This window comes from Mustela erminea, chromosome 8, assembly GCF_009829155.1.
Source record: "Mustela erminea isolate mMusErm1 chromosome 8, mMusErm1.Pri, whole genome shotgun sequence".
In the NCBI taxonomy this organism is placed as follows: domain Eukaryota; kingdom Metazoa; phylum Chordata; class Mammalia; order Carnivora; family Mustelidae; genus Mustela; species Mustela erminea.
In genome coordinates this window covers 47,564,229-47,636,317 of record NC_045621.1, presented here as the reverse complement: position 1 = coordinate 47,636,317, position 72,089 = coordinate 47,564,229, and the positions used below count along the sequence as shown (strand labels likewise).

The window sequence follows — 72,089 nt, the reverse complement described above, 5'->3', positions numbered from 1 at the left end:
GACTTATAGAGTGTTCTCTTTCTCTCTCTCTCTCTCTCTCACCTCCCTCTCTAAATTCCCTTTAAATTTCAGCAAGAGTCCCTCTGCTCTCCATGGAGCTCAGCTATGTTTCCAGCAGGGCTTGGGGACAGCTCTAGGTGTCTGCAATCACGATGCACACTGACCCAGCCCACCCCTCCCCAACCTTCCAGCAGCCAAAACTCTCTTCTGAGAGTTCATTCAACCTGGCTGCTACTTCTCCCAAGGCATTCTTCAGGGTTTGTGCAAATGTGCTTCTGGCAAATACCAGATAAAAATTTGCCAAATATGCCTGGATTTTGGTCTTATTTGAGACCATATTCACATATGAAAAGATGAGGAAAGAAATATTAACACAATATCATCCATAACCACTTTCATGAGAATTAGATTCCTTTTTTCAGCTCTCCTGAGATACAATTAACCAATAAAAATTGTACATATTTAAGGTGTGCAACATCATTTAATATATGTGTACATCGTGAAATGATTATCACAGTCAAGCTAATTAACACTAATATCACCTTATTTTGTATGTGTGGGGGGGTGAGAACAACTTAATAGCTACTCTTAACAACTTTCAATTATACAATACGGTATTATTTACCATAGTCCCCAGGCTGTACATTAGATCCCCTGAACTTAACCATCTTTCAACTGAAAGTTTGTAGCCTTGCCCTTGGACCAACATCTGCCCATTTCCTTCATTTCCTAGCCCCTGGAAGCCACCATTTTATTCTCTGCTTTTATTCTAATAGTTCTCCAATTCTCTGATCCTATCCTCTTTTCTGCATTTGGCATTTTTAGATTCCAAACATAAGTGAGATTATACAGTATTTGTCTGTGTCTGGCTTACTTCACTTAGCATAGTGTTCTCCAGATTCTTAGACCAGTTGACCATATGGTCTCTGAACCATATGACAAATGAGACTTGATGAGCCTAACAAAAGGGGAGAGGGACATAAAGGCTAAAAAATGAAGAAGCTTAGAGGTCCTTCCCCAGAAGAAAAGTCCCTGGAGCCAGTGCTATACCTGGTGCCACTGCCCCCTGAAAGGCCACAGGGAGCCTGAAGATATTGGGCAGGGCAAGGGACACCTGGATGCAAGAAGCTAAAATGGGAATGGAGTGTTTCTGAGAATCAGTCTTAGAAATAAATGATCAGCGTGTCTGGCTAGCTCAGTCAGTGGAGCATGTGACTCTTGATCTCGGGGTCACAAGCTCTATCTCCCAATTTGGGGATAGAGATTACATAAAAAATAAATAAAATTTTAAAAAGAAATAATTATCTTTTCCAATGAAATTCCACATTAAATTTTATGTTTGTTATTGGTTTTCACTGTAAATGGCTCTGTTCCATCTTTAGCCAGTCATAACATCAGTCGACATGACACCAAACATCCAGCCAATTCAGCCATAATCAAAACTCTAGTTAACCAGCCGGCTGTTTTCTGTACATAACACCAAGCAATCAACTGGACTAATGATATGCCTGGAATGATGGAAAAGACCAGATGTTTTGGCATTATGTAAATGCCAAGTGCCAGTTGAAAACAAGAGTGTTAGCTGTCACTTTACATGTAATCTTAAAATGATCCACCCTGTACTCTCTCATGACCAGGACATAGACTCAACAAAGATCTAAGAGGTACACGCAGAAACACATGTACAAACAAGCGCTAAAAACGCTAGCTAGTAAGCATGCGTGTTATGAAACATGTCAGAGGGATAGGGGAAATAAATTATTTCACACAATCTCAATTTTATAAACTTTACTAAAAAATGTGCCCCTTCCCTGCCAGTTTGTGCTCTTCTCTGCCCTGTCCTGCCCTGCTCCCCATCTCAGGGAATGACTTTTCTAGGCTCTTCTGCCCTCTAGCTTTGGCATATAGGAGACAATACTGGAAGATGAAGATCAGGAGGAAGAGAATAACGAGGTAATTTTCTTCTTCTGTCTCTGGTGATGTCTCCACAAGCCACAGGTCTTGCCAGTAGACCCTTCTTCTACAGCTCTAGTTCACTCCTGAAAACCCCAACTACAGTCCCTCAAGTTCCCATGTCACCTGTGCAATCTGTTTCCTGGACTAAATATCACCAACTCAGAGACATAGAGTGACTTTTATTTCTCTGGCTGGACTCTGATACATAGGATAATCTGAAAAACTATCTTCTTATCCTGGGATTTCAAGAACAATCTGAGGCCCATGACATAGCAGCCCAGGTGCTAAGTTCTCCTTTCACTCTCCTCTCCTTGTTAAGTGTTCCAACTGAGAGGAAAAAGTCAGTAAAAGTGACTTATCAAAGCTCAGTCCCACCCCAAATTTCCCCTGGTGGTTCTTATGAGACAGAACCTCCAAGTCAAATGTTTACAACACTTTCCAAAATCAGCAAACAATCCTTTCTGCCGGCCTCCACTCTCTTTAAATCTGCAAATGGACATTTTTATTATGATTGTGGTAAGAACACTTAACATGGGATTCACCTTCTTCAAGTTTTAGGTGTATAAGACGTTGTTAACTATAGGCACGATGTATGGCAGTTCTCCAGAACTTACGCATCCTGCATAATGGAAACTTTATACCTGTTGGTTCATAATTTCCCCCTCCATTCAGCCCCTAGTAACCAACATTTCACTCTCTGATCCTACAATTTTGACCATTAGATGCCTCTCATAGGCAGAATTATGTAGTATTTGTCCTTCGGTGACTGGTTTATTTCACTTAGCATAACATCCAAGGTCTGTCCATGTTGTCACATATTACAGAGTTTCCTTTTTTTAACCTAATATTTCACTGTACGTATACACCACATTTTCTGGATCCATTCATGCATCAGGGGATATTTAGGTAGCTCATCTTGGCTATCATGAATACTGCTTCAATGAATATAGGTGTGCTAACATCTCCTCAAGATCATGATTTCAATTCTGTTGCATAAATAGAAGAAAATTGCTAGATTATATAATATTTCTAATTCCAATCTTTTTAAGGAGCTTCCATATTGTTTTCCATAGCAAATGCACCATTCTGCATCCCCACCAACAATGTAAAAGGTTCTAATTTCTCTACAGCCTCACCAATACTGTTTTTATTTTGTTTTTGTTGTGGGTTTTTTTTTTTTATAACAGCCATCCTAACATGTGTGAGGTGATGTCTCATGGTTTTGATCTGCATTTTCCTGAGGATTAGTAATATTGAGCATATTTTCATATACTTGCTAGCCATTTGTATTTCTTCTTTGGAGAAATGTCTATTCGAGTCTTTCATACATTTTTAAATCAGGATATTAGGGGGTTTTGCTATTCAGTTCTGGGAGTTCCTATACATTTTAGAAATTAACTCCTTATTTGGTATATGGTTTGCAAATATTATCTCCTATTCTATAAGTTGCACTTTCATTCTGTTGACTGTTTCCTTTGCTGCGTAGAAACTTTTTAGTTTTTTGTAGTTCAAATAATCTATTTTGCTTTCACTGCCTGTTTTTGGTGTCATAGCCAATAAATCATCATCATAACCAATGTCATAACTCTTGCCCCTATATATTCTTCTAGGAGTTTAACAGTTTCAGGCCCTTATTTTAAGTCTCTAATTCATTTTGAGTTGATATTTGTGTATGGTGTAAAAGTTCAATTTCATTCTTTCACATGGGGATATTGAGTTTTCTCAACACCATTTGTTGAAGAGACTATCCTTTCATCATTGTGTATTCTTGGCACCTTTGTTGAAAATTAATTGATGATATATGCATGGACTTATTTGTAGGCTCTCTATTCTCCTCCAATGATCTACATGTCTTTATGCATATAGGAGACAATACTGGACAGTACTTAATTTAACTTGAGAAAAAGTGAGAAAGAGGAGGGGCAAAGGGAGAGGAAAAAAGAGAACCTCAAACAGACTCCCCATGGAGGGGAGGAGACTGACTCAAGGCTAGATATCATGACGCTGAGATCACAACCTGAGCCAAAACGGAGTCAGACACTTAATGGACTGAGCTGCCCTGGCATCCCCTACACTATTTTAATTAGTGTAACCTTGTATTATACTACCAAACCAAGAAACATAATGTCTACAGCTTTGTTCTTCTTTCTCAAGTTTGATTTGGCTATTCAGAGTGTTATGTGATTCCACAAGAACTTTTAATATTTTTTATATATCTGTAAAAAATACCATTAGAGATTTTATAGGGATTGCAATAACTCTGCAGATCACTTTGGACAGTATGGAAATTTTAATATTAAGTCTTCCAGTTCATGAACATAGGATGTTTTCCATATGTTTGCGACTGTTTTAATTTCATTCATCAATGTTTTTTTAGTTCTCAGCATACAAGTCTTTCACACTCCCTGATTTGGTTTATTCCTATGTAATTTACTCTTTTTATTACTATTGTAAAGGAATTATTTTCCTAATTTCCTCTTCAAATAGTTTGTTGTTAGTGTATGGAAATGCAGCTGATTTTTGTACGTTGATTTTGTATCCTGAAACTTTACTGAATTCCTTTATTAGATCTAGCAATTTTTTTTCTAATGAAGTTCTTAGATTTTTCTCTATATAATCATGCCATTTGCAAACAAGGACATTTTAACTTGGATGACTTTTATTTTTCTTGTCTAATTTCTCTGGCTAGGACTTCCAGTACTACATTGGTTACAAGTAGTAAGAGCGGGCACCCTTGCCTTGCTCCTGGTCTTAGAGAAAAAGCTCAGTTTTTCATATTGAGTATGATGTTAGCTGTGAACTTTTTATATACAGCCTTTATTACATTCAGGTAATTTCCTTTTATTCCTAGTTTGCTGAAACTTTTTATCATGAAGGTGCACTGAATTTGGTCAAACCCATTTTCTGCATCTACTGAGATGATCATGTAATTTTTATCCTTTATTCTCTTAACATGGTACATAACATTAATTAATTTTGGTATGTTGAAACATCCTTGCTACCCAGGAATAAATTCCACCTGATCATGGTGTATAATCATTGTAATTTGTTGTTGAATTCATTTTGGTAGTATTTTATTGATGATTTTTGCATCTATACTCATTAGGAATATTGGCCTATAGTTTCCTTGTGATATTTTTATCTGATTTTTATGTTAGAGTAATCCTGATCTCATAAAATGAATTTAGAAATATTTCTACCTCTTTTATTTTTTATGAGTTCCAGAAGAATAGGTGTTAATTCTTCCTTAACTGTTTTGTAGAATTCACCAGTGTAGCCTCCAGGTCCTGGGCTTTTCTTTGCTGGAAGGTTTTTGACTACTGATTCAATCCTGGTAGGTTGTATGTTTCTAGAAATATACCCATTTTTTTCCCTAGGAATGTATCCATTTCTTCTAGATCTAATCTTTTGGTGTATAATTGTTCATAACAATCTCTTAAGATCCTTTTGATTTCTGTGGCAATAGTTGCAATGTTGCTCTTTCATGTCTGATTTTATTTATTTCAGTCTTCTCTCCTTTTTCTTAGTCTAGCCAAGCTCTGTCCATTTTGTCTATCTTTTCAAAAAATAATTCCCATTTTCATTTACTTTTTCTATTTCTATTTTCTATTCTCTATTTATTTATGCTTGAATCTTTATTATTTCCTTCCTTCTTCTAAGTGTGGGATTAATTTGTTCTTCTTTTCTACTTCCTTGAGTTATAAGGATAAGTAATTTATTTGAGATCTTTCTTTTGCTTAATGTAGTCTTATCATTAATAGATTCTCCTAGTACTGCTTTTGGTACGCCCTTTGGCTTTAGTATGTTGTGCTGTCATTTGTCTCCACACATTTTTTTAAATTTTTCTTTTGATTTATTCTTTGACTTGTTGGTGGTTCAGGAGTCTGTTGTTTAATTTTCACATATTTGTAAATTTTCCAAATTATATTATTATATTTGAAGCATCCAGAATAGGGACATCCATAAAGATAAAAAGTAGATTGGTGGTTGCTATGGGCTGGAGGGAAAAGAATAATGGGGAATGACTGCTAACAGGTATGTAGTTTGTTTTGAAGTTGATTAAAATGTTCTAAAATTAGATAGGGATATTGTACAACTTTGTGTATACAATAAATACTGAATTATATAGTTTATAAGGATGAACTTCATGGTATATGGATTATAACTCAATAAAGCTGCTATAAAAAAAAAATCAAATGCCCTAGTGATTCAACTGCAAAAGATACTGAGTAGGACCAACCTATGACATAGAAGAAAAGCCAGAACAGCATGGTGTCACTGAGGCTGAGAGAAGAAAATAAGTATTTCAAGAATTAAAGAATGTTCAACAAAGTCAAATGCTGTTAAGCAACTGAGTAAGAAGATAATAAAATTACTGCTGGGGGTGCCTGGGTGGCTCAGTCAGTTAAGCATCTGATTCTCGCTCAGGTCATGGTCTCAGGGTCCTGGGATGGAGCTCTGTATTGTTCGTCTCTGAGCTCAACAGGGAGTCACCTTGTCCCTCTCCCTCTCCATCTGTCCCTCTTCCTGCTCATGCTCTGTCCCTCTCCCAATAAATAAAATCTTTAAAATTAATTAATTAACTCACTGCTGAATTTGATAACCAGTGCCAATAAAAAATAATATATTTGACTTCGCTTTGTGATCTTTACCAATGCAATCTATTAACAAATATTACTACAAAATATGGCAAAAGTACTACCTTTATAGTATTTGTCAGCTTTCTAAATTTTATTTTCTTAGTCTAAATAAATATTCATTGCCACACCTATAAAAAAAACTTAAGGGTTGGAAGAAAAACTAAGGATATATTTCAAAAATAGGATAAAAAGTTTAATAATGGAAATACAAAAGAAAAATAATGAAATTAGAAGAACACAAGAAGTCAAACAATTGAATGTTATGTATTCAATGAGAAAAAAGGGAAATGGAGAGAAGAAGATTATCAAAGAAAGAATTCAAGAAAATTTTCCAAAGTTAATGGACATGAGTTTCCACATTAGAAAAGCCCAGTGAATACAAAGGAAATTAAGCCACACACCAAATACCATCACTGTGATATTTAGAGCACAGTTGCAAAAAAACAAACAATCCAATAGGGTCCAGAAAAAAGGGAGAAAGGAATTTCACACAAATTTTTAAGAATCATAATGATGGAGATCTTTTCAACACTGAAATGAGGACAATGTAAGTACGTCTTCAGAATTTTGAGGGGGCATTATCTGCAATCTCCAACTCAATATTCAGTAAAAGTAACAAAATGTTACTTTTTTGGTAGAATAAAGACATTTTCAAAGGTACAGACATGAAAAACTGTACTTGCCATGCAAAAGCTCAAAAGCAACGGGAGAACTTGTTCCTCTGATACAAGAAAATAAACTAATAAGGAGGAGATAAATAATTCAGGAAGCAAAGGATATAATACAGGAAAACAAGGCTTGTGAGGGAAAATCCCAGGATGACAACTGTGCAACAGAGCTAGTGGGCAACTGCTCTAAGATCAGAGCAAGTGAAAGGTAGCAGGAGAGATTCCTTCAAGAAGCTGAATCTGATAGAAACCTAATGTGCCTGGAAGTGGAGAAATGGTATTTGTACAATTAGGGAAGGGTTTGGTCTAGGATAGTGATAAAATCATTGAACACTAAAAGAACAAAAACAACAATAAAACCAGACTCATCAACTTTAGGGAGAATAAAATATTGTTCAGAAAAAGAAAACAGATCGTGGTACACTACTTAGCTTATCCAAGATTAACAATTACATAGTCACAAAAATAGAAGCCCTGACTACTTAATCTGATCAAATAGCCATCCTGAGAGGGAGGTAAGACCAGAAGTGGACTGAGCATAGTCAAGGCAGGTGGCATTAAATCAACATCCTCCAGAGTAGTAAGACAAATATAGTGCTAAAAATATTTACCATTTGAATGTCTCTTTTCACTGACCTTGTATATGCTAACAGTCTATATTCCTAGACTTATAGCATAATATTGAACATACAAGAGATGCTAAGAAAACACTTTACGGTAAATCAGTTATCTAAGTGCTTATTTATAAAGGGATTATATATCGATAGTCAGGAAATATGAAAAAGTTTGATCTTAATTTTATGTAAAAATGTCTTCATATATAGTTCGAGAGAGAAGAAAGTATCTTGAAAGTGTATGTTAAGATTTTGAACTACTTTTTGCAATTCAGCTTATGACATTTTCCTCACAGAAAAACTATTCTCAATATAACATACAAGAAAACATAATATTTTAACACATTTAAAACTTTATATCATCTGTCCATGTTTGCTGGTGGATGGTCAAGTAAAATACAGAGAAACAAGTCAGTATGAAAGCTACTGAAAATCTCACTCTTCTTTCTATTTATGAATATATCTTTTGATTAAACACACTAACCGCTTCATCCTTATTTACATGCAAACCTATCCTCTAACACTTAATCATCAGGACCAGCTCATGGAAGACTATAGAAGCATAGCCCACACACTGAAATTCTGAATGCAATGACTATCTGAGTCATTCCTATTTCTTTATCACCAAATCCTTCAGAAATCTTTAGCTGTTATCTCTCACTGCCCCCAGAGCTTTCTGATTTTCTCCCTAGCAAGTGAAAAGTCTCCAGAAATTTGAAGGAAAGAGAAGGCATAAGCCTAATCAAAGGAAGACTGATTACTTTCTTGACATTCTGTAAAAAGAGCAATAGCTTCTTAAGGAGCTAAAAAGCTTTCCTTAGTCATTCATTTTTAAAATAAACCTGTAATTGGACCATTTTGGTTTTAATGGCTCCTTTGATTTAGAAAAAGCAGATTCATTATAATTAGTATTTATAAATTCATATCCAAGAGAAATTTATTAAGAATCATGGTTAAAGTTTGCAATGGACCAACAGAAGAAAATTTTTCTATTAATCCTGAGATGATTTTGCAGAACATTTAAAAAAATTATTTAACACTAAGATATTGTAACTGGGGATTTAAACTATTTTTTAAAGATTGTTAAAACTGCCACAAAACAGAAAAATCCTCCCAATGTATTATTCCACATAACACTGGAAAACCATAGCAAACTCTGAAGAAGCAAAGAATTTACATATCATTGCCTCGAAAAATATCGCTAAGTACACAATAATAGAGCGTAATTTTATTTGAAAATTCAAGACACTTTAAAAGACTAATAAAAAGAAAATGTTAAAATTATAATCCTTTTATAGAGTCTGAAGCTTTATACATATATTCATGTGTGTACATTTATATCATTTCTGAATTGTATTACTGTGTTCATAAAAATGCTGTTCTCTTTTTAAGGGAGATTTAGATACTAAATTTTGCACTGAATCTTTAGGGATTTATGCCAAAGCTAAAGCAATATACCAAAGCAAAATTCAAGGAAGAGTAGTTTTTAAACAAAATGAATTGAAAGGTAATAAAGTGCTTATCCAGTAGGAAGTTACACATACAATCTTCTAGTTTGAAGTCAAAAGATTAAAGCTGCTTTTCACTAACCTATACAAATACACAAACTATTAAAGTAGTTGGCATATATATTAGTTCCACTTTCACTCTTCCCAAGAATTATCTGCCAGAGAGAAAGGTTATGACCTCTTTGAACTTTAACTGCTCCACATGAAATAAGGAAAGCAATACTCTAAGATTCTAAGACCCTGGAGAGATTGTAGGAGAAAAGGATACCACATTTCATGATATTTTTCCACTATAGTCGATGTACAGTTCAAAGAACTTTCTAATTCAGAGAAGCTCTATGACCCTTTCATTTATCACAGCTTAGATGAACTACTGGACTACATAGACATAAGTGCGTCTTATCAATAATTTTCTGGCTATTCTCCTCTATCATAAACTCTGTGGGGTTTATTTGGTCTTTAATAGCAATACCTCTAAAAGTAAAAATGACCTTCAGGATCCATCAGTATATCCAGAAACCTTTCCCAAAATGGAGTAAGAAGGATGGATTTAGCACCATCACTACTCCCTGTGTTATAAACTGGAAAATCATTAAAAAACAAAGGAAGGGGCGACTGGGTGGCTCAGTGGGTTAAAGCCTCTGCCTTCAGCTCGGGTCATGAATCCTGGGATCTAGTACTGCACTGGGCTTTCTGCTCAGCAGGGAGCCTGCTTCCTCCTCTCTCTCTGCCTGCCTCTCTGCCTACTGGTGATCTCTGTCTGTCAAATAAATAAATAAATACAATATTAAAAAAAAAATACAGGAAACAATGGCTTACCAATACTAGAGTAGAGACATTATAAGATTATGACCTCTGTGAGAAGAAAAAAAACAGACAATGGGACGTCAACATTCTCCAATTTACTTCCTAGAGACAATTTCAAGGCAATAAGCAGAGTGTCAAGCAGTTTCACTGAGCTAAAAGAGCAGAAATCAGAATTCAGGTAAACTAAGAAAGATAGAACTCATGGAGTGTAGCACCACAGAGGAAAAAGCTGCATAAAAAAAAGAACTCCGAAGATCTATAGTGGGGTCCACTTAAGACTTTGGATACTTATCTGTGCATGCATACAAGAAACAGCCCAAGGCTGGGGAAAGAACCACAAGAAAGTGGTCAGAAAAACCCTGTGGCTCACATGAGGCTAAGAATTTGTTTTACCATAAGCCAGAAAGGGGGAGAAAAAAAAAAAATATATATATATATATAAAACAGTAAGTAGAATCCTCAGAAGAATACTACATGCCAAGGCACAACATAATCAAATTGCTAAAAACCAGGGATGAAAAGAAAAATCTTAAAATCATCCAGAAAAATAAGATACACTGTGACACATTACATACAGAGCAATAAAGAGAAGAATGACCACAGACTCTTCATCAGAACCTGTGCAAGCAAATGTATTGAAAGAAAAATAATAAAAATGCCTATCAACAGCTCTTTCCAAAGGGAAAATATCATTCAAGAATGATAAATAAATATGCATTTCCAGATGAAGAAAACTAAGAAAATTCATCATCAATAGAACTACACTCCAACAATGTTAAAGGAAGTTTCTTAGGCAGAACAAAAATAATACCAGATAGAAAGTTAAACTTTCACAGAGCATGGAAGAAAGCCAGAAATTATATACATGTGAAGGGTATAAAAAACAATTTTCTGATTTTTTTAAACCACCTTCAAAATATAATTGAGTGTTTAATGCAATAGTGTAGCTTGCAATTTATAACACATGTAGAAGTAAAATATATGACAATAATACCACAAGGGTAAAGAGATGGAAGTATACTACTGTAAAGTTCTTATACCACACATGAAAAGGTATAATACTGGGGTTCCCTGGTGGCTCAGGTTTTGGCTTAGATCATGATCTTGGGATCCTCAGATCAAGCCTGAAGTCAGGCTCCCCACTCAGCAGGGAGTCTGCTTGAGATTTTCCTCCTCCCATTTTGCCCCTCCCCCCAACCTGGGCACAGAGGCCTGCATGCGCTCTCTTTCTCTCAAATAAATAAATAAATATTAAAAAAAAAAAAGAAAGAAAGAAAAGGTACAATATTATTTGAAGTTAGACTAAGTTGAAGTTACATATTGTCAACCCAAGAGAAAATAATAAAAAGCAAAACAAGGAGGTAAAAATACAACAATGGAAATAAAATGTAATTATAAAAAAAGTCAATTAATGTCCATAAAAGAAAGAGGAACAGGAAAAAGAAACATAAACAGGTGAGGCATAGAAAAGATTGAGATAGCTAGATTTAAATCTAACCATATGAATAATGACATTAAATATAAACAGTCTAAACATTTCAAATAAAAGACAGGTTCCTATATTGAACCAAAAGAAAAAAAATGACAAGAAAATCTCTTTAAAGAGACATAAGTAGCTCAAAAGGATGGAAAAATATATGCCCTATTAATACTAATCAAAAGAAAATTTGAGTGGCAATATTAATATTAGACAAAGTATATATACTTCTGAGCAAGAAATACCATCATATGAAATCATATTATCATATGACTAAAGGAGAACTTATCACAAGAAGAAATTTGTCAGCAAGACATAATAATCCGGGGTGCATGGGAGGCTCAATGGGTTAAGCCTCTGTCTTTGGCTCAGGTAATGGTCTCAGGGTCCTGGGATCGAGCCCTGCATTGGGCTCTCTGCTCAGCAGGGAGCCTGCTTTCCCCTCTCTCTCTGCCTGCCTCTCTGCCTACTTGTGTTCTCTCTCTCTCTGTCAAATAAATAAATAATCTTTAAGACATAATAATCCTAAACATGTATGTATCTTCTAATAGAACTTTCAAATGCAAAGTGTAAAACTGACAGAACTGAAAGGAGACACAGACAAATCTTAATTAAATTTGGAGATTGACACCTCTCATTCAGTAACTAATAGAATATGTAGAAAATCTGAAGGACATAGAAATTTGAAAAAGGCTATAAACTATCTTCACCTAGAAGACATTTAAAAATACTATACAGAGCAGAACACACAAATTCTCCAAACTGAACATTTGGATTGGCAAACTGAACATTTACCAAAAAGATCATATTCAGTTCCATAAAATGTCTCAATAAATTTAGGAGAATTGAAATCTTATAAAGTATGCTTCAGGTCTACAAAATAGTTAAAATAAAAATCAATAAGGGATATATGGGAAACCCCCAAATACTTGAAAATTAAACAATGTATTTCTAAGTACCTCCTGAATAAAAAAGAAGTTATAAGGAAAAATTGAAAATATTTTGAATTGAATAAAAATAAAAACACAAAAAATCAAAATTTATGGACTGTAACTAAAGCAGAGGTTAGAAGGAAAATTACAGCAAATGCTTGTATTAGAAAAAAAGAAAGGTCTCAATGTAAATAAGAAGCTTCTACCTTGAGAAATTAAAAACAAAAACAAAAACAAAAAACAGAAAATTAAGCCAAAAGCAAGCAGGGAGAAGAAAATAATAAAGAGCAAAAATCAATGGCATTCAATTACATAAGAAAACTACTAATCAAGATAGTCATATTGATATGAATATATTAATAGTAGGAGATCTTAACATGCCTCTCTCAGTAATAGACAGATCATCAAAGCAGAAAACCAATAAAGAAACAAGAGCATTGGGGTGCCTGTGTGGCTAAGTGGGTTAAAGCCTCTGTCTTTGGCTCAGGTCATGATCCTAGGGTCCTGGGATTGAGCCACGCATCGGGCTCTCTGCTCAGTAGGAAGCCTGCTTCCTCATCTCTCTCTGTCTGCCTCTCTGCTGACTTGTGCTCTCTGTCCGTCAAATAAATAAATAAAATCTTAAAAAAAAAAAAAAAAGAAAAGAAACAAGAGAATTGAATGACACATTGGACCAGATGGACCTCATAGATATATATACAGAACATGCCACCCTAAAACAACAGAATACTCATTCTTCTCAAGTGCACATGGAACCTTCTCCAGAATAGACCACATACTGGGTAACAAATCAGGACTCAACTGACACCAAAAGACTGACATTATTCCCTGCATATTCTCAGATCACAATGATTTGAAACTGGAGCTCAATCACAAGGAAAAGTTCGGAAGGAACTCAAACACCTGGTAGCTAAAGACCACCTTGCTTAAGAATGCTTGGATCAACCAGGAGATCAAAGAAGAACTTAAACAATTCATGGAAACCAATGAGAATGAAGACACTTTGGTCCAAAACCAATGGGATACAGCAAAGGCAGTCCTAAGGGAGACATACAGGCCATCCAAGCCTCCCTCAAAAAAACTGAAAAATCCAGAATACACCAGCTGTCTCTACACCTTAAAGAACTGGAGAATCAACAACAAATCAAACCAACTCCACACATAAGAAGGGAAAAAAAATCAAGATTAAAGCAGAGATCAATGAGGTAGAAACCAGAGATACAGAGATACAGTAGAACGCATCAATGAAACTAGAAGGTGATTTTTTCAAAGAATCAATAAGATCAATAAACCACTGGCCACACTAATCCAAAAGAAAAGAGAGAAAGCCCAAATTCATAAAATTATGAATGAAAAGGGAGAGATGACAACTAACACCAAGGAAGAGGAAACAATCATTAGAAGTTATTACCAACAGTTATATGCCAATAAGCTAAGCAACTTAGATGAAATGGATGCATTCCTAGAAAACTATAAACTCCCAAAATTGAACCAGGAAGAAATTGACAACCTGAATAGACCGATATCTAGTAATGAGATTGAAGCAGTGATCAAAAAACCTCCCAAAAAACAAGAGCCCAGGACCTGACAGATTGCCTGGGGAATTCTACCAAACTTCCAAAGAAGAAATAACACCTATTCTCCTGAAGCTGTTTCAAAAAATTGAAACAGAAGGAAAAATTCCAGACTCCTTTTATGAAGCCAGCATTACCCTGATCCTCAAACCACGCAAAGACCACACCAAAAAGGAGAATTTCAGACCAAGATCACTGATGAATATGGATGCAAAGATTTTCAACAAGATCCTAGCAAACAGGATCCAACAGCACATTAGAAAGACAATCCACCATGACCAAGTGGGATTCATCCCTGGGTTACAAGGATGGCTCAACATTCGCCAATCAATCAATGGGATAGAACAAATCAATAAGAGAAGAGAGAAGAACCACATGGTCCTCTCAATTGATGTAGAAAAAGCATTTGACAAAATCCAGCATCCGTTCCTGATTAAAACACTTCATAGTATAGGGATAGAGGGAACATTCCTGAACTTCATAAAATCTATCTATGAAAGACCCACAGCAAATATCATCCTCAATGGGGAAAAGCTTGCAGCCTTCCCACTGAGATCAGGAACACAAGTATGCCCACTCTCACCACTCTTGTTCAACATAGTATTAGAAGTCCTAGCAACAGCAATTAGACAACAAAGAGAAATAAAATGTATACAAATTGGCAATGAAGAAGTCAAACACTCTCTCTTCACAGATGACATGATTCTTTATATGGAAAACTCAAAAGACTCCACCACCAAACTACTAAAACTCATACAGCAATTCAGTAACGTGGCAGGATACAAAGTCAATGTGCAGAAATCAGTGGCTTTCTTATACACTAACAATGAAAATACAGAAACGGAAATTAGAGAATCGATTCCATTTACTATAGCACCAAGAACCATAAGATACCTGGGAATAAACTTAACCAAAGAGGTGAAGGATCTGTACTCAAGGAACTACAGAACACTCATGAAAGAAATTGAAAAAGACACAAAAAGATGGAAGACATTCCATGCTCTTGGATCGGAAGAATAAACATTGTTAAAATGTCTATACTGCCGGGCACCTGGGTGGCTCAGTGGGTTAGGGCCTCTGCCTTCAGCTCGGGTCATGATCCCCGGGTCCTGGGATCGAGTCCTGCGTCGGGCTCTCTGCTCGGCGGGGAGCCTGCTTCCTCCTCTCTCTCTGCCTACCTGTGATCTCTGTCAAATAAATAAAAAAAAATTTTTTTTAAATAAATTAAAAATAAATAAATAAATAATTTAAAAATAAAATGTCTATACTGCCTAGAGCATTCTATACTTTTAATGCCATTCCGATCAAAAGTCTACCAGTATTTTTCAAAGAGCTGGAGCAAATAATCCTAAAATTTGTATGGAATCAGAAGAGACCCCAAATTGCTAAGGAAATGTTGAAAAAGAGAAACAAAAATGGGGGCATCACGTTGCCTCATTTCAAGCTTTACTACAAAGCTGTGATCACCAAGACAGCATGGTACTGGCATAAAAACAGACACATAGACCAGTGGAACAGAGTAGAGAGCCCAGATATGGACCCTCAACTCAATGGTCAAATAATCTTCGACAATACAGGAAAAAATATCCAGTGGAAAAAAGACAGTCTCTTCAATAAATGGTGCTTGGAAAATTGGACAGCTATATGTAGAAGAATGAAACTTGACCATTCTCTTACACCGTACACAAAGATAAACTCAAAATGGATAAAAGACTTCAACATGAGACAGGAATCCATAGAATCCTAGAGGAGAACATAGGCAGTAACCTCTTCGACATCAGCCACAGCAACTTCTTTCAAGGTATGTCTCCAAAGGCTAAAGAAACAAAAGTGAAAATGAACTCCTGGGACTTCATCAAGATCAAAAGCTTCTGCACAGCAAAGGAAACAGTCAACAAAACAAAGAGGCAACCCACAGAATGGGAGAAGATATTTGCAGATGACAGTACAGACAAAAGGTTGATATCCAGGATCTATAAAGAACTCCTCAAACTTAACACACACAAAACAGATAATCATATAAAAAAAATGGGCAGAAGATATGAACAGACACTTCTCCAATGAAGACATACAAATGGCTATCAGACACATGAAAAAATGTTCATCATCACTAGCCTCAGGGAGATTCAAATTAAAATCACATTGAGATACCACCTTATACCAGTTAGAATGGCCAAAATTAGCAAGACAGGAAACAATGTGTGTTGGAGAGGATGTGGAGAAAGGGGAACCCTCTTACATTGTTGGTCGGAATGCAAGTTGGTGCAGCCCCTTTGCAGAACAGTGTGGAGATTCCTCAAGAAATTAAAAATAGAGCTTCACTATGACCCTGCAATTGCACTACTGGGTATTTATCCCAAAGATACAGATGTAGTGAAAAGAAGGGCCAACTGTACCCCAGTGTTTATAGCAGCAATGGCCATGGTCACCAAACTGTGGAAAGAACCAAGATGCCCTTCAATGGACAAATGGATAAGGAAGATGTGGTCCATATACACTATGGAGTATTATGCCTCCATCAGAAAGGATGAATACCCAACTTTTGTAGCAACATGGACGGGACTGGAAGAAATTATGCTGCGTGAAATAAGTCAAGCAGAGAGAGTCAATTATCATATGGTTTCACTTATTTGTGGAGCATAACAAATAACTTGGAGGACACGGGGAGATGGAGAGGAGAAGGGAGCTTAGGGAAATTGGAAGGGGAGGTGAAGCATAAGAGACTATGGACTCTGAAAAAACAACCTGAGGGTTTTGAAGGGATGCAGGGGGTGGGGGGTGGGAGGTTGGGGGAACCAGGTGGTGGGTATTGGGGAGGGCACACATTGCATGGAGCACTGGGTGTGGTGCAAAAACAATGAATACTGTTACGCTGAAAAGAAATAAAAAGAAAGAAAAGAAAAAAATCAATGGCATTAAAAACACAAAAACAATATAAAAACAATGAAACCAAAAACTATTACTAGGAGAAAATCAATAAAATCAATAAATGACTAGACAGACTGAAAAAAAAAAGGAGACACAAATTACCAATATTTGGAATGAAAAAGAAACATGACAGATCCTAAAATATTAAATGAAGATGACTGCCCCTGAAGAGTTTATAAATCTAGTTGGTAGGACAAGCTCTATGCACAGAAAACAATGAACAATCATATTCATATCAATAATGATAGTAGTAATAATAACAACAACAAAAACAATAATCCATTACCTATTATATACCAGAAGTTCTAAGTACTTATATATATCAAACTGTTAAATTGTCACAACCATAATAGGTAGATACCATTATTAATTACATTCTACAGATGGGTATCTTAGGCACTCACCCAATGTAGATATGACAACAATAGATAAAAGATAATTTAGTAATTCAGACTCAGAAAGAAAAATCAGGACAAGGAGGAGAAAAGAGGATTGCACTAACCTTGCAAATTTGTCATGGAAGAGACAAATCTTAAACTAGCTCTAGAAGGTCTATTGTGATGTCTACCAAGTTTTTAACACTAGGTGTCACAATCTTGTGTTAGCAGAGATCTAGTACTTCAACAGAGTAGTTTAAATCAATGTTTCAGCCATTTCAACGAACATTTATTGAATACCTACTATGCTGTTGGCTCTGGGATCATAGACATAAACAAAAGATGGAGATCTCTTGAATATGTATACACAACATGCAGCATACTGGTAGATGTCATTGAGGTACAGTCTTTACTCTCAAAAAGCTCATAATCTAGTTAGTCTATGTATGTGTGTGTATGTGTGTGTGCATGTGTGCAAACAAAAAGCAACTGAGACTAGGTAATTATGAGCTAAGCTGAGCAACATTATATATGAGTTAGGAAAATAGAAGATTAGTGTGTTATCCAGACATAGTTTCATGAAGGAGATGCTTTGTAACTGAATACTGAAAAACTAGTCACATATATAGAGAGAGGGAGGGAAAATAGAGGGGCAATACCAGCTGTTGATAAGATGAGGAAAATTCAAATGGGAATAAGCAGTCTGCTTAGCTAAAGGTAGGTAATGCCAGGAGATAGCTGAAGATAAAGGTAAAGGTGAAAAGGGGGCAGGAGCATTATAAAATGGAGCGTTGAAAATATAGGCTTGATAGGTTTCTCCCCCAAATTCTAACAAAACCATTCTATTTTAGTCAGGCAATGAGAAAGGGCATAGATACAAGAGGGAGTGCAGAGAATCCCCAAAACAATAGAGAAAAATGTTTCAGTGATCATTTGCTATGCACACAATTTCCTAGGAACTCAGAAATATCAATAAAAATTAAAATAGAGAAAAAAATATATCTAATCCAAGATTTTATTGATTTTTAAAAGACAAAAGCTTCTTTAAGCAATTAATTAACAAGCATCACTAATGCGACCAAATATCATCAAAACCATATAAAAGAAAATAGGAAGCTAGAGTAATATAGTCATTGATATTCCTGTGGGCTGGTAAAGTGTCTGCTCCGCTCAAATGACAGGGCACTGGGTCTTCAGTGTGTCCAAGGGATATTCCCATTGCAATTTGTCAGCAGACTGGCAAATGTTCTTAAGTGACAGGGACACACAGCCCAGGAATACAGTCTTATCCACATTCAGGGCTCAAAGCACCTCCGCGCAGTGTTGTTCTTCCAGCTCCCTCTAATGACCCCAAATACCAGTTAAACAGCTTCACCACCTCAGGATCTAAATTTGGATATAGGTATCAAGTTTGAATGCCTGATGAGACTAACTAAATAATTTGCAGAAGTGTGAAGTAATTAGTCCTAGAAAAAAAGAAAAAAGAAAGGAAATCCCCAGAAGTGGATCTGAAATGGTTCCTGTTCCTGTGTAAGTTTCATAAGATCACAGCTGAGAGAACATTCTACCATAAATTGAAAGGCTCTGCATTAACAGCAGGAAACAAAAACCCATTTCACAACTCATCCCCCACTAATTCAGAATATCCGCCACAAATTCTCAAGTCGTCACGTTGTCATATATCGCCACCTAGTGTCCACAGGCAGGTGTATGTTAACACCGGCTGAGCCCAAAGGTGGCATTTTTCCACGGGCACCTTCAAGGGCTTCCTGCTAGACTTATCTGTTCACCACATCAGGATTCCTAGTGTGATCCCTCATTCTACTTCAGGGCATACCAATGAAAGTGTAATAAAGAATTTATTTTATTGTAGTCCTATTTTGTGGATTGTCCCCAAATACTTTGAAACTGCGAGTTCTCAGTTCCAGACAACTTTCTCTCCCCACTCCACTTCCTCTTTTTTAAGAGACAGAGGTGGGCAGGGGGACAAGGATCCCAAGCAGGCCCCACGTCCAGCACAAAGCCCCAGCCAGGGCTTGATTTCACAACCTAGAGACCATGACCTGAGCCAAAATCAAGAGTCAGAAGCTCAACCGACTAAGCCACCCAGGCGGCCCAGGAAGACTCTTCCTTGACACTTAGCATACATCTGACTCCTCACAATTCCTTCTTACTGTTCTCTATTATTGGGCTGTAGACTCTATAATGGATGTCTCTAGAGTACATACATTTTGATAGCATTATCTGCTGGATGAGATATAAGTGGAAAGAGAGGGCTGTATCAGAAATGCATCCCATTGTTCATAATACCAACATTTCAGTGGCTTTAGAATTGTTTCATTTTGTAGATTCACCTTTGCCCTCCCTCTACTCCAAAAACCACACAGTGCGAAAGAGAAAGAGATGTTAATGAATAATCAAAACCAAACATGATAACAGAATATAACAAAATTAAAATAATTACAAAGATTATTTTACTTCAGAGACCCCACTTCTTTCCAACCAATCTTTAGAGTATAAGCCCAAGCAAGCCATTTCTAGACAGGAAGTATGACACATTTTTAAAGATACGAACTATTAGATGGCAATAAATTCTCTCAAAGCATTTTAGACCTACATTACGGTCTGAATCAGACTTTTCCTGTACTAGGAAAAATAGAAGATGCGAGCAATTAGATGGCTGTAGACACATGAATACAGGACAGCTTTCTTAGTTTGTCTTGGAGTTAGATGTGCTAGATTGTCATGTAAAATTTAGGGCACACTTACACTAGAAAATTACTCTTTGTTTATCTGAAACTCAAATTCAACTGAGTGTCCTGTGTTTAATCAGACAATTCTCCTTGGAATGAAACAAAAGACCTTGGTGGAGAAAATAACTAGGCTCCTAGCAGAACCAGAGTCATTTTTATGAAAATGGCTGCTTTGGTGGGGTTCCAGAGACCAGTATCAAAGCAAAGGCCCAACACTGTATGCCTTCAAATAATATTCTGTATTAGTTTAATGCTTAAAAATTTATGAAACATTTCACATTTATTACATTATCTGGATTCTCCTAATGACAATCTTTATGTGGTTATTTTTATGCCTGTCTCAAAGGTTATAGATATTAAGGAATTGTCATGGTGATCCAAAGGAAACTGTACAAAAAAGCCAGAACTTGAATCCAAATCTCCCAGTATGGTACAATGTCTACAAATAAAGAAAATGTTTGTATGGACACTACACAAGACTTTCCATTGTGACATAAGGCCAGGAAAATGAAGATATTCTCAGTTACTGAGCAGTCTTACATACTTTCAGACTAGAATCCCATTTGATTTTTTGAAGATTATTTATTTATTTGTTTGTCAGAGAGAGATGACAAGCAGGCAGAGAGAGGAGGAAGCAGGCTCCCTGCTGAGCATAGAGCCCGATGCGGGGCTCGATCCCAGGACCCTGGGATCATGACCTGAGCTGAAGGCAGCGGCTTAACCCACTGAGCCACCCAGGTGCCCCCCATTTGATTTTTTAAAGCACAGAACATTCACTTTATTTCCCCAAGTACGATAAGGTATCATTCTCCTGATGTAGGTTTATTCACACAGACACAACCACTACACTTTGCGAACCATTTATATGTCCTAGAGACCCTTAATAAAATCCAAATTTGTTTAACTCACAGTTCACTTTCCCTGGATCTTTACATTTGAAATTTAGAGAATGTTCTTGTAATAGTCCCATTGGCTATTAAGGATCAAGTTTGTTTTAAAATTGTAGAGTAGTGACAGCTGGTGTTCATAGTGTGTATTACACTTCTTCCTAGCACAGTTTTTTTATCTTTTACTTATGGTCTTCAAATTCTAGTTCTCATAAAAATTCCCTGGAGAATTTCTTAAAATGCAGCTTCCTAAACCCTCATAGATTCTGATTATACATATCTGGGGTGATGTACATTGTTCAAGCCCCAATGCCACCATTCCTTTCCTCCTCCTGGTCAATCTCATGTAAGAGAACATTAATGGTATCACCCCCACAAACACTGTGCACATATATGGAAACCAAAGCTGTTTAAGTATAAAGTTCAGAGGAGTTCACTGATGATAATGCTGATAATAACGATAAAGATAATCTCAGTGCTCGCTTCGGCAACACATATACCAAAGATGATCTCAGCTAACATTTATTGCACACTAAGTGCTGTGCACTGTGCTAAATCCTTTACATGGATTATCTCATATAATCTTCTAAATGTATCTATAAAGTAGATAATATTAAGGGCACCTGGGAGGCTGAGTCAGTTAAGTGTCTGACTCTTGATTTCAGCTCAGGTCCTGATCTCTGGGTCCTGAGACTGAGCCCCATGTCTCCAGGCTCAGCACAGTGTCTGCTTGTTCCTATCCCTCCGCTCCTTCTCCAGCTCATGTGCACTCTCTCTCTCTTCCCCTCAAGTAAACAAATAAAGTCCTTTAAAAAAAGTAGATAATATTATGGTCTCCATTTTAATGACAAGGAGGCAGAAAGATGACCAGATAGATCATGGTTATATCTAATATCACAATTAAAGTCCAATGATTGTATGTATCACATTCAAACTAAAAACCAAAATATTAAATAGAAGGCTTCTCTTCCATCACGTCCTAGAGATACAGGTCATTCACTCTCTGTAATATTCATGTGTTGCCACCTAGCAATAGGTGGCTAGAACATACAAAGTGCTTCCAGGAAAAGCTTTAGTCTTCTAGAAATGACTAAAATATATGTCTATCTTAACATATCAAATACTAAAGAGATAGTCCATCAGTGATGTGGGCAACTTAAAAAGATGTATTCTTAATAGTAATATGATTGAGTTAAATAATAAAAACCAAGTGTTCACAGATTTTTACATTTATCCACACTCTTTTTAAATTTCTATTATTATCATTTTACATGTTGTTTTCTTGCAACCAGGTAATAGCTCCATGTAGTATTTTTTAAAATAACACGAGATATCGTCTTCGAACTTCTAATGTGCTTTAGATATGCATGGCTGAGCAGAAAATAGTCCATTTTGTCTTTTGGTTTTATAATCCTACTGTTTTTACAGAAAGAACCAGCTGCAACAGAACAGTCTTGCCAAGTTGAGAACTTAGTGATTACTATATGTTTCTTAGTTTGCATAAGTATACATCTTTTGTCATTGAGAATTGGTGTTTCTAGAATAAAAGGGAAGCCAGATGTTTACCAAAAAACATCAAAGCAGGCAGCTATAAAAGTCAGATGAGAAAGAAAACCCCCAAGAATTACATATTGGCCTCTGAATAATCTCACAATGTGGTGAATGGATCGATTTTTACAGTTCTTCGATGGTCCTCCTTCATCTCTGTAGAATAAGAACAATCCAAGAGAAAGGGGAAGGGAGAAGGAAAATGGGTAAGAGTAAACTGAAATAATCTGAGAGACAGCTACTTACCTCTCTGTCTTCCGAGTTTTACTGTTGTGGAAGGCATGGAGATGTCGGAGCCAGACAAATCCAAGGTTTAATCTCACATTCACCACTACACGTAATTGTACATCATCGAGCAGTGTACCTAGCCCGAGTCTCACTTTCTTCACTTATGCAGTATAGACACCACTACTCTCCCAGCCCAGTTGTCAGATAGATGGATGTCATGAAGGTATGGAGGCTGGAAACAGAAAAACAAAAAGCAGCTGTTGTTAATAGTAGCTTGTTATTAGTGGCCCACACTTCTTCATCTATTCAACTTCACATATTCAGCAAACATTTATTGATCACCTCTCTGTAGCAGGAATACAGTAAAGTCCCAGAATACAGTGAACAAACAGATAAAGTCTCTGTCCTCAAGAAGTTTCTGTTTCATCCTCTGAATACCAAGTTATCAAAATTCCACCTCCCCACACCCCACTCCATTGAAATTCCTCTGGAAAAGTCACTGTTGCTGGATTTATCAAGTAAGATGAACTGCAATAAGAACTTTTGGTAACATCTAATAATATGGAGCAATAATAACAGTAATTCTTGATGTCTAGAATCCTGTCTCCTGATTTCCTTCTACTTTCTGACTGAAACTTGCCAGTTTCCATTGCCAGGTTTTCTTCTGTTACCCCTTTAATTAATATCTCCTAGTATTCTGACTTTGCCCTTTTTCTTTTGTACTCCACACTAGAAGTTCTTGAATGTTCAGAGTCATGAACTCCTTCAAGAATCTGAAAAAGCTATGTACCCTCTCCCTATGGAAAAAAAATGAATCTATTTACAAATATACAAAAATGTGCATACATTTCAGAAGTGTCACAGACACTCCCTTCTCATAAAGCCTATTGTTGAACTTCAGGATAAGAGGTTCCCATGGCTTGAATAATTACCCATACATATGTCAAGGACCCTCAAATTTCTGTCTCCTATATAAACCACTTTCCTGAGCAACAGGCCTATTTTCAAATGACTTATTGGCAACTCCATATGAATGTCCCTTAAGCATCTTACAACTGAAGTTATCCCAAACCAAACCCTTCATCATTCTCCAAACATCTGTTCTTCTGGAAGACAATACATGTGGGAGAGAGAACACTATTTTGAACCTAACAGACCTTGATTTAAGTCCAACCCGGGAAGCTTCAGAAATATACTTAGCCCCTTTCTTCTTTCATTTCTTCTTCATATTTAACATGAGGATAATAGCTCTATTTTCTATATCGTTATGAGAATTAAAACAAATAATGTGAAAAACCTTATCCAAGTGCAACCACATAGTATACATTCCACAGATACTAATATTACTGAATTCCCAATAAAACAAAAGCAACTTTATTCACCAAATATCCTAAGTCAAAAATTTAGAAGTTATCTCACACACCCTTCCAATCCATCCTCTAAATGGCAGCCAGAGGACCTTCCCAAGATACAAATCTGGTAAGGCCATGACTCTGCTTCAGTCTTCCCAGTTGCTTCTCGTTGCTTCCAAGATTACATCTATCTTAGTACTGCCCTGAAGACTGACTATGATCATGGCCCCTGTCCATGCCAAACCCATTGCCTTGACTACCTGTAGATCTCCCCAAATGTGCACAGTGTTTCAGATTCCACAACTCTGTTCACACTGCTCCCTTTGCCTGAAGTATCCTCACCCCTCCACATCTTTTCTTGGCATTCTGGTAAACACCCATCCATCTTTCAAAACACATACAAGCATATGTGCTATGATGTTACTCCTGACAGCTTCCTGCCATACTGTTGATCACTGACTCCTTTTATCTCCCACCTGAACCTGACAAATGATTTCTATCGTGGCAAAGATGAATAGCATATGCTTCCTGATCTCAAAAAGCTTACAATCATTATTCAACCAGAAATCCTCTTATCTAACTGGGACAAGTAAACCGAAGAGAAATTTCCAAGGCATGAAAAAATGAGTTGTATGTAACTTCAACACTCAGCTCAGTGGTCCTTTCTTAGAAGCCTTTCTGTGACTCCCAAGCTCCGAGCTGTGTGTGCATGTGCATGCTTTAAGTGTTAGCTATATATAAATTCGTTTGATCTTTACAGTGTGTGGAGCAAGCACTATTATTCTCCTTTTACAGGTGAGGAAACAGAAACAGAGACCAACTTGTCTAACATTACCTACCCAGAAATATTGGTATGAATAAAGTAAGGACTTCAGTTAATTAAAAAACAATTGATAAATGAAAATGATATATGTTTCTAAATAAATCGTTTGATAAATACCTATTGAGCCTATTAAGGGCCTGGGACATAAATAGAAAAACCTAAGTGTCCTATGCTCGAAAACAGTGATTCGTGAAAAAACAGTAACTATGATATGAAGAAGTTAAGATTGTATCTCTTGGTGGCAGTTAGAATGCCTTGGGGTGGAGGAATCTAGCAAATGAACCCAAGAGTTAATGAAGGAAACAGAAGGAGCCCTCAACCCAGATCAGGAACCCTCCTCCTTCTACGTCACCCCACCTCACCTTTTCTCCTCCTACATGTTTGCCCGCGGCTATCCAATAGGAGGTAGGCTCTATGGTCCTATTGTGCGCGTGCGCATCATTAATTCGACGATCCTTCCCATCGATGCTTTCAGGAGCAACTTCTTCAGCCTGGTCACTGCCAGCGTCTACGCTACCCCTGCGGCCGTCGCCGCCGCCATTTTGACAGCGCAAAGAGTGAGGGTCTGGGACGGCTGGAGGCGGCGGCGGCGGGACTGGTACGGATGGTTTCCGCCCGCTATAGCCCCTCCAGATTCGCCGCCTTCTTGGTGCCACGGCATTCGGTATTGCCCCTATTCCGACAGGGTCCCTGTCGGTGTCCCTAGTTCTGTCACTCCGTCTGCAGGCTGTTTTCGCTTCCTCACCGTCAGCTCCGTTCGAACCCTTTTTTTGGAGCTGTGGTCAGACCCCCCCTAATCTGTGTTAAAATGCCCGCTTCGACCCTCGGAACTCTGTCTAAGCCTTCGGCTCCTCGTTCCCCGCCCGCATCTGGTCCGAGTTGCTTGCTGGAGCGGGGGCTGAGGGGTGGGGGCACAAACCGGGAGGGCTGGGTACGGCACGGCCTCCTCTGGGCAGGGATCTGTGCCCTGTAGGGACTGGAGGCCAATTCTGGCCTTCTTGGATTTTAGGGGGAGCTTGGACTTTGGTCGTGGTGGAGCAACACATGGTAGAAGATAGTGGACGTTCCCCGAGTTGTGTGTTAGTACAGCTTAATCGCACACTGGCCTGTTTTGTTTTGTACGTTCTCAGGAATAACTTACGAAAGGGAAGATAATTTGCGTCTGCCGTCCCCGCTGGAAATGGCCACTGTGAGTAAATTAGTCTCTTAAGCAGTGGAGTGGTTTGGGTACTTGTTAGAAAATGGAGGGACGGGTTTAATTATGGTAACATCGGTGGCCGGTTTCTTGTGCTTAGACGTAGTTGTATGAAAAATGTCAGGGGAAGCAAGGGGTGTGAAATTATGTTGGTACGCTTCGAAGGTAGGTTGGAACACAAAGGTTTTCTACAACACGCGTGTACTTGTTTCTACAAATTCGTTTTTGGAAATAAATTCAGTGCCAACATCCTTTCAATATTTTTAAAAGACCTTTTGAGTAAATACTTAGAATCTATTTTTAAACTATTTTTTCTTTTGTTAGCGAAACTGAAGGTTTCGTAACAGCTTCAGTCAAGTGAGTAACCTTCCATATCGTACAAAATGAGAGCAAGAGATATGATTCTCATAGACCAGAAATATTGATTGTAAGTCTCCAGTTTAGACTCATGCTACTGTAAGGACTTCATATAGTAGGGGACAGTAGTAGTACATGAAATAGCTATCATAAGGGTGTAAAGTAATTATTTCTTAAAAGCTACACAAAAGTACATCCAGATTCAAAGCTTTGTGAAGAGGAGAAACAAGGGGTTTGGGATCACTTAATCAGAGAACATTTAATCTTGAGTTTTGAAAGATGGTAGGATTTAGATAATGGAAGACTTGAATGGAAGAATCTGATGTATTCAGAGACATCTTCCCTTTCAAAACTTAAAAGTCATTTCTGCATTCTGCAATGTCAGATATATGAAAGAGATTAGAGGGAAATAAGGTTGTATTGTGGAGTTGGAATTGAGTAATAGCTTGAATGTCACACTCGGTATTTAGATCTGATTCTTTACATTGTGATCTTTTAATCAAAGCTGTGTTAGGAGGATTAATATGGCAACAATTAGTCAGGATAATATTCGTGTAATTGAACATGATATGTTAAGAATCTAATGATGTGACTGTAGGGTCAATTCATAAAAGTAGACCACTAGTTTTGGACCCCATTTTAACTTGAATTTTTACTTAGCCAGAACCCCAGAAAGGGAATGTTGTAATAGAAGCATGGGTACTCTCAGAGTAACTAGAATAGAATACTAATGTTCAACCTGGCTTTATTTTTATTTAAATGAATTAGATCAGCAGGGTGAGTATTTTGAAAGATGCTTTCATAAATCTTTTATTGTTAGAAAGAAGTTCATACAAAATAAATCTTAATATTCAAATATACTTTAAAAATTTGTGTTTATATGCATTGGAAATACTGAATGTCAGTTAGGAAATAGGCAAGTATGTGTGTCTTCACCTATTTAATTAGCATACATAGCAAGAGTCATGAATGTCCACGCTTCAGAAGCTGGACAGGTAAATCAAGATGCCTCAGTGGGAACTTTGACAAACTGAAATTCTCATTTCTGATATAACAGGAGCAGCCTTTCCTTAGCTACGGTGATTTATTGCTAATTAATGCCATTTGGGAATATGAATACTGCTGCCAGCTCTTCTGAGATTTCAAGAATAGCCAAAAATCTGGACTTTTTGTGTGAAATCTGTAATTTCTCAGTGTTTAGACCCAATTCAGATTTTTTTTTTTTTATAATAGTGTGGACTACACAAAAATGTCTGTAGCTGGGTATGAATGAATTTCCTTGATGGATATAGATGAATTTCCTAGATAACTAGTTCTAAGTCTTTCGTATAGATCCTATATTCTACTCACATGACCAAAAGCAGGACTTAATCCTAAAGTAGTGTCTAAAAGACAGCTTCTGTATTTACACTAATAAAGATTTTAAAATTATATTTGATAACCTGTCATCTTCCCAGGTCTAGAAACCTAGGTTTGAAGTAGTCATATATAAAATCGTACTTATCCTCATACTAAAATAAACTGGCTATACTAATTTTTGAATTATTTATTGGCTGTCATATTTAGTTATATTTACCAGCTGACCCAGTGTCATAAAATCTGCCAAGTAACAAATTTGAGGATCCTGTAGGTTAAAAGGGAAACTTGAAACACATTAACATTGTCATCAGCTATTCCTTTCAGTGGACAAATTAGATACTGGCTTCTTTTGCCATTAAAATGAAATATAAATAAAGTAACGATTCGGTTTTCTTAGGTTGGCAACAAAACTCACATTTTATTATAACTTTCGTTAAACCATCAAGGAAAAAAAATCTAAAAGTGGCCTTGGCATTCACGGACTAAAATAATTCTTAATAATATTGGGAAGTTTTTAAAATAATTTGGATAATACTTCTTTTCCTTTTTGCTTGTGAAGCAATTTATTATCAAAAATAATATTTTGATAATCATACTTTAATTTTAATGGTATATGGAAGTATTTTGTGCAGATTAGTAAAATAGTGCATGTAAAGCACTTAGCACAGAACCTAGCCCACAGTAACTAACATCTGTTGAGTATTTGTTATTTAATATTGCCCCTTTCAGATAATCTCCTATTGAGCCTGTTACTATTTTGAGGACTTGCCCAAAATACTTCTGGAGTTTAAAATTTTATATTGCCTTTAGATCCTGAGCCATATTCTATTAAATGTAAATGTCATTTGTAAATGTAAATTTAAATTATAGAAACACCCAAAAGTCTAAGTTTGTTTAGGTTAAAGTGTAATAATTATCACATTTATCTGTTTGAGCATGTTGGGTCCTGACCCAAGGAAGGATGCTTAAATTTTCGGGTGGCCATTTTCTGGAAACAGACCTTGTACTTCAGAGATACATAAAGAGGGTTCTGTTTATCCAGGTCTTGAAGATAGAGTTGAAATTTGCTAGACCTAGAAGGAGAGGGAAAAGGACATTTTAGTGGAAGAAATCTTAGGGCAGTATAAAAGAAGGCAGAGAAATGTGGGAAGTGTTTCAGGTATTTTTATGTGACTAAATAATTGAAAAGGAAAAGGTGGTAAAGTTAGTAAGAAATGCCAGAGAGGTAGAAAAACAAGTTAGAATGTTCTCTCTTACGTACGATAAAAGTCGGAGCACATGGGTTGGAATTCAGACTACTTTGTGAAAGGGAAAAGGAATGATGCTAAAGTATCAATTGGCTGGACTAAGTCAACATCGTGGTACCTCATTATCATACCACACCAATCCCCATTCTCTAATCCCACTCCAGTCCATCCTGCCCTAAGTGGTACATTCCTAAAACATTCTGCCCCTCTATTCTTCTCTGCCTCCAGATTAAAATTGTCATTTGTTGTCTTGTAACAAGACTTTTACTATGTCAGATGTAAAGCCTTTTATAATTGCCCACAATTGAACTTTTAAGTCTGTTTTTTACTGCACTCCCTTAAATATCTAACCTCACTGAATTTATCACCTTTTGAATATACCTTTTATGACTGTATGTTTGTTCCAGAAAGTCACTCACTGAAATGCCCCATTCCTCTTCAAATTTCTGCTGTTTCTTCAAAACCTAGTATATTCTCTATGAAACTTTTTCCTCCTCTCTCAAGGATCTCTTAATTTTTTAAATCCTTTAATAGCATTTCACAGATAATACAATATTTGTTCTTGCATATTTTCTACTGAATTAAGAGTTGGCATTTTTGTTTTTTAACGTGAAGGAGCAGATAAGTAAATATTTTAGGCTTTCTGTACCATACAGTCTCTGCAATTACTTAACTCTGCCATTATGGCATGAAAGCAGCCACAGTATATAAATAAATAGGTATGGCAATGTTAGAATAAAACTTTATTTACTAAAATAGCAGGGTGTATTCAACTGTACTTTGCCAACTCCTGCATTCTGTTGTGGGGCAGTCAGTTAAGCATCAGACTCTTGGTTACCACTCAGGTTATGATCTCAGGGTCTTGAGATCAAGCCCTGCATCCAGCTATGTGTGGGGAGTCTGCTGGAGAGTCATTCTTTCCCTCTGCACCTCCCCCCTGTGTGTTCCTGTGTGTTCCTGTGTGTGTGTGTGTGTGTGTGCGCGCGTGCCCCCACGTTCTCTCTCAAAAAAAATCTTTAAAAAATAATAAAAGAATGAATTATATCTGACCCAAGTACTTTGCTAGATGTTTATGCATGAAGGACATTTACATGGTCACCTGTTGTAACTGACCTCAGAGTCCAGGAAATGAACAAAGGAGCAAAAAATTCAGCACAAAGCCGTGTACTAAAGGTGTTGAAGTTTCCTTAATAATAGAAAAATTTGGGGCGCCTGGGTGGCTCAGTGGGTTAAAGCCTCTGCCTTCAGCTCAGGTCATCTCAGGGTCCTGGAATCAAGCCCTACATCAGGATCTCTGCTCAGTGGGGAACCTGCTTTCTCCTCTCTCTCTCTCTCTCTCTCTGCCTGCCTCTCTGCTTACTTGTGATCTCTCTCTGTCAAATAAATAAATAAAACCTTTAAAAAAAATAAAAAATAATAGAAAAAATTATTTATACTACCTTTTTAGTGTTGTTCCAAATAGGGCAAGTTTTAGAGGTTCCTGTTCTCTCTTGTGTGGCACTCTTGATTCTAGCCTTTATTGGAAAGGCTGTATACTTTTACACAAAGTAAATTATTGTTTGTTTTGTTTTGTTTTTAAAATTATATACAGAATGCTTTTTATATGGTAGTTGCTCAATAATAGAGTTAAGACTTGTTTTGAAAGATACATTGCAGAGTGAGGATTTGCGAAAGATTGTCTGTGTAAGTATAACACTTATATCCAGAACAAATAATGTTAATTTTTGTGTTATTCTTAGGTGCTCTGTAATAGAGCCAGACTGGTTTCCTATCTCCCAGGATTTTGCTCTTTAGTTAAAAGGGTTGTCAGTCCCAAAGCCTTTTCAACTGCAGGATCTTCAGGTTCTGATGAGTCTCATGTGGCCCCTGCACCTCCAGATATATGTAAGTAAACATAATTATGTTACTTGCCGCAAAACACCCACCTTGCTTCTGGCAACTACCAGTTTATTCTCTGTATTAAAGACTGTTTTTGTTTGTCCTCTTTTTCTTTTTTTCCTAAACTCTATATGAATTTATTCTTTTGGTATTTGTCTTTCTCTGACTAAATCATTTCACTTACTGTTATACCCTATACATTCATCCATGTTACTACACATAGCAAGATTTCAATATTTTTTATGGCTGAGTAATACTCCATTGTGTACATATACCACATCTTTATCCATTCATCTGTGGATGGATATTTGGATTATTTCCATATCTTGACTATTCTAAATTATGCTGTGTTAAATACAGGGGTGCGTATATCTTTTTGTGTGTGTTTTCATTTTCTTTAGGGAAATACCCAGTATTGTAATTATTGGATCATTTGCTAACTTTGTCTTTTAATTTTTTAAAAATCTCATACTGTTTTGCACAGTGTTTGCACAGTTTGCATTCCCACGAACAGTACACAAGAGTTTCTTTTTCACCATGTCTTTGCCAACACTTGTTATTTCTTGTATTTTTTTAGCTATTCTGACAGGTATAAGGTGATAAGCTCATGGTGGTTTTGATTTGCCTTTCCTTGATTATTAGTGATATGGAGCATTTTTTCATGTGCCCACCAACTATATGTCTTCCTTAGAGATATGTTTGCTGATGCCCTCTGCCCATCTTTTCAATAGGTTACTGGTTTGGTTTGGTATTGAGTTGTTTAAGTTCTTTATCTATTTTGGATATTAACCCCTTATCAGATATAGCATTTGCAAATATATTTTCCCATTCAGTAGGTTGCCTTTTTGTTGTTGTTGATTGTTTCCTTGACTGTCCAAAGACGTTTTATTTCAGTATAGTCTCAGTAGTTTAATTTTGCTTTTCTTTCTCTTGCAGAGAACAAATATTATCTGGAAAAATGTTTCCATAGCCTGTGTCCAGGAAATTACTGACTGTGTTACTGAAGCATATATAGTTGACTGTGTTACATTAGTTTCAAGTGTACAACATAGTAATTCATTAATTTTATACATTACACAGTGCTCACCATGTTAAGTGTAGTTACATGTGTCACTATACAACTTTACTGCAGTGTCACTGATTATATTCCCTGTGCTGTACTTTCAGTCCCCATTACATACTTATTTTATAACTGAAAGTTTGTACCATTTAATCAACATCACTATTTGGCTGTCTCCCAATGTCCCTTCCCTCTGGCAGCTACCAGTTTGATCTGTATATATTAATATCTTCTGGCTTTTGCTTATTTCTTTGGTCGTTTGTTATATTCCACATATAAGTGAAATCACTTAGTGTTTGTTCTTCTCTGACAGATTTCTCTGATCATAATATCTTCCAGGTCCATCTATGTTGCTGCAAAGAGCAAGATTTCATTCTTTCTTTATGGCTGAGTAGTATTCCATTGTGTGTGTCTACACAGTGCACAGACATGTTCTTTATTCATCATCTGTCAGTAAACAGGTTGCTTCCATATCTTGGCCGTTGTAAATAATGGTACAGTAAACATAGAGCTACATATATCTTTTGAATTACCATGACTATTTTTGTTGGGTAAATACCTAACAGTGGAATTTCTGGATTGTCTGGTATTTCTTTTTAATTTTTTGAAGAATCCCCAACTGTTTTCCCTGGTGGTTCCACCAGTTTACATTCCCAGCCAACAGAGTGCAAGGGTTGCCTTTTCTCGATATACTCTCCAGTGCTTTACTGTTTTTAATTTTAATTCTAGAAATGCTAAGTGGTGTGAGAATGCTATAGTATGAATTTATGAATATCAGACTTACAGAATGCTTGTCTTGTGATTTTTGTAATGATTTTCAATTTTCTCCAAAAGTAAGTTCTCACAATGAGAAAGTTCTAAAAAGGTCTTCGTTTTCACAAAATCACACACGCACACACAAAAGCAGAGGTAAAACTAAGTAGCGTTAAAACAACACCAAAAATGAAGTTGTACACTATATATGTGTGATTCTAATTACTCACCAATTGAGAAATGAAGAGTGAGATAGGAGATAGTATTATATATTTTAGGGAGAATTATCAGAAGTAGCTCCACTCATGACATAAAGCACTCTGGAGCCCTCCTTTGTGTTACATGTTGTACTCAGAGGGAGAAGAGTGTTCGGGTCAGGAAAAATGATCTGGAGGTAGTGATGATTGTGAATACAAATCTACCTGACAGACAAGGTAGAGAAGCATTCCAGGTAAAGGACAGCAGAAATGCCAAGGGAAAGCTTTAAGATAAGACTAATTATATTGGGACTGCTGCCATGCAGGGTGGCCTGAAGGCTATTAGAAGATGAACTGAGGGGCACCTGGGTGGCTCAGTGGTTAAGCCGCTGCCTTCGGCTCGGGTCATGATCCCAGGGTCCGGGGATCGAGCCCCGCATCGGTCTCTCTGCTCAGCAGGGAGCCTGCTTCCTCCTCTCTCTCTCTGCCTGCCTCTCTGCCTACTTACAATCTCTGTCTGTCAAATAAATAAAATCTTTAAAAAAAAAAAAAATATGAATTGAAAAGTAGGCACGAGGCTGATGACGACAGAGGGCCTTATGCACCATGCTGATGACTTTGGATGTCACCATTTAAGGTGGTGACTTTTAAAGAAATTCTGTGGGGCTCTGGATATTTCCCTAGAAGGGGAAACTGTGAAGGACAATAAGGGTATAGAAGAGGCTTCCAACGTCCTCCCACTGTTCAGCCAATGCTTGCAATAAGAATTTATATTTTATTTGTTTATGCACTCATGTAAGTGTGCAAATAAAAGTTTACAAGGCTAAAATAATTAAAAAACTACTAGAACCAAAAGAAACAAAAAACTAGAGGCAAAAGAAAGCTACACAAGGATTTGGGGTAAGACAAAATCTGGTGTGTTTCAGAAAAATCTCAGTCCAGATTAGACTATCCGCCCCCATCCCGAGGTGGCCGTGTTCCAAGTATGTTGTGTAGGAATGCTTATTGTTAACTGGTTTCGACCACATGTCATCTCTCCTAAGGCTGGGAAGATTTCCCTTTCATTGCCTTCCCAGTAGTTATGCATTAGCTCTGTGATGAGAGGAGATTGTGGATATTTAGCAGGCCCAGGTGAAACGCAGGCCATTATACTCAGAAGTTTGTGGGAGTCAAGGGGACAGTTCTTTATAAGTTTACGGGAGCCCTGTGTGGGAGCGCCCATTTCCCATGCATTGTCGTGGTCAGACCCATTGCTCCTCAGACTCCTGTAAACCCCAGGTTTTATGCTTCTAGTTGAGACAGTGACTGTTTCTCCGTCGCTCTGACTACCCCTTTGCAGACAGACCTTCATTTCCCAGCTTCTACCTCATCCAGGTGAGCGGTAATTCTTCTGTGAACTCCTCAGTCCTGTAATATTGTAGCGTCTTAAGAGACCTGACAGAACCCAGACTGATACAGGTGTGTATCAAGTAATCCACTGGGTGGAGAAGATCATGTTAAAACTCCTATTTCTAGATATACAATCTGAGGGGTTTGAATCTAGACATACTTTAATCTATCCATTTTAAAATCATAGCATTTTAGGACAAATGTAATGGTGAAAGAGTAAGCATGACTTAAGGAAGTCAAAGTGCATGTGTTGAGATGTGTTTTCAGTTTGTTTATTGAGAGAGGTATGAAGTTTTCAGAATTTGAGAACCTTGTTAGAGAAGATGGCCCTGGAAGAAGGACAGAGCTGTAGACCGAGTGTTCAGTCAGAAGGCTATTGTAGACGTTATCCAGGAAAGAACTGATGAGACTCTGAAGTGAGGCTGCAGCAGTGGCAGTCGGATTTAAGTAGTACTCAGGAGGTAAAAGAGGGAGCAGCAGATAGATGACCTTTGTGGAGGAAAGAGAAGGACAGCTCAAGATGACTCCTAGGTTTGCAGCTAAGGTGCTTCCATTTGCAGAGCAAGACCTGCCAGTTGCTTTTGTTTGTTTTTCGTCTCCTCTAGCTTGGCAATTTAGAAAAACCACCACCCACCAAAACCAAGTAGGGTTCATCTAGGAATGTGAAGGATGGTACAGTGTTAGGAAAACTTCCCCCAGCTCAACCGTGCGAAGGCTCTAAGAGAAAACTTGTGGGAGCTACAGCTAACCGTCCACCCAAATTTTGTGCTCTCCACTCCACTGTATAGAGTTGCTAGTAGAAGTGATGCCCAGATGGGACCATGTGACTCATTCTGGCCAAGGGAAATGTTGGGGGGGGGGGTGTTGTGCCAACTCTGGGCCAAAGCTTTGTAAGAAGCCAGAGTGCTTGTTTCACATCCTCTTCCCCTTCTATCTGCATAATTTAGACGACAGCAAGGCCCTAGATGCGAAAGCAGACACAACTGGAAGAAATCTGGGCCCTTGAATTACATTATGGAGGAAAGTCACCTGCCTTAGTGTTCTGTGCCTAGAAATAAGCCTTCCACCACATTAGACACCAAAACATGGGTCTGCTTGTTCTTTAAAAATGTTTAGTCTACTTTAAATGTTCTGAAGATACTATAGTAGAGGCCCCTTAGCATACAATAACAGCAAATAATCATTGTTGATACAAACTTTTAGAAAACCTATTAACAGGCTTTCTGGATGTGGGGTCCATGCATAGGATGAATTTGGGTGGAAAAAATTACATTTACCTTTTCACTAACATTCCGCTAAAGTTTAGCATGTCTTTTCATTGTGGATATATGCAGCACGTCCAGTGTGATTAGCAGTTGCTGGGACTTGTCGCCAACAGAGAACAGATCTTTTCCTATCACATTAAAGATGTTCCTTGACTTACGATGACATTATGTCCAGATAAATCCGTTGAACATAGTTGAATGAGTTGAACATAGTATAAACTGAGAGTGCACATAATACAGCTTACCTGCTGAACTTCACAGCTTAGCCTCACCTACCTTAACTGTCTCTGAACACTTATATTTTCCCACAGCTTGGCAAAATCATCCTCCCACAAAGCCTGTTGTATAACGAAGTTTTGTGTACATCATGTGATGGCTTGAATGCTCTGCTGAAAGTGAAACACAGAATGGCTGTATGGGTACAGAGTAGCTGTAAGTGGATCGGTTGTTTGTCCTCATGATCAAGTCGTCATATGGGAGCTGGGGCTCACTGCTACTGCCCAGCATCATGAGAGAGGATTTTACTGCCTATCCCTAGCGCAGGGAAAGCTCCAAATTCAGAATTCGCTGACGTGTGGTCTCTACTGAATGCGTGTCGCTCTTGAACCATAGTAAAGTCCAAAATCCTAGGGCGAATCATCATTAGTTGGGGACACTTTAAGTCTTGCCAACATATCAATACCGTTTATGCTGTCAATATTTCAGAACTATAGATCTTGTAATACTAAACCTTCATAACAAGCACATATATTCTATCACAACTTCCAAAAATGTTTTGATATATGTATTAAAAATGACTAATCAGTTTTTTAATATATATACTTTATTCATTTAAAAACTTTTTTTGAAAGTAGGCCCATGGCATGAAAAAAAAAAAAACACCTTGAAATATATTTTTTCAATGTAGAGATGATTATCTAACTTATAACAACAGGGTTTCTGCTTCCAAACTAAAAGTCTTGTTTGAATGCCAGGTAAAATATGATAAAGACACATAGAATTACAACAGATTAAAAGAATCTCATGGTAACTCTAACCATCCAAATATTTTTAAATAATAAAATAATATCAGTAAGAAATCAAACTTTGTGCATATGTCTTTGGACACATGCACATAAATGTCATTATTTTTTTTTTTAGAGCAACCAGAGCCTTCCAGACCTGTCAAGACTACCATCAATACATTTCTTTCTGATTCATTCATATGATCAATTTCTAAATCGCCAAATTCTGGTTAAGGTATTTATAATATTCTGGATCTTCACTAAACCATGAAAGTATTTGACTATGTCAAGCAGGATATGAATTATAAATGATAAAGATCTTTCACTATTTAGGAATCATTCTGGGGGTTGCAATATTTAAGAATTTTACTTTCATCTACATTTTATTAGTGGGTCTGAAAATAGTGATCTTCTAAAACCAGAACTCAATGGCATCTGGAAATTGCAGTTTCCAAAGGCAACAGAACATACTCTGAACAGCCTGCCATATATGCTTGTACCATCATGTCTTCCCATTTATGACCTAAAAAAAATCTAAAAATAATCTCCCCTGAAATCACTTTAAGGGACATTTAAATCACTTCCCATCATCAACAGTCTTTCCTTCCTGTATATTTTAATACAAAAGCTATTTCCAAAAGTGAGACACTTGGCCAGTAATTTTCATAAGGCAATGAATGCAATATGAAAGAAGGGAACTTCCATATTTAAAAAAAAAAAAAACCTGGGTCCTAGCCCATTACTTAAAAACTTTGTGTCCTTAATTTTTATTTTTTTTCCTGAGTTTGATTTCCTCCTCATGAACTGGAGATAGGATCACTTACCCCACACTGGTTTTGTGAATGTTAAATGAGATACTTAGGTAAATTTCAATAGAAAATGTCTGTGCAGAAAACTGTTAATTCTATCCTTTACTGACTTATAAATAGTCATCACAATAGGCCTGAACAAAGTGTCCAGCCTTCACAATGACCTGGCAAAATCTCCCCAAAGGGAACTATTTTGCCTCAGGAAGGACTTTTTAAGACTTGGCTACACAAACACAGCATCTGTCCCTATAAATATACTTTTCAAATCTCTGTTTTTCTTAAAGCCAGTGTATGTATAGATCTTTTTAAATATTTGACGTAGAATTCTGTTGGATCCAGTGTTTGTGTGTTGGGTTTAGAAATACTGCCCACCTAACTAAAGGAAAACTATTTAAAAGGGCAGTCAACAATTTCTGACAAATGTCTCTGGGCATGTAATGGCCGAATAAATCTAAAGCAGTGAATTCCATGATTACCTCCATTAACATGCTATCTGTGTATTAACGGCTGGTCGGAGTATTTCACTTGTTTTTTTTGGATGTCCTGAATTGTGTGTGATGGTATGATATTTCCCTCTCCAGAGTTGCAGTTAGATTAAGTACTAAAATATCCTGTCAGGCATCCCTTGAAGTGGTTGTATTACATTTTTAGGGAAATCCATTTGGGGGATAATTTTTACTGCTTCTGTGTCCACAAAAGTGGACATCTTTAGAGATCAGATAACGATTGCAGCTCAAATTTACAGACCTTCTTCATAGGAAGTTTAACAAATGACTTGTGTATGTCATTTCCTCTAAACCTAACAGTGCTACCATTAGATGGGTGTTATTACAGGCAGAAAGTAACTCGTCCAAGAATGGAAAACTTACAAGCGGCAGAACTAAGATCCACACTCAGGTGTTGTGCAAAGCATTTTTTTTTAAAGCCGTGATGCTACACAGTTCTTTGGTTTCCCAATGATGTCTAGATACCTGAACTAAATATTTCATGGCATGATGTTTGGGATTTTCAGAAGCCTAAAGCAGGTTGGAATTTTAAAAATGAGCATGAAAATATCATGAACCACCTGATTTCCTAGAACCAAATGGAAATGAATATAGTACTTGATCCAACAGCAGATTACCAGAACTGCAGTGTGAGAGAACAAAAGATAAGCAGACCCTTACTCCTGCGATCTCTGATGAGGAAGTCTGTGGGCACTATTTCCAATGGGGCTGAAAATCATTATTGTCTCACTACCAGCTCCATCAGGTCCCCTCCCCTGGAGTACAGAAAATCAGTGGATTACATTCATTCTTTATTTCTGTATTTTTTATTATGTTATGTTAGTCACCATATAGTAACATCATTAGTTTTTGTTGTAGTGTTCCAGGATTCATTGTTTATGTATAACACCCAGTGCTCCATGCAATATGTGCTGTCCTAAATACTCATCACAGGGCCAACCCCCCCCTCTAAAACCCTCAGTTTGTTTCTTGGAGTCCACAGTCTCTCATGGTTTGTCTCCGCTTTGATATCTCCCCCTTCATTTACCCTTCCTTCTCCTAATGTCCTCCATGCTTTTGCTTATATTCCACAAATAGTGAAACAATATGTAATTGACTTTCTGTGCTTGACTTATTTCACTCAGTATAATCTCCTCCAGTCTCATCCATGTTGATGCAAAAATTGGGTATTCATCCTTTCTGGTGGTGGCATAATACTCCATTGTATAAATGGACTGTATCTTCTTTATCCATTTGTCTGTTGAAGATACACATGTAGTGAAAAGAAGGACCATATACATCCCACTGTTCATAGCAGCATTGTCCACAATAGCCAAATAGTGGGTTAAATTCTAATGTCAAATTCAGTAATGGTGACTTTCAGGGATTCAGGTTAGTTGAGTGAGGTACACCTAGCATTCAATTCTGTTTCCTCAGTACTGACCTCCTGAGTTCTAGATTCCCATCTCCCCTCCCAGCTAGATGTTCCATTTGAATATTTCCTTTTCAACACATAAAAAGTTAAAAGGGCTGCCTTCGGCTCGGGTCATGATCTCAGGGTCCTGGGATCGAGTCCCACATCGGGCTCTCTGCTCAGCGGGGAGCCTGCTTCCTCCTCTCTCTCTCTGCCAGCCTCTCTGCCTACTTGTGATCTATCTCTGTCAAATGAATAAATAAAATCTTTAAAAAAAAAAAAAAGTTAAAAGGGCTAAAACCCACAAGGGAGTTCTTGCTAATGGGACCATCAGGAGAGGCATTAGATTCTGGGGCCAGATCACTGGTATTCCAGTCCTGTCTGTCCCTCATGATTCTGTGACTGAACACATCCTCTAATCTCTATGAGCTTCAGGTTTTCTATCTGTGCAATGGAAATACTACTACTGATGTCATGGGGTTATTATGAAGGCTAAAGGAATTAGTACACATAAAGCCCTTAGACAGGTGCTGGGCATCCAGAAAGCACCATGGAAATGTGGTTGCTATTATTATTATTGTTAATATTATATCATGGATCATCCAAGCTAAAAACTGATGTCATCTGTTTGGATTGCTAGATGTTGGGAGGATGTGGGAGCAAAGCAAGGGAGCAGTCAGCCACCACCTTCTTTTAATTCTCCTTTTGGAAGATTCCTCTCATTTTTAACAGCTCTTGCCCTAATTCAGGTCTCTCTTACCTTTGATCTTCTCTGTTACAGTAGCAGTCTGCTCATTCTTCTCTCTTACAGTTATGCCCTATGCCAGCAGATCTATCTTTTCAAACTTGAGTTTATGGAAGTATTCTACCCAACAACTTTCAAAGTCTAATGCTATCACAGGCAATGCAAAGTTATTACTCTAGGACAGAAAATCCTTTCAGTCCAGCCCCAGCTTATTTTGCTAGCCTCCTCTTCCTCCCTTGTGTGTCGAGGATGCTCTAGGCAAAGCAGTGCACTCACAGCCATATGTTCTTCACAGAACATTCCTAGGGCCTGGAGTATTCTTTTCTCACTATTCAAATCCACCCTGCCTCGTGGGCCAGCACGAATTTTGTCTCCTCCAAAGACTAGTCATGTAGTAAGATCAATGAATTAGAGCAGACTTAAGGGCATCAGTATAAAAATTTGAACTTTATTCAGTCAGAGTGCACATATAGTGGGGCTGATTATTTAAAAAGCATGGGGATTACAAATTTTACAAAACTATGGAATGATTTTTGTAATTATATAGTGACAGCGGGCAGTGATTGTAACTAGCAGAGGGCATGCTATAACAATAAATAATATCTCACCATATATAACACAATTCTTGAAATTATTGCTCAAGATCAATTTAATAGCACTCAGGATCTCAGTTTTCCCTTTTGATATAATGTGATAGTTGCATTCGTAAGAGATCTTGCATGCTGTAAAAGAAATGTCAATGGAAAAACCAGTTCTCAGATCATAACATTATTGAATCAGAAATTTCAATAATAAAGGTGCTTTCTCATAGCCTAATTGAATAATTATAAAGCCTAAATGTTATTGAGCAAATCCAGTGTTTTATTAACATCAGCAATATTGGCCTTTCTTTCTCTATTACTTCTAGCACCACCATTAGCCAGAACTTACATTTCTGTCATCACTGATATGGTAAATGAAGCAGAGCTGCTCAAATAAAGTAAGGGTATTGTGAACAACTTAATATTTCCTCTCTGAGAAGTGGTAGATTAAGATTGCATTAAAAATAGATGATGATGTGAGGAAAATTAATCTTATAAAAGCTCATTCCATGCTTGAAAATTCTTCTTTACAGAAAAAAAAAATGTTAATTTCAGAACCACCTGGCTGAGTTATTAGAAATTGCCAATTAGAGAAGTAGTTCAGCAAAGACCCAGCAAATGGGAATTCTAATCTGACCTTGGTCAAATCACTTAAGACTCTAAAATCTTTCATTTTCTCATCTGAAAAAATAAAAGGTGGGATTAGATGATTTCAAAGACTCAAGATGCATCAATATCTTTCTACCTATTTCCTTTCTTACCTGCAAGGCTATAAATTATTTTATAATGTATGGCTCTGTTACTTACTATGACCTTAAAGTTTAATGAATGTGTCTATTCCCACATACCTTACTTTTCAAAGAATTAGAATATACATTCTTAAAATAATTACAACTTAAACTTTTCTTTTATGATTCATAGACACTTTGGATCATCAGTGCCTTGTTGCAAATACTGCAGAATAATATTAAAAAAATCCCATCAGTTCATTTTTTCCCATAATCCATAATCATTTTTAATGACCCTAAAACTATATTACTACAGTTCCGAAACCCAGCAGGAACTTTCATTGACTTTCTACTTTCACAATGTTTCAGAGATAAAACCTCTTTTATGGAAACAGGAGGCAGCAAGTAAGTGCTTAACAGCTGGAAATTGGAAACCTGAGACCATACACACATCAGATCTTTGGGCTAAATGAAACATTCCCTGATTACTCCCGGACTCTTTGGTTGTCTTGCTGGTGAGGATGAATTTGACCACCTATACCTCATTGCTGCCCCTTTCTTTAATTATTAATAGGAGTCCTTCTTCCTATCATAATTTCAGCCATGATCAGCCTGCTTTAGACAAACTGAACTTTCACAGAAAATCACAATTTTTTTTTTTTTTTTAAAGATTTTATTATTTTATTTATTTGACAGATAGAGATCACAAGTAGGCAGAGAGGCAGCTAGAGAGAGAGAGAGGAGGAAGCAGGCTCCCCGCTGAGCAGAGAGCCCGATGCGGGACTCGATCCCAGGACCCTGAGATCATGACCTGAGCCGAAGGCAGCGGCTTAACCCACTGAGCCACCCAGGCGCCCGAAAATCACAATTTTTTAAAAATGGAAAAAAGACCTGTATTGAACAGTTTGACTTACTACACTGGAGATTGATTTTCTATTATAGGATAATATAATTAATTCCATAGACCAAATAATAGCATCTGGGTAATAGCATTAGGGACCAACCCACCAACCAAGTCACTACCAATGTATGAAAACCTCTCTGAACAAAATAGTTCAAATTTGAAACTGGCGGGTTTGATAAGATAGGACAGAATCAGAAGGCCCAAATTCTTTGCAAAACTCCAAAATGCAAATTTGAGGAATTTCTAGGCGATTAGATGGTGACATCTGTTGGTGTAATGTATCACTGCATTCCATCATTTGAAACATCTCAGAGCAGAGGGTTGGATAAAGTTGGCAAAATCCCAAGTGCAAAATTAGGGAGTCTTTTCCATTTGAGATGTTCACGTGGATGCCTTTAAATATGATATTTTAAATTAGATAAACATACTGTGTGTGTGTGCCTGTTTTGCTCTTCCCTGGGAAGTTTTTTGTTCACAAAGTATTCACAAGCTTGTCCCGCCCCACACACACACACATACAGTGTATATTTGTTTGTATATATGTGAAAGGACCGTGATTATTAGGATTAGCTTATTTTGCACTGTGAGATGGAGAGGCATAGTGGAAAGGCGAACAGCTAATGGCTGTCCTCAACTTCCAGAGTCTTTAACTTGCCAGTGAAAATAAACTTAATTTTAAGTGAAAAACAGGATTAATGTGAGAAGCGGGCCAGGAATTGTTAACCCTGATTAGTCTGGCACATCTTTTTCACTTTATTGCCACACCTCTAATTTGCTTGGAGGAGTTCGCCTTTACTGCAAACTTCTGTAGCAAAGTCCCTAAAGCTTTTGACAGTCTCAATTTTAATATGTGTTGTATCTCCATTGTGGACTTTTTGAACAGTGCTGGGGTTTTCTCCAATATGCTGAAACAGTTCTTGCCACGTGGAGACTTAATTGTCTTTGAGTCACTGTAGAGCTTTGGGTTTAGGTGCATAAAACAACATGCACTGCATGTTGACCTATGTGTGATCATAAGGGTATATGAATAGAGAGAAGTCTGAAAGCCAAGTGCTCACCCATTTGAGATTAATTGCCTCTTCCAGGTCACTAATTCATACACCAGTGTCCCAGGAGAGTTCATTTATTTCCCATCAGTGACCACTTGACTCTGCAAAGGTATTTTTAACTCACTGAGGCTTAATATAGGACAAATCTTATTACTATAACCTAGTTATAGTAAAAAAAAAAAAAAAAAAGCAATTTCCCTGTCTCTCTCCCAGCTTGTTTCCTCTTTGCCAAAACAAAGTCTTCCTTTTGACCATACCAGTGATTTAACTCTGAACAGCTTCAGTCTCTGGTCAATTATGTTAAGATTGTATGATATTAGATATGGAATTCATATTATTTAAAATAGCTTTTTTTTTTCACTCAAGTATAATTAGCATACAGTGTTCTGTTAGTGTCAGTGTAAGTATGATGGTTCATCAGTTCTCTGTATTTCTCAGTGCTCCTCCAGATAAGTGTACCCGTGAACCCTTTGTCTCTTTCACCTAATGGCCCAACAGCCTCCCCTCTGGCAACCTGAGGGGATCTTTGTACTCACAGGTTTGGGGTTTTGTTTTTGTTGTTCAACATGACATGTTCAGTGACTGGATGAAGTCATATGGTAGTTGTCTTTGACTGACTGACTTCACTTAGGATTATACCCTCTAAGTCAATCCGTGCTGTTGCAGATGGGAAGATCTCATTCTGTTTTAGGGCTGAGTAATAAGCCATTGTATGTGTATACCACACCTCCTTTTATCCATCCATCTGTGGATAGACACTTGGGTTGCTTCTATATCTTGGCTATTATAAATAATGCTACGGTAAATAGAAGGGTTTTATCTGTATCTTTTCAAATTGGGCTTTGGGGTGGTTTTTTGGTGGGGGGCAGGGAGCAGTTAACTCCCCAGTAGTAGAATTATTGGGTCATTTGGTAATTCTTTTTTTATTTTTTGAGGAACATCTATAGTGTTTTTCACAGTGGCCACACCAGTTTGCTTTCCCACCAGCAGTGCACAGAAGTTCCTTTTCCTTCACATCTTGCCAACATTTGTTATTTCTTTTGTTTCTGATTGTAGTCATTCTGATAGGTACATTGTAATATCTCACCATGATTTTCATTTTACTTTTCCCTGATGACTAGTGATGTGGAGCATCTTTTCATGCGTCTATTGCCTATCTGTATGTGTCAGTGGAAAAATGTCTATTCAGGTCCTCTGCCCAGTTTTAATTGGATTCATTTGAAATTTTGGGGGGGTTGAGTTGTATAAGTTTTTTTATATGTTTTGGATGTTAACCTTTTATTGGATGTATCACTTGCAAATATCTTCTCCCATTCAGTAGGTTGTCCTTTGGCTTTGTTGATGGTTCGTTTCTCTGTGCAAAAACCTTTTTATTTTGGTGTAGTATCAGTAGTTCCACTTGCTTTTGTCTCCCTTGCCTTAGGACATGTATCTAGAAACACGTTTCTACAATGGGTGTTAAAGACATTACTGAGTATGTTTTCTTCTGGGAGTTTTATAGTTTCAGGTCTCACTTTTATGTCTTTAATTCATTTAGAGTTTGTTTCTATGTATGGTATAAGAAAGTGGTCCAGTTTCATTTTTTTGCATGTAGGTGTCCACAAAGGGTGTCCAACAAAGCACCGTTTGTTGAAGATACTGTCTTTTCCCCATTATATATTCTTTTTTTAAAAAAGATTTGAGTGAGAGAGAGAGAGCACAAGTGGGTGGCAGAGTACGAGGAAGGTGCAGACTCCCTGCTGATCAGGGAGTCTGAGGGTGGGGCTAACTCCTAGGACCCTGGGATTAGGTCCTGAGTGGAAGGCAGATGCATAATTGAAGGAGCCACCCAGGTGCCCCTCCCCGTTGTATGTTCTTCCTGTTTTGTCATAGGTTATTTGACCATGTAAGTATGCGTTTAATTCTGTGCTCTCTACTCTGTCACCCTGATCGGTGTGTCTTTTCTTTTCGGCCACAGCCGTACTCCCTTGATTACTATAGCTTTGTAGCATATCTCAAATTCTGAGATTGTGCTATCAAGCTTTGTACTTCTTTCTGAAGATTGATATTTCTATTCAGTTTCTTTTTGGTTCCATAAATATTTTAGGATTATTTTCTTAAGTTCTGTGAAAAATTCTGTTAGTAGTTTCATGAGGATTGCTTTGTATTTGTGGATTGTTTTGGGTAATAGGGAAATTTTTACAATATTGGGTCTGCCAATTCATGTACATTATATATCTTTCCATTTACTTGAGATAGTCTTAGTTTCCTTCATCAGTGTTTTAAAGTTTTAAGAATGCAGATCTTCCACCTCCTTGGTTAAGCTTATTCCTAGGTATTTTACTCTTTTTGGTGCACTTGTAAATGGGATTGATTTCTTAATTTCTCTTTCTGCTACTTCATTATTAGTGTACAAAAAACACAACAGATTTCTCTATATTAATTTTCTGTTCTGCAACTTTACTGAATTATCAGGTTAGTACTTTTTTGGTAGAGTCTTTAGGGTTTTCTGAATATGGTATTATGTCAGCTGCAAATACTGGGAATCTTACATCTTCTTTACTAGTTTGGTTACCTCTTATTTCTTTTTCTTACCTGATTGCCCTGGCTATGCCTTCCAGTATAATATTGAAGAATACTGTTGAGAGTGGACATCCTCGTCCTATTTTTGATTTTAGAGAGAAAGCTCTGTTTTTCACCATTGAGAATGAAGATAGCCTTTGTTAGGCTGAGATACGTTCCCTCTGAACCTAGTATATTGAGACTTTTTATTATGAAGAATGTTATACTCTTTCAGATGCTTTTTTGCATCTGTTCAGATGATCATATGGTTTTTGTCCTTTCTCTTGATGTGATGTATCCCTTTGATTTGCATATACTGAATCACACTTGTGTACCTGGAATAAATCACACTTGATCATTTTGTACAGTTGTTTTTTTTTTTTTAATTGATTTATTTGCAAGAGAGAGAGAGAGCGTGTAAGCATGGGTAGGAGAGGAAGAGAAAGAATTTTTTTTTTTAAGATTTTATTTTAGAGAACACATGAGCAATGGGGTGGAGGAGGAGAGGCAGAGGGAGAGAGAGAAGTAGACTCCTTGCTGAGCAGGAAGCCTAGGGTGGGGCTTGATCCCAGGGACCCAAGATCTTGACCTGAGCTGAAGGCAGACCTTTTTTTTTTTTTTTTTTTTTTTAATTCACATATAATGTAATATTTGTTTCAGGGGTACAGGTCTGATATATTAGTCTTAATTCACAGCAGTCACCGAAGCGCATACCCTCCCCAATGTCCATCACCCAGCCACCCCCTCCCTCTTACCCCCCTCCCCTACAGCAGCTCTGTTTGTTTTCTGAGATTGAGTCTCTTATAGTTTGTCCCCCTCTCTGGTTTCATCTTGTTTCATTTTTCCCTCCCTTCCCCTATGATTCTCTGTCTTGTTTCTCAAATTCCTCATTTCAGTGAGATCATATGATAATTGTCTTTCTCTGATTGACTTATTTCGGTGAGCATGATACCTTCTAGTTCCATCCATGGTGATGCAAATGGCAAGATTACGGGGGTTTTGATGACTGTATAGTATTCCATTGTATATATATACCACATCTTCTTTATCCATTCATCTGTTGGTGCACATCTAGGCTCTTTCTATAGTTGGGCTATTGTGGACATTGCTGCTATAAATATTCGGGTGCACGTACCCCGTTGGATCACTACATTTGTATCTTTGGGGTAAATACCCAGTAGTGCAATTGCTGGGTCATGGGGTAGCTCTATTTTCAACTTTTTGAGGAACCTCCATACTCTTCCAGAATGGATACACCAACTTGTATTCCCATCAACGGTGTAGGAGGGTTCCCCTTTCTCCACATCCTCGCCAACATCTGTCATTTCCTGGCTTGTTAATTTTAGCCATTCTGACTGGTGTGAAGTGGTATCTCATTGTGGTTTTGATTTGTATTTCTCTGATCCCGAATGAGGTTAAACACTTTGTCATGTGTCTGTTGGCCATTTGGATGTCTTCTTTGCAGAAATGTCTGTTCATATCTTCTGCCCATTTCTTTATTGGATTATTCTTTGGATGTTGAGCTTGATGAGTTCTTTATAAATTTTGGATACTAGTCCTTTGTCTGATATGTCATTTGCAAATATCTTCTCCCATTCTGTCAGTTGTCTTTTGGTTTTGTTGACTCTTTCCTTGGCTATGCAAAAGCTTTTGATCTTGATGAAGTCTCAGTAGTTCATTTTTGCCTTTGCTCCCCTTGACTTTGGCAATGTTTCTAGGAAGAAGTTGCTGCAGCTGAGGTCAAAGAGGTTGCTGTCTGTGTTCTCCATAAGGATGTTGATGGTTTCCTGTCTCATATTGAGGTCTTTCAATCCATTTTGAGTCTGTTTTTGTGTGTGGTGTAAGAAAGTGCTCCAGGGGGCGCCTGGGTGGCTCAGTGGGTTAAGCCACTGCCTTCAGCTCAGGTCATGATCTCAGGGTCCTGGGATCGAGTCCCACATCAGGCTCTCTGCTCAGCAGGGAGCCTGCTTCCCTCTCTCTCTCTGCCTGCCTCTCCGTCTACTTGTGATTTCTCTCTGTCAAATAAATAAATAAATAAATAAAATCTTAAAAAAAAAAAAAAGAAAGTGCTCCAGGTTCATTCTCCTGCATGTGGCTGTCCAAGTTTTCCCAACAACATTTGTTGAAGACACTGTCTTTTTTCCATTTCCTGCTGTGTCGAAGATTAGTTGACCATATAGTTGAGGGTCCATTTCTGGGCTCTCTTTCTGTTCCATTGATCTGTGTGTTAGTTTTTATGCCAGTACCATATTGTCTTGATGTTTATAGCTTTGTAATAGAGCTTGAAGTCTGGAATTGTGATCGAAGGCAGACACTTAACCAATGGAGCCACCCAGGTGCCCCAAGAGAATAGTTCTTCCCTGTTCCTTCTCTTGCTCTCTTGTCATTTTGGCTTTCTTTAGTGATGTGCAAAAAAATAAAGAGAAATCCAAGAAAATCTATTATACATGTTTGATTTTTGGTTACCATTAGGTTCATTTATAATATCCTTTTTTTTTTCCAGTGTTCCAAGATTCATTGTTTATGCACCACACCCAGTGCTCCATGCAATACATGCCCTCCTTAATATCCACCACCAGGCTCACCCATCACTCTACCCCACCCCTGTAAAACCCTCAGTTTATTTCTCAGAGTCCACAGTCTCTCATGGTTCATCTCCCGCTCCAATTATCCCAGATCACTTTTCCTTTTCTTCTCCTAATGTCCTCCATGTTATTCCTTATGCTCCACAAGTAAATGAAGCCATATGTAATCGACTTTCTTTGCTTCTCTTATTTCACTCAGCATAATCTCCTCCAGTCCCATCCATGTTGATAAAGTTGGGTATTTATCCTTTCTGATGGAGGCATAATACTCCATTGTATATATGGACCACATCTTCTTATCCATTCGTCTGATGAAGGGCATCTTGGTTCTTTCCATAGTTTGGCGACCGTGGCCATTGCTGCTATGAACATTGGGGTACAGATGGCCCTTCTTTTCACTACATCTGTATCTTTGGGGTAAATACCCAGTAGTGCAATAGCAGGGTCACAGAGCAGCTCTATTTTTAATTTCTTAAGGAATCTCCACCCTGTTTTCCAAAGTGGCAGCACCAACTTGCATTCCCACCAACAGTGTAAGAGGGTACCCCTTTCTCCATGTCCTCTCCAACTCTTGCTGTTTCCTATCTTGTTAATTTTGGCCATTCTAACTGGTGTAAGGTGGTATCTCAGTGTGGCTTTGATTTTAATTTCCTTGATGGGTAATGGTGATGAACTTTTTTCACGTGTCTGTTAGCCATTTGTATCTCTTCTTTGGAGAAGTGTCTGTTCATGTCATCTACCCATTTTTTTTTTTTTTAAGATTTTATTTATTTATCAGAGAGAGGGAGAGAGAGCGAGCACAGGCAGACAGAATGGCAGGCAGAGGCAGAGGAAGAAGCAGGCTCCCTGCTGAGCAAGGAGCCCAATGTGGGACTCGATCCCAGGATGCCGGGATCATGACCCGAGCCGAAGGCAGCTGCTCAACCAACTGAGCCACCCAGGCGTCCCTCATCTACCCATTTTTTGACATGACTGTTTTTTTGGGTGTTGAGTTTGAGGAGTTTTTAATAGATCTTGGATATCAGCCCTTTGTCTATAGTGTCATTTGCGAATATCGTCTCCCATTCCGTGGGCTGCCTCATTGTTTTGTTGACTGTTTCCTTTGCTGTGCAGAAGCTTTTGATCTTGATGAAGTCCCAAAAGTTCATTTTCACTTTTTTTTGCTTTGCCTTTGGAGACATGTCTTGAAAGAAGTTGCTGTCACCAATGTTGAAGAAGTTACTGCCTATGTTCTCCTCTAGGATTTTAATAGATTTCTGCCTCACATTGAGGTCTTTTATCCATTTTGAGTTTATCTTTGTTTATATGATGTAAGAGAATGGTCGAGCTTCATTCTTCCATACATAGTGGCCCAATTTTCCCAGCACCATTTATTGAAGAGACTATCTTTTTTCCACTGGATATTTTTTCCTGCTTTGTCAAAGATTATTTGACCATAGAGTTGAGGATCCATACCTGGGCTCTCTGTTCTGTTCCACTAACCTTTGTGTCTGTTTTTCTGCCAGTACCATGCTGTCTTAGTGATCACAACTTTGTAATATAACTTGAAATCAGGCAACGTGATGCCCCCAGCTTTGTTTCTCTTTTTCAGCATTGCCTTAGCAATTCGGGATCTCTTCTGGTTCTGTACAAATTTTAGGATTGTTTGTTCCAGCTCTTTGAAAAACGCTGGTGGAATTTTGATTGCGATGGCATTGAAAGTATTGATTGCTAGGCAGTATAGACATTTTGACAATGTTTGTTCTTCTGACCCATGAACATGGAATGCTTTTCCATGTTTTTGTGTCTTCTTCCATTTCTTTCATGAGTGTTCTCTAGTTCCTCGAGTACAGATACATCCTTTACCTCTTTGGTTAGGTTTATTCCCAGGTATCTTATGGTTTTTGGTGCTATAGTAAATGGAATTGATTTTCTAATTTCCCTTCCTATATTTTCATTGTTAGTATATAAGAAAGCAACTGATTTATGTACATTCATTTTGTATCCTGCCACATTACTGAATTGCTGTATGAGTTCTGGTTGTTTGGGGGTGGAGTCTTTTGGGTTTTTCATATAAAGTATCACGTCATCTGCAACGAGAGAGAGTTTGACTTCTTCTTTGCCAATTTGAATAACTTTTATTTCTTTTTGTTGTCTGATCACTGTTGCCAGGACTTCCAGTACCGTGTTGAACAAAAGTGCTGAGAGTAGGCATCCTTGTCACGTTCCTGATCTCAATGGGAAGGCTGTCAGCTTTTCCCCATGGAGAATGATATTTGCTGTGGATTCTTCATAGATAGATTTTATGAAGTTGAGGAATGTTCCCTCTATCCCTATACTTTGAAGAGTTTTAATCAGGAAAGGATGCTTTATCTTGTCAGATGCTTTTCTGCGTCAGTTGAGAGGACCATGTGGTTCTTCTCTCTTCTCTTATTGATTTGTTCTCTCACATTGGTTGATTAGTTAAATGTTGAACCTCCCCTACATTCCAGGGATAAATCCCACCTGGTCCTGGTGGATAATATTTTTAATGTACTGTTGGATCCTATTAACTAGGATCTTGTTGAGAATCTTGGCATCCATACTCATCAAGGATATTGGTCTGAAATTCTCCTTTTTGGTAGGGTCTTTGCCTGGTTTGCGGATCAAGGTAATGCTGGTTTTCCTAGAAAGAATCCTGAAGTTTTCCTTCTGTTTCTATTTTTTGAAACCGCTTCAGGGGAATAGGTATTATTTCTTCTTTCAAAGTTTCTTTGAAGGATTCCCAGGGAATCCATCAGGTTCTGGCCTTTTTTTGGGGGAGGTTTTTGATGACTGCTTTAATCTTGTTACTAGACACTGGTCTGTTCAGGTTGTCAATTTCTTCCTGTTGCAGTCTTGGAAGTTTATAGGTTCCCAAGAATGCATCCATTTCTTCTAGGTTGCTTAACTTACTGGCATATAACTATTGATAATTTCTGATGATTGTTTCTATTTCCTTGATGTTAGTCATGATCTCTCCCTTTTCATTCATAATTTTATTAATTTGGGTCCTCTGTCTTTTCCTTCGGATTAGTTTGGCCAGTGTTTTATTGATCTTATTGATCCTTTCAAAGAATCAGCTTCTGGTTTTGTTGATGTGTTCTACTGTATTTCTAGTTTCTATTTCATTGATCTCTGCTCTAATCTTGATTATTTCCCTTCTTGTGCTTGGGGTTAGCTTAATTTATTGTTGATTTTTCAGTTCTTTAAGGTGTAAAGAGAGCTGGTATTTTCAGGATTTGTAAATTTTTTTTGAGAGAGGCTTGGATGGCTCTGTATTTCCCTCTTAGGACTGCCTTTGCTGTATTCCATAGGTTTTGGACTGATGTGTCTTCATTCTCATTGGTTTCCATAAATAGTTCAAGTTCTTCTTTGATTTCCTGGTTGATCCAAACATTCTTAAGCAGTTTGGTCTTTAGCTTCCAAGTGTTTCAATTCCCTCCAGACTTTTTTTGTGGTTGAGTTCCAGTTTCAAAGCATTGTATTCTGAGAATATGTAGGGAATAACCTCAATCTTTGGTATCGGTTGAGCCCTTATTTGGACCCAGTATGTGGTCTGTTCTGGAGAAAGTTCCATGTGTCCTCGAGAAGAATGAGTATTTTGTCGTTTTAGGTTGGAATGTTCTGTATATATCTGTGAGATCCATCTGGTCCAGTGTGTCATGTAAAGCTCTTGTTTCTTTGAGTTTCTGCTTAATCTGTTGCTAAGAGTGGCGTGTTAAGATCCTTTACTATTAATGAATTCATATCAATATGATTCTTTATTTTGTTTAACAGTTGGCTTATGTAGTTGGCTGCTCCCATGTTGGGGGCATTAATATTTATAATTGTTAGCTCTTCTTCATGGATTGACCCTTTAAGAATGATGTAGTGTCCTTCTGTACTCTGACTATAGTCTTTAGCTTAAAATCTAATTTATCTGATATGAGAATTGCTACCCCAGCTTTATTCTGAGGCCCATGGGTATGAACAATGTTTCTCCACCCTTTCCTTTCAGTCTAGATGTATCTTTAGGTTCAAAATGTGTCTCTTGAAGACAGCATGTGAATGGTCCTGTCACTTTAGCCAGTCTGCATCCCTGTGCCATTTTATGAGAGTGTTTAGGCTGTTTATGGTGAGAGTGATTATTGAAAGAAGTTTTTTTTGTTTTTTTTTTTTTTAAGATTTTATTTATTTATTTGACAGAAATCACAAGTAGGCAGAGAGGCAGGCAGAGAGAGAGAGAGAGGAGGAAGCAGGCTCCCTGCTGACCCAGAGAGCCCGACGCGGGACTCGATCTCAGGACCCTGAGATCACGACCTGAGCCGAAGGCAGCGGCTTAACCACTGAGCCACCCAGGCGCCCCTTGAAAGAAGTTTTTATTGACATCATGTTGTCTGGGATGTCTGTGTTTCTATTGATTGTCTCCTTAAATTTCTGTTCTGTGTTACTCTTGGGCTCTTTCTTCTTTTATAGAACGCCCCTCAATATGTCTTGTAGTGCCAGCTTAGTGGTCCACTACATAATCTTTTAAACCTTGTTGGTCTTGGAAGCCTTGCTGGATAAAGTATTCTTGGCTGCATGTTCTTCTCATTTAGTGCCCTGAATATGTCTTGACAGCCCTTTCTGGCTTGCCAGGTTTCTGTGGACAAACTGACATTATTCTGATGGTCATTCCTCTGTATGTAAGGAATCTCTTCCCCCAGCTGCCTTTAAGACCTCCTCTCTGAATTTGATTGGTGAATTTCACAATTACTTGTCCAAAGGTCTTTCTAGACTTGTTGATCTTGGGAGGTGTCCTCTCTGCCTCTAGGACATGAACACTTTTCCATTTTCCAGATTAGGGAAATTTTCATCCAGTATCCAGTATCTCTTCAACTCTATCTTCTAGTCTTCTCTCTTTTTCCACCCCCTCAGGGATCCCAATAATTCTGACATTGGAATGTTTCATGGTGTCATTTATTTCCCTGATTCTGTTTTCAAGGCTTCTAAGCTGTTTGTTCCAGGCCTCCTCCTGATCCTTCTTTTCTATCAGTTTGTCTTCTAGATGACTAATTGGATCTTGTGCCTTGGTTACCATAGCTGTTAGAGTATTTAGATTAGATTGGATCTCATTAATACCATTTTTAAGTACTGCCAAATCAGCCCTCACTTCCACCCTTAGAGATTCTGTGTTGCCACTAATGGTCTTCTCCAGCCTAGCCATTGCCTGGATAATTGTTACCTTGAATTCCATTTCTGACATATCACTTATGTCCATATTTAGTAGTTCTGTGGCAGAGGACACATTCTCTGAACTTTGCCTCTGTTGGGTGTTCCTCCTCATCATCATTTTGGTGAGGGGTGGTTGAGGGAATGTATAGCTGAATATATCACAGTTTTTGAGAGAGGCTGGACCACAGTCCAGTCAAGGTGCACCTTGGAAAAGTTTTGGAGCAATCGGAAGTCACCACCAAAGAGAAAGAAAAAGAAAAAAAGAAAAAAGCCAGGCAAAATGAGCCCCAAAAGTAAGATTTATAAGGTACATAAACAAAAAAGAACAAACAAAAAGACTGTCAAAAGTTAAAGACCAGGGATGGGGGGGCGGGGGATAAAACCCAGCCAAAATGAACTCCAAGAATAAGATTTATAAAGTACAAAAGCAAATACACAGAAACACTCACAGAAGAATAGGTGGTTATAAACCCTCGATGTGAGTGAGGAAGGTTAGTTTGGTTCTTCCTGGGTGAATGTTGTTATCTTTGTTAAAGGACTCAACTTTCCAGAGATATAGGGAAATTAAAACTGGTTTTATACATAGGGATAGTATTGAATAGGGAAAAAGGATTACCTTGAAGCTTATATCTATATATATTAATTTTAAAAAAGTAAAGAAAAACAGGTGTATGTATGAGAAGAGTTCAAGTTAAAAAGTTATTAAGTAATGTGTCATATTAAACATCTAGTTGTAGTGGTAAGTAGGTTAAAAAAAGTCACGAGAACAAATTTAAAACAAAAAAGTTGTATCTATGAAATATACAGGTTTTGGGGCTATACATGGGGCTTAATATATTGTTTTCCCCTGATGTTTGGGTGTGACAGTTTAATGGGGACCCTGTGGTTATTGTCCTCTTGTTCTTTTGGCTTGTCTTCTGGGGGAGGGGCATTGTTTTTCAGTCATTCTTGCTGGGACTGAGTCACCCTGCCTCCTAACAAGGGACTGGGTTCTGTGGAAACCGTTTTTTCAGGCTTTTGTTCTCTGGAGGCTTTTGTTCTTTGCCGGCTTTTTGGAGGGTTAATGCAAGTATACCCAGACCTCCACCTCAGAAGCCTTAGTCTGCTCCCCTCTGGGTGGTGCCTCCCCCTGCAAACACCACAACCTCCCACAGGTGGTGCGCACTTCCAGCCACTGTCTCAGTGGTCGCCCAAGGCACCTGCTTGTCTCTGCACTCCAGTGCCACTAAAACCGCAAATAATACTGGTCCAGGCCAGCTGGATCCCAGTGGCTGCCGTTGCCGTGACTGCTGTCTGGAGTCCACGCCCACACTGGATGCACTCCGACCTGGCTGCTGCTCAGGTCTCAGAATGCTGGGGGTCCAGGGACCTCCAGCAGGAGCCTCCTCCAGGTTCTCTCAGGTACCGGTGGGTGCCAGCTGTAACCACCCTGGGACCGTGGGTTTAGTCTGTGCCTGTGGCCACCTGATTCCGGCAATTGCCCCTTAAGACCTTTGTTCTTTTTCTGTGCTTTTAACCAGACTCCAAGTTAATGCTGGTCTCCAAACATAGGGCACTTTCATATTGGGGTACTACTTTTCCAGTGAGTCGTTTCTTGTGGCTCTCTTCCCCTTCTGTGTATCCTCTGGTAGGAGTCCCGAGTGCTCCCACTCTGCTTTACCTCTCCATTGACGTCTTCTGCCTTCATAGAAATCCAAAAGTGTATTACATTTTAGGCTGATTTCATGTGTGTTCAGAGTGTTCTGGTAGATATTTAGCTCAATTCAGGGGACCGGTTGAAAGAGGGTCTTCTACTTCTCCACCATCTTGCTGAGTCCACCAAAACCACTCATATATAATATTTTATGTGTATAGCAATGGATATGAAATTGATGGTTGCTTATGTTTGACTCCATTCTAAAAGCACTAAGTTTATACCTGTCCCCACATTTTATGTATATGATGTCACACTTTACATCCTTTTATTTTCTGATTCTATTGATTATAGACAAAATTGATATTACTGCTTTTGTGTATTAAACTCCATACTGATTTTGTAAATGATTAATATATTATTTTAATTGTTTGTATTTATCTATAAGATTTTTTCCTAATTTCTTTGTTATGGCCTTTTCTTTCCACTCAAAGATTCCCTTCAGTGTTATTTGTAAGGTTGGTTTAATGATGATGAACTCTTCACTTGTTTGGGAAATTTTTATGGTTCCTTCTGTTTGAATGAAAGCCATGCTGGATAGAGTATTCTTGGTTGCAGGTTTTTTCTTTTCAGCACTTTGAATATATCATGCCACCCCCTTCTGGCCTGCAGTGTTTCTGCTTAGAAATCAAGTGATAACCTTATGGGATTTCCCTTGTGTGACCGCTCTCTTTTATCTTACTGCTTTAAAATTTTTCTGTCCTTTTTCCGTTTTAAATATTATGTGTCTTAGTGTGGACCTCTTTGGGTTGAATTTGTTGGTGGCTCTCTGTCTCCTGGATCTAGATAATGTATTTACTGCCTCAGGTTTTGAAAGTTTTCAGTTGTTATTTCTTCAAACAAATTTTCTGTTCTGTTTTCTCTTCTCCTTCTGGGATCCCTATGACTTATTACACTTGTCATGTTGCTGAGTTCTGTTTGTCTCCTATTCAGTTTGGTTGCTTTCATTACCCTGTCTTCCCAGGCGCTGATCCATTCATCTACCTCCTCAAATGTGCCATTCATTCCCTGTAGTATATTTTTTATGTTAATCATGGAGTACATCTCTGACTAGTTTTTTTTTTTTACATTATCTCTTTGTTGAAGTTTTCGCAAAGGTCCCCCACTCTTTTTTCATCACACATATTGCTTATCTGTATTTCATTTAACTCTTTTGGTTAGTATTAACCTGTTCTTTCATTTGGGACATTGCTCTTTCTCATTTTTTTTTTCTTTTTTTTTCCTATTTAGAAAGTTATGTGTATCTCTTGAAAGTCATGGCTTTATGAAGAAGAGGTCCTGTGGTGCCCTGTAGCACACTGTCCCCTCTTCTCCAGAACCAGGTGCCTGTGGGTTTTTATATGAGTTTTGTGCACCATACTGTTGTGGCTCAGCCACATTTACCTTTAGTCAGCTCCAAATGTCTATTTTCTTATTGTGGGCAGGGGCTGGTCCTGTGCTATTAAGGGCCTGTTTGGGGCAGAGAAGAGCTTATAGTTGGACAGTATCAGTAATCAGTCCAGATGCCTGCCTTTAGCCCATTAACGGGGGCTGCAGATGTACAGAAGTGCAGTGCCCTATCTCTGTCTTTGACTAGAGAGGCTTTGTTGATTAGTGGGGCCAAGAGATCAGATGTCTGTCCAAGTCAGTCTGCTGGTGCTGCAATCAGGCAGGTGTACATGGTTATTTTCCCCACTCCCCAGGGCAAGAGTTATTTTGGAATGATAGTGTTCACTGTCAGGGCCGCTTGTAGGATGAGACCTGTCTGGAGCTGCTTTGCAGGGACTCCTGCCCAGTGTGGCTTCTTAAATGGAGTGATTCAACAGGAGAATGTGGGAGTGCATACACAGTGTTAGCAAGTTATGTGGATAGTGTTCACATTGGTTCCACAAATGTCTGGGTACCTAGGCTGAGGTGGGAGGGAGATAAATTGCACCTGCCAGCCCTTTTGTTCTTGGAGAAATTTCCTACAGATCCTTGCTTCTCCAACACAGATTCTTCTCAGTACAGACTGAAATAAGTTACCAAAAAAAAAAAACAAAAACCCTTCTTGATGTTTTACCCCAGGCACTATTCAGACTTCTGCCTCTACGCTATATCTGGGTGGGATTGTTCATTTTGCTCTCTCTTTAAGGGTGGGAATTCGGTTTCCTATTACCCTCTGGCTCTCTGAGAGCTAAACCCACTAACTAAAAATCTTTGAAATTAAACCCCACTGATTTTCAAAGCCAGATATTATGGGGACTTGTCTTCTCAGTGGAGCTCCCTCATGTCTGGGGTACCTGGTATGGGGTCTTTTCCTTTCCCTTCTCTGTACCCGTCCCTTCTGTTTGTGGTTAGTCTTGCAGGGAACTTTGGTTTCAAACTATATCTGCCCCTTCTATCTTTTCTGATTGGCTTCTTCTCTTTGATTAACCAAAGATTTCCTATGTTAGTTCACCTTTGTGGTTACCGAGGGGTTTCTGTGTTAACGAGGTGCATTTAGGATTCTCCTACTCTGCTATCTTCCCAGGCTCCTTCCAAAATTTACTGTATTCTTTTTAATGACTATCAGGCATTACATAGTTTGGATTACTGTACTTTATTATATCCTTCTCCTTATAACAGACTTGCCTTTGAGCTAAAAACTGGTTACTTTGATTTTTTTTAATAAAATAAAACTAATTTACATTCATACAAAAAAGTAAATTTCAAAGATCTCTTGGTTTTATAAAAAATACCTAATTAGAAGAATATTCTTTCAGTCCACCAATGCACTTGACTATTGGAGAAAATGGATTCATTTTGGTGTTCCTCTTCAGGCTCTCGAACAGTTTGGCCTGATGAAACTATGGGACCATTTGGACCTCAGGATCAGAGATTCCAACTTCCTGGGAACATAGGTTTTGATTGTCATCTCAATGGGACCATGTCACAGAAGAAAAGCCAGGTTCATAAAACTCTACCTGATATTCTAGCAGAGCCTTTATCAAGTGAAAGACACGAGTTTGTGATGGCACAGTATGTGAATGAATTTCAGGTAAATCATTAATATCATTTATTTTGTTTTTCTGATTATTAATACTGTATTAATTTCTGATAATTGTGGGCAAATTACTTGAATCAAAAAAGTTTAAAAACTTCTTAATTCCAGCATATTCAGAAACAACATGTATAACTTTTAAAAACTTGGCATTGTTCTATACATGTTTGCTATATAATTTTTTTTAAAGATTTTGTTCATTTATTAAGAGAACCCAGAAGAGGAGCTGGGGGGGGGTGGTGGCAAAAGGAGAGGGAGACATAGGCTCCCCCCTGAGCAAGGAACCCTGATGTGGGTTTCAATCCCAGGACCCCAGGAATATGACCTGAGCGGAGGGCAGATGCTTAACCAACTGAGCCATCCAGATGCCTCTTTTTTTTTTTTTTTTTTTTAAGAGTTTATTAGAAAGAGTAAGCACACAGAGGAAGAGGGAGAAGCAGACTCCCCACCAGCTGGAGAGCCTGACTTCGGTCCATCTGAGTACCCTGAGATCATGACCTGAGCCAAAGATAACCAACCAAGCCACCCAGATTACCTCCCCCCCTTTTTTTTTACTTTACATTATAATCTCTTGTAGGTAAATAATTCTTCATAAATACATTGTTTAATAACTGCTTATTTCAAATATAATTTAATACCTGTATTACTAAAAATTTAGATTGTTTGCTTTTATAGTTTTACACTCCTCTAGGCATTTAAAACTTAAGAAAATTTTGATATCTCTGAAATTCTTCAGACACAGTAAACTAAAAAAGATTTAAGAAGATTTTTTTTTTTTTTTTTTTTTTAAGAAAAACTGTGTCTTGGGACGCCTGGGTGGCTCAGTGGGTTAAAGCCTCTGCCTTTGCCTCAGGTCATGATTTCAGGGTTCTGGGATCGAGCCCCGCATCGTGCTCTCTGCTTGTCGGGGAGCCCGCTTCCCCCTCTCTCTCTGCCTGCTTCTCTGCCTACTTGTGATCTCTCTCTGTCAAATAAATAAATAAAATCTTAAAAAAAAAAAAGTGTCTGAGTATTTGTTTTTGCTTTTGTTCTGTTTTTTTAATGAGTTCTTAAGCTGGTATTGTAGGGATGCCTAGCTGGCTCAGTCAGTAAAGCATGCTGCTCTTGATCCAGGGTCTGTGAACTCAGGTCCCCCGTTGGGCATAGAGCTTACTTTAAAGAGGGGGGTGGGGAATGTACCTGGGTGGCTTAGTAGGTTAAAGTTGGCCTTTGGCTCAGGTCCTGGGATTGAGCCCTGCAGCTGGCTCCCTTCTCAGCAGGGAGTCTGCTTCTCCCTCTCCTTAGCACACTCTCTCAAATCAATGAGTAAAAGAATTAATAAAAAGGGGGGGGGGGGTAAAAATAAATAAACCGGTGTTACTCACCAAAATGAAAAGTTACATGCAATTCAGAGTTTCTATCAAACCCCTAATCTGTATCATTTTCTCAATTTCTGCATTTTTTTTATCAAAGCCATAATATTTATAGCAACAGCTCCTCATAGTTCTAATGATTTATATCCAATAACCTAACATTTGGAGACAGCTGTCCTCCCCTGACATTTTATCTCCGATAATTTCTTCTCTGTCTTCTTGGCTTTTCTGTCTGCCATTTATGTGATTTCCTATGTGTTTCTGTCCATCTTATTTAATTACTTATTGGTCACTTAATTCCTTGGCTTCCTAACTTTTTCTGACATTTCTGATTCTATATTTCTATCTGCTCACCAGACATCATTATCTGAATGTCTTAAAAGTCCCTTGATTTTATATGTCTCATACTTAGGTTCCCCAGCATCCCATGCCTCAAAATCTGCCCTTACTCCCATGTTATCAGTAGCATAAGTGACTTAGTCATGCTCCCACTGCCCCAAGACAAAAATTATACGGCCAAACTTGGCTTCTCTCTCCATCATATCACCATACAGAGTGACAAAATTGCATGGCTTCCCCCTTTGAAGTAAATTTTAAATTATTTGTGTCCTTTCATTTCCCACTAATAAAGCCAGAGTTCAAGACCTCTGTAGCTCTCCTCAGTTCTTAGAGCCATTATAGTGAGCTGGACTATGAGGCTAGGATAAATCTTGCTTCAAAGTTTACTTCTGCCTTTTACTTAATTTTGTGACCTTGAGAAAGCTACTTAATATCTCTGAGCCTCTGTTTCTTTATATGTAAAATGGGATAATAATACCTAACACACAACATTGCTATGAGTATTAAATGTAACCACCTAAATACAGTGTGATCAGTAAATATTGGCTGTTAATTGGTCTATTGCCTGCACAATAATACTGGCATTTTTTTATGTCTGATCTTGCTATTCATTGTTTATAGACTAAAGTCAGAATTCTTTAATGTGGCATAAATGACCTTCCGCAATTTTGATCCCTTATCTTTACCACTTCGCCTCCTGTAATTCTCTGCTCCCTCTGTACTCAAATTACAGTATACCTTTTGGTTCATTTTTTGTTTGTTTATTTTAATTGTACCATATTCTTTGACCACTGCATGTGCTTGCGCTCTTTGTCTCTTGCTGGACTGTTTTTCCTCCTGAGTTTCTAATCTCCTTTCTGCCTATTCATTACACACCAAATATACACATTAATTCACATATAGTTTAAATACGATGTTTCCCCATCTATACTACCAGAAGACTTTCTTTGTAACGTTGAAGCATTTTTCATGTTGGATTACATTTATTTGTTCATGCTTTTTATGTTTTCTTCTTCTCACTCTTTTAAACCTAAGGGTAAAGGCCAGGTTTTTTACCATTGAGGGACTGCTCTTGTCATAGTGTCTAATATATAGTATAAATTTCAGTTGAATAGAAGCCTCTAAACTTGTCCTGTAGGAAAGGGTATATATTTAATATATATTATATATAATATATATTTTAGTTTAGGCATTTTAGTTGCTTAGCCAACTTCTCATATCAAGTCTTATAATATTAGTATATTTATATGTATGTTTATATATATCTATATACATATGTATATGTATATAGTATATTTATACGTTCATTCTGAAGTTTTTAAATCTTTATTACCCCACCTCCAGTTAATTATTTTTTAAACTTTTCAGGGAATACAGGTTTGTAACAGATCAGATATTTTATTTGAACTCCAGCTTTTATTTATGTTCTGTTCCTCTTAGGGTAGTAATGCACCTGTTGAACAAGAAATCAGCAGTGCAGAAACTTACTTTGAAAACGCCAAAGTAGAGTGTGCAATCCAGACATGTCCAGAATTGCTGCGAAGAGGTACAGTGTGCTTCATACATTTACACTAATCTGTATTATATAATGTCACTAATTTTCTTAAATGTTAAATAATGGACTCCATAGGCATTGCATTACTTTGTAACTTAATACTGTGATATGTCTGGCCTGAAAAGATTACATGGCCAAGGTAGGGTCTTTCAGATATCCCCTCATAGCTGTATAGACTTGTCAGTACTTTTTCCCTGAAATCCTTCTACTTCTGGGTGATTACTATAGCTATAATTTCATGAACTAATACATAATACTGAGAAAATTTTAATACTTAATCTGAAGATTACAAGACCAATAACAAGTAACCTTATTTGCTCTTCAGAATTGTTGACAGCAGTATTTTAGTTCAACAAGAGCAGAAGTTAACCAAAAGTTCTCTTCAAATTTTTTCAAAAATAGTATGCGTTTATCAAACTAACATGTACCACAATAATTAAACTTACCCATCACTTTTGTAAGAATTACTTTTATGTACTGCTTCTTTAAAAGAAAAAAAAAAAAAAACTTATTTGCTCTCTGGAATTTTATTCTTTTTTATAGATTTTGAGTCACTGTTTCCAGAAGGAGCTACCAACAAACTAATGATTCTGACAATAACACAGAAAACAAAGAATGATATGACTGTTTGGAGCGAAGAGGTAGAAAATGAAAGAGAAATGCTTTTAGAAAAGGTAATTCTTTCCATTGCTGACAATTTAAATTTTGTGATGTTTAAATACCAGTGAACCAGCATTTTTAAATGATGGGTATCTTTTTAGCATTTATTAATTCTCTGCTAATGTAAAAGTCCTTTAGTATGGACATACATCTTAGAATAAAAATGCCATCATTTTCTGTTTTTAATATCTTCGAAAAACTTAGATTCTTTCTAGTACTTTCCTCAGATTTTTTTTGAATTTTGGAAAATACAATAAAAATGGCAAAAATAAAATTAACTCTTCCTACCTGTCACTCTCTCTTCTTAAAGCAAGTCAGGTAAAAAGTGAAAGCTACTCCAGTCTTCAAGGAATAAACCGTAACAGTTTACAGTACAGTAACAATGTATTGTATACCCACTTTTTTCCTGTCCTTTGCTTTTTACTAAAAAATGTTTTGACACCTTTCCATAGCATTACAGATTTTATACTATGTAAAATCTGTATAGTATTATATTTCATGAGCAAACCATAAATTTTTTATGTTAAAAATTCCCTGAGTAATTTGTAAGTTGAAAAACTTTTGCTGTTATAGGCAGTGAATATATGTGTGCATATATTTTTATGCGCACACTTACATCTGTAGATTCCTAAATAGGGAATTGGTGAATCCAGGGTGTATATTCACTATGTTTTGATGAATGCTGCCTAGATGGCCCTAGTATATATGTTGTCACCATAACTTACTTACGCTGGATATTATTAGCATTTCTTTCTATTTCACCAACCTGAGTAATGTGAAGTGGTAAATTAAAGTCTTCAATTTAAAAAAATACAAAAACATAGAATTGTCTTAAGAGTTTCATATTGGGTTATGAGTTTCTGTAAGATATGAAAATATTCCTTTGCCTATGTGTCAGGTCAAGATTAGCTCACTTGGGTACTTTAGTTAAGGGAATTTTTTTCAAATATAGTTAGCTAATTTCCATGTAAAGTAATATTAGGAATTTTTAAATATTTTCCTTAGGATTGGATATATGGTTCTCTGCATTTGTAAATTATAATTTATATACTGAACAGAATCTCTTAGAATGATGACTTTTGACTTCATATTAAAATATCCCACATAGGGGCACCTGAGTGCTCAGTGGGTTGAGCCACTACCTTCAGTTCAGGTCATGATCCCAGGGTCCTGGGATTGAGCCCCACATCGGGCTCTCTGCTCTGCAGGGAGCCTGCTTCCCCCTCTCTCTCTGCCTGCCTCTCTGCTTACTTGTGAGTTCTGTCTGTCAAATGAATAAATCTTAAAAAAAAAAAATCCCACATATAGCTTTGCCAATAATTGGATGTTATCATGATCATGAGCAGGGTGCATGCTAGTTAATAAAGAAGTTAGAGAGAGGCTTAAGAACTGTCTGATTTTAAAGAGGTCTGAATTTAGAGAGTTGAAATTCAGGCAGTAACTCAAACCTTTTCTCTTTACCAACTAAGGCAGTATTTACTAATACATATATACTTACCATTGCTATCATTTTGTCACTAGAGCACTCCCAAATGTGCATTGCATTATTGGTCCTAATTTCCAATGAGTTAAACATTCTGAACCTCATTTGATACTGACCCCGGTATAAATGTCAGTTTTTTATAACCAATTTCAGGGTTTTGAAATGTCCTATTGTTTTTAATTTTATAATGACTAAAGCGATGAAGATCTTTCTATTTTAGTATGTTAGTGATTATTTTAGAACCACCTGTAGTTTACTGTCAGTAGATGTTTTATAGTCTGTAGTTTTAAATCTATTGTAGTTTTTTCCACCACATATCAGTGTTTGCTATTGATGAGCAGAAATCTTAAAAGAAATACTTTTACCAATATTTGTATTTTTTGTTCTTGTAGTTTAGTTTTGTTTCTGTTCATTAAATTTATGTATTTTCTAATGACTTTTCTAGACCATATTTAGTTGGTTTCTTATTTAAGAATTAAGATAATTGAGATTCAACAATAAGTATAAATATTAAGTATGAAGATAAACTAAAGAATACAGTATTAATGTTTTTCATTATTTTACAAGGAAGTGCTGGGAGAAAGTAAGTTAGCTTAAATTGTTTCCTCTATACAGAAAAAGTTTGCTGATCCCAGCTAAAGAGCCACATAGTAAATTTTTAGGCTTTATAGGTTACAGGGTCTTAACTACTCAACTCAACCCTCATTTTGTTAAAGCAGCCATAGACAATATATAAATGAACAGACATGGATCTATTCCATTGAAACCATATTGCACTTACTGGCACCCAGCTGGATTTGACCTTCAGGCTGCAAGTTGCTAACCTCTTAATTTAGGATATGGCATAAATTCTTCAGGCATAAACTTTGGGGGATCTCAGCTAAATGCCCAACATGCTCAGTGAAGTCTTAGCGCTTTGTGTGAACCAGAAATTCATGTTACCTAGCTGTGCACCAACCTCTGGTGACACTACTGACCTCTCAGATGCCAGTTAGCACTCTTCTATGAGGGCAGTTCCTCAAGGAATCTTGGCTTGGGGGAGTGCACAGTTCTTCCCTTGGTTACCAGCATGAATTACTTTGCATTCTACTGGGGAATCCCATTTATGCCTCTCTCTTCTAGTACCCTAACCCACAAATTTCAGATGCTTTAGTAGAACTCTTCCCTTTCTACCTCCTTAGCTTAGTGACACCATCACTTTGCTTGGAATCTTCTCCTTTGCCCTATGACAGTGTTCCAGACAGCTGGAACAAATATGGGCATCACCTAATTTGTTGCCCTTCTCTCCAAAATTACAGTTTTGGCTCACTGTTGTTCAGGATTTAAAACCATTGTCTCATATATTTTAGTCAGTTTTACAGCTTTCAGCAGATGGCAAGCTTAATAGCTATTATTCTATATGACCAGAAATGGATCTGTGCCCTTGTTTTTAAACATTTATGGGTTGTTGTCTTTTTTTTTTTTTTTTAAACACAAAAATCTGGTCCTAATATTTATTACTGTCTTTTTCACTGCTTAGACTTCTGAGAAAGGTAGTAAAAACATCATAGGAATTACAAAGTAGAATGGTGAGACCAAGATTTTGAATAGGTGATACAGATGCATGGTTTGTAATAAATATTGTACAAAAAATAGGGTGTATAATGAAAATTATGTATCATGAATAGATTTGTTTTTGTAACACAAGTAACATTTTTTTTAAAGATTTTATTTATTTATTTGAGAGAGAGAGAGCATGAGAGGGGAGAAGGTCAGAGGGAGAAGCAGACTCCCCGTGGAGCTGGGAGACCGATGCAGGACTTGATTCTGGGATCCCGGGATCATGACCTTAGCTGAAGGCAGTTGTTTAACCAACTGAGCTGCCCAGGTGCCCCACAAATAACATTTTTAAACAACATTCAAATGAATGGTTCATATCTTTTCATTGTATTTTGTTTTCTTACCTTATTTTTATAATACAAAAATAGTAACTGTGTTTTCCAGTTTGTGGCAAATTTGGGAGTTAATAGCACAGAATTTATTAGAAATTGTTCCTAAAATAAGGAATAATTTAGTAGAAAAAATACACAATTTAGACTTTCTGAAGGAAATGAAAGTGTTAAATGAACTATATTTTGGACTGGCATAATTTATGACTTTATATCTAATTTATCATTAGTTGTATTTCCTTATTAATCTTACTGAGTTCTCTGAAGCAAAAGATATTTAAAAATGTTTTATATTTCAACAGTATGTAAGGATGCTATCTTCAGAACATTTTTTCCTTTTTCTCCGCAGTTCATTAATGGTGCTAAGGAAATTTGCTATGCTCTTCGAGCAGAAGGCTATTGGGCTGACTTTATTGACCCATCATCTGGTTTGGCAGTGAGTAATTACATTTTGAAAACCAGATTAATTTGAAGTAGGAATTTTTTTTATTATAAAATTGTTAAATGATCTGTTTCTAACAAAGTTATTATTTAACAGTTTTTAAACTTCACAACTTTATCCAAAGAAGTACCAGTTTGAGTCAATTCCATTCACAACCTTTGAGGGACCAGTCACTGACAATTAAGTTTTTCTGTCTTTATTAGTTTTCTGTAATGTATATACTTTTACATTAATGAATTTCGTAGTTACAAATTAGCAGTCATAGTTTAAGAAAGAAGACTTTTTAGAATTAAGAAAATATGGATGTTAAATATTTATAAACGTTAACTTCCAGGAAGTATGTCTCTGACACTATACTTTGAAGAAAACAAGAACCACCGTTATGGTTGCATTTTAAATTCTGGGCATAGCTTTCAGTTACAAATAATAATGAAATTTTTTGTATCTTAAAATAGGACTATATACTATTTCTTTTCAAAGTCAAAATCTAGAAAGATTGTATAATGTTAGGTGTTTGGTTCAGGATAGCATGTAATCTGCTAGATTATTGGTTTCACATTTCCAGAAGCACAGGTATTGGATTAAGAGGAAGTGCTTGGTCACATGCAGTACCTAAAAACTGCCCTTTTTAGGTTCTGATTTTTTAAATATTTGAAATATCAAAATAGGTGTGTATTCATGTTTATATAAAAACTATTACATCATTGTCTTTCTTGCTAATGAATATCACTTTTATCTCCTCCAGTTTTTTGGACCATATACAAACAACACTCTTTTTGAAACAGATGAACGCTATCGACATTTAGGATTCTCTGTGGATGATCTTGGCTGCTGCAAAGTGATTCGTCATAGGCTCTGGGGTACCCATGTGGTTGTAGGAAGCATCTTCACTAATGCAACACCAGACAGCCATATTATAAAGAAATTAGGTGGAAACTAACAGTAATGTCAATTTATCAGCTGTACTATTTGTATGTACCATTTGGGTTGATCTATAAACACTGTCAAAAGCTTCAGTTTTTAAAATTTACTTATTTCTGGGTATTTATTTCGACACTTACTGATTTACAGCATTGGCAAGTGGTATGTGATTTTTAAATCTCAACTGTTTATTCATACTATCATTGAATACATGTTGATCACATCCACATTGTATGAAATGTGGTAATTGACATGTAATCAGGACATGATCTCATATTGTTATTCTTCCCTTTATTGGAAAAACCTGTTTTATTTTTCTCTAAAAATAAATCACCTATTTGGATCTGTGTTTTTTCATTGCAATATGTTTAAAATAGAGTTCTTTAAAAAGATTAATGTAGTTTCTTATTTTTAAGCATTTTTTTAAAAATGCAGTCAAATTCTAGATTCAGTGTAGCTTTCAATTTTATTACTTGCTAAGTGTTGGAGTATGTATTACTTTGAAGTAATGTTTGTGCAGAAAAATAAGGACTAATACTATATATGTAAAAGAATATGGATCTCAAAAAAGGATCCTTAACTCCTTAACTCCTGGATTGAGGCATATAAATATAGGTTATTTTGACAAAACAGTGCCTCAGCTGCCAAGTCATATTTCTCCATTTTAGTAAGAGATAAAAATTATGGTACTTTACAGAAATGCCTCATTTGTGACAGACCTTGTTTTTATAGCTTTTATCTATAGTTTTTAAGCTTAAAAAGAATCATCTTAGATTTGTGAGGCTTTTGCCAGTAGGAATCTCAGAAGAGCAAGTAACTGCTTAGAATGAATTAATGAAATGGATTTTTCCTGTATTTTTCAGTTAAGTGACTTTTTAAAAGGAACACATGGAGATATTAGCTCACAGCTTGATTTAAAACTTTGCTTAGTTAACATGTAGCTAAGTGTTGCTCAATAATTCAGAGAGTAATGGGTGCAGAGTTTTCATTCACTATGAAAACTACAAAGTTAATAGGTGCACTTTTCCAAATCTATACCCCGTATCATAAGTGCTCAATAAATTTTCTTCTATGTAAGCAGTACCCATCTCAAGACAACATTACTGGCACTTCTCCCCTCACTGTCCCTCCCGAGGGTAACCATTATCCTGATTTCCTGCTGCGATGAATATGGTTGGTTTGTTTTGATGCTTTATGCTATATGAAACCGTATATAGTATGTTCATTTTTATGTCTGACTCCTGTTCACTCAGCAGTGTGAGAGAGATCAGTCCTATTGTGTATAATTATAAATCTGTTTGCCTATTTCTTTTTTCCTTCTCAGTCGTTCTGAATCGGGACAGTTTTGCCTCACAACAAATTTAGCAATGTCTGGCCATACTTTCTGCACAGCATGGGGCTGAGGAGAAAAGGGTGGTGCTTTAGGCATCCAGAAGGTAGAGACCAGGGGTGCTGTTAAACATTCTACAATGCAAAGGACAGTTCCACCAAAAAATTATTTGGTCCATGGTCTTGAAGTACTCGGCGTTGTTTCTACCTTGCGTGTTGCTTATTCAGGCATTTGCTACCTTGCCCTACTGTTGAGCCTTATTCCCTTGAAATTTCAATGTTGGCTTTAACAATTCTGAAGTGCCACCTACTGGTTGAAAAGGATACTTAGTCCCAAAAATGGCTATGGCTATGTGTTATTGTATGGGAGCTAGGGTACATGGTGGCAGGGCTCTCTTTTACCATTAACAGAATCAGAAGCAACATGAGAAGCAGTAATTGCCAATTAAAATATTTTCTATGAAATGTTATGGCAAGATTCAGGTTCAGAAAATATGATCCAAGGAACTGTTACTGATGATAGTGGAAAGTAGTTGATTATGTACTATAGTAAGAAAACATAGGTATCACTTTTCTCATACTTACTGAGGACTCCATAAAGAAATCCTACATAAAATTATCCATCTTAAACAAAAATTTTCTACCTTTTAAAATAAGGTAGAGCCATTGAAATTAATTTTGACCTATCACTAAGAAATAGGTTTTGTTGTGGAATTTGTATTTTGACAAGAGCTTAGGAATTACTGTATGGACATTAACTGTAAAAGAGACCATTCAGATCATTGGACCTATATCCCTCATTTTATAGTAGACAAAATAGGAAACAGAGGTGCATACTCTGGTTACAGAGCTAGTGTTAAGACCCAGCACTGGAATTTGGTTTGATTCCAGTGTGTGTAGAATCAAATCTATATCTTCATATGTGTATATATGTATGTATACATAGATATATAAAAATACATATATGTATACATATGTGTGTGTATGTATATATACACATATGTTTCTGTTTGACTCCTTGTGATCATTGTCAAAAAGTTTGTGATTAAGAATATCAAAACGGGTTGCAGAATTTAAACTGAAAGAACTTTCAGGTTAACTGCTATTCCTGCCACATTTCATAGATTAAAGAAATTTCGACTTTCATTCTACTGAACTCTGCATGTTTTGAATTTCATTGAAAATTTACTGAAGCCTATCTTAAAAATTCAGTTATAGATACTACACTTCAAATAGCAGTTCTCTGGCTTCAAGTATAAAACTTTTTTTAGACTTCTGTCAGTTGTAACATCAGTATAATCCTTACATGTAAACAGAATTGTGCTTTTAGTTCCAATTCTATTTCTTTTTTTTTTTTTTTTAAGATTTTATCTATTTATTTGTCAGAGAGAGCACAAGCAGCCAAAGTGGCAGGCAGAGGCAGAGAGAGAAGCAGGCTCCCCACTGAGCAAGGAGCCCAATGCGGGACTCAACCCCAGGACCCCGGGATCATGACCTGAGCCGAAGGCAGCGTCTTAACCAACTGAGCCACCTAGGCGTCCCTCTGTTTCCTCTTCTTAAACTCGTTCTCAATGTTGCTCCAAAGCAGGATCTATTTACTTCTACATTGTGGACATTTTGAGGCTGGTAATTGTTGGGGAAGCTCTCCTGTGCATTGTATGCTTTTTAGCAGCATTCTTGGCCTCTACTCTCTAGATGCCAATAGCAACCAGTGGTCATGGCAAAAATATCTAAAGACATTGCTAGAGTGGGGGGTGGGGGGCGGGCACTGAATATTTATCTGAAAAAAAAAAAAATTAACAAAGTGTCCTAAATTTATTGCAATAATCCTGTCCCCAATTGAGTACTACTGAATGCACATTCTACTTCAGTGTTCCTCAGTTCTGTTTGTACATTTGAATTACCTGGGAAGATATTTAAACATGCTGTGGATTTGGCACCCACACCCACAGATTGATTTTATTAGTCTGATGAGCCCTGGGCATCAGTATTTTTTAAAGTTTCCCAGGTGCTTCAGGTGTGCAGTCAGCCTTAAAACTATTAGTTTTATTAGTATTTGAAACTAATAAAGAGGCATCTAAGGAAATAAGAGCAGGATATAATAGCGATTTAATGTATTAAGGAGGTGCAGGAAACAAAGATAAAGGCTACATTGAGAGTGACCTAATCACTTAGTAGAGGTGGCAGAGAGGAAGACATCTCCCACATTTACAACTAGGTATCTTTCACATCTGAGTAAATAAACTAGAGCATTCTGAAGACTGACAACAAATTCCACAATAAAATGTAGAAAAGCCACATCTGAGAGGTTAGGGAAAGCAGAAACGGAGGTCAGAAACTGCGGAGACAGAGCTGCAGGCACAGACAAGAGAAAGCATCAGAGAGCCCACATGGGGAAGAGGAATCCCCATAATGACTGGTTTTGAAAACCCGAGGGGCTTAATTCCATGAGTGTGTATAACCAACAGGAGTTGGAGCTTTAAAAATCAGTTCATTTAGAGCTGGACCAGCAAAGGCAAGTGATAGCTGGGTCCCCATACTTTAAAGCATCTTGCAGAGGGGCACCACAGAAGTGACAGTTTGCACAATGCACAAACAAGGAGATTTTTTTTTTCTACAGAATTTGGAACGTGTTGGGGAACTTATCCAGGAACAAAGAAGCTGGCAGGTGCCATTTTCCTCCTCTGCCTCCCAGGCATAAGTATAAAGCCACTCCGGCTCTGGTAGCCCTGCACAGATACTTGCTACCTAATATGCTGGCCATGTGCCCCACCCATGAGTTCTGAAGACCCCCACACACACACATCAAGCCTACTGGGCCCAGCACAAATTTTGTTAACCCCACACACACCCTGCCCAGCTAGTATATGCACAAACTGGGTACACCCAGCCACCACACACCATGTCCCTGGTGGCCACCATGCTTTGTGGAATTCTGCCCAGGACTAGCAGCTCAGCACAAATTTAGATAACAGTGCTACCCTGCCCTCAAGCCCTCTTGTGGCTATTTCCCTCAGAGCCAGCCTGCCTGGGTCTCCTACCACAAAGAGCAAGGACAGCCCACGACAGGCAGAGAGGACAGACATCTGGACTGAAAGAAAAATGATCCAGACACAATAGCAGGATGCAAGCAGTACATAGGACACTTCCCTGGATTGCCAGGTTATGGTGAACAGGGGACACTGCACTGCAGGGCACTATAAGAACTATCCTCCATAAAGCCCCTATTTTTTTTTTTAAGATTTTATTTAATTATTTGACAGATCACAAGTAGGCAGAGAGAGAGAGAAGGAAGCAGGCTCCCTCCAAGCAGAGAGCCCAATGTGGGGCTCAATCCCAGGACCCTGAGATCGTGACCTGAGTGGAAGGCAGCTTAACCCACTGAGCCACCCAGGTGCCCCATAAAGCGCCTACTTTCAAGAGCATAAAATGTAACTGACCTTCCTAACAGAGAAACAAGTAGAGAAAATGAGACCGAATATGTCCCAAATGAAAGAATAGGACAAAATCATAGCAGTTCTAAGCAAAATTGAAATAAATGATATGCCTGATAAGAGAATTTAAAGTAATGATCAT

The 72,089-nt window shown here is 37.5% G+C and overlaps 1 protein-coding gene and 1 long non-coding RNA gene across 6 annotated transcripts in view; both read left to right on the top strand.

Annotated features, from left to right (window-relative positions):
• LOC116597583 overlaps positions 1-2,750 on the top strand; it is a 20,015-nt gene extending 17,265 nt beyond the window's left edge. The window contains exon 3 of the long non-coding RNA XR_004288677.1: positions 2,696-2,750. This is a non-coding gene — a long non-coding RNA (uncharacterized LOC116597583). The remainder of the gene's footprint in view (positions 1-2,695) is intronic.
• A 22,773-nt stretch (positions 2,751-25,523) lies between these two features.
• Positions 25,524-67,527, top strand: MMADHC (metabolism of cobalamin associated D). Of its 5 annotated transcripts, none has more exons than XM_032355511.1 (8): positions 25,571-25,670; positions 26,203-26,261; positions 30,970-31,114; positions 58,284-58,501; positions 61,636-61,741; positions 62,294-62,424; positions 66,171-66,257; positions 67,009-67,527. In XM_032355511.1, the coding sequence occupies exons 2-8, from the start codon at positions 26,253-26,255 to the stop codon at positions 67,201-67,203; spliced, it is 891 nt and encodes a 296-aa protein (XP_032211402.1). In that variant the 5' UTR covers positions 25,571-25,670; positions 26,203-26,252; the 3' UTR covers positions 67,204-67,527. The 5 variants fall into 5 exon arrangements, with proteins under 5 accessions (XP_032211403.1, XP_032211402.1, XP_032211401.1 ...); XM_032355510.1 differs by having other exon boundaries at positions 25,572-25,670; positions 26,082-26,261; XM_032355509.1 differs by having other exon boundaries at positions 25,594-25,736.
• Positions 67,528-72,089: the final 4,562 nt, after the last annotated feature.

What these genes read in the sequence shown, in the direction of transcription:
- MMADHC (XM_032355512.1), top strand. Translation starts at nt 25,677, where the DNA reads ATGGTTTCCGCCCGCTATAGCCCCTCCAGATTCGCCGCCTTCTTGGTG. An exon ending in TCTTGGTGCCACGGCATTCG is followed by an intron (nt 25,737 to 30,969) that starts GTATTGCCCCTA and finishes TGTTATTCTTAG; the next exon opens with GTGCTCTGTAATAGAGCCAG. An exon ending in GAGAAATGCTTTTAGAAAAG is followed by an intron (nt 62,425 to 66,170) that starts GTAATTCTTTCC and finishes TTTTCTCCGCAG; the next exon opens with TTCATTAATGGTGCTAAGGA.